This window comes from Alexandromys fortis, unplaced genomic scaffold, assembly GCF_014885135.2.
Source record: "Alexandromys fortis isolate MF-2015 unplaced genomic scaffold, M_Fortis_MF-2015_v1.1 scaffold_43, whole genome shotgun sequence".
Lineage (NCBI taxonomy): Eukaryota > Metazoa > Chordata > Mammalia > Rodentia > Cricetidae > Alexandromys > Alexandromys fortis.
In genome coordinates this window covers 6512755-6584843 of record NW_026067928.1, presented here as the reverse complement: position 1 = coordinate 6584843, position 72089 = coordinate 6512755, and the positions used below count along the sequence as shown (strand labels likewise).

Genomic DNA, 72089 nt, shown 5'->3' with positions numbered 1-72089 from the left:
GTTTCGCACACTTCAGTTCATTGTAGCAAGGGACATGCTGGACAGCAGTGCTGGCCAGTCAACAGAGAAAGATGGCCTATGTGTGTGGGTTTCTTCATATATATCCCATCTAGGGCCCCAGTCTTCAAGACCCTCCTACATTCATGGAGGGTCTCCCCAACCCTAGCTGATCCTCTCTATAAATCCTTTCACAGAAACAACTAGAAGTTGCTTCTACTGATTTCTTATGTGTTTCTCAAGCCAATCAGGTTAATAATCAATATTAATCATCACACATGGTTTCCATTGTCACCACAAAACACTTAAATTTTTAAATTATAATTATTCTGCATTAATAGTTATCTTCAATTTATTTGTAAGTAACACAGCATAAAGCATTTCTGATGATGGTGGCTAAAACAATATATATCTTTAGAAAGAATATCATAATTTTCTTCTTAGCTTAGCTTTACCAATTCACCTCATGACCTAGCTGGTCACTTAGTAGACAGAATTGCTTGTCTTGCCCGTAGTAGCCAAAGAGCCCTGCAGCAATTTACCTTTTCAGCAATTAAGAGAATGTTTGAAGATCTGAACTGTAATTCAACACTAAGATAGAGTTTTAAAACAAGTATCAGGGAGGTAACATCACTTCTTTTACTATACTGAGGAAATGAATTGATGTTCCTCAATGACTGGAGGCAAGAGGCATTAATGGCTCTTCTATTCTCAGAGGGAAGGAAGCAGAGAGTCACATGAATACCACATGTGACCAGAAACTCATTGCCCTAGTCTCTGCTTGAGATTCACAAATAATAAAGTGAGAAACTTCCTGCTTTTAATTTACTAGTTTTGATAAACATTTATATAATATAATAACTTGAATAGTTCTACCATCTACCAACAGGTCACTTCTTGCTGTGAGGTATGAGGTCCTACATCCTACTCAGGGACAAAGTGTTCAACTAGCTATGGAGTTATTCGGTATTTGTTTCTGATCCTGTACGTCCTAAATAAAGTTCTGGGTTTTATTTTAGTTCCTAAAAGCCCATGCTTTTCAGAAGCCATTGTGTATCCATGAATTGCAATATAGTATGCTTACATTCTATTTCTCATATTCTCTTACTTATTCTGTATATTACAATCATGCTATCATTAATAGTTCCCAATTGTTACACCTGTTTTCTGTAGTCTCCTTTTGCCAGTGTGTTATGTAATCATTTTTGGGGAAACTAAATCAAAGTCATTAAGTAATTTGTTCAGAGCCAGCAAATTAGTACTGTTAGGAATGACATTGGGAACCAGTCTGATCTCACAGACTGCGCTTTAAGTCACTAAAACATCCTACTATATATTACATCTATTAAAAGAAATACGAGGCTCTTTGTTGACAAACCGGGTTCTGGTTCCAAACCCGCTTAAAAACCTACCTCTCTTCACCCCTTCTCGAAAACGCCCTGGTTTCACAGCACTTGTGTTCCCTGCACTTGAGTTGATTTTGGTGATTAGAGAGACCTGCACATCTACAACAAAAGCAAACCCTTCCTGCCGAGAGCAAGCAAATGACAGCTGAAACAGCGTTTAAAGTACATCTTGAATAAATGTTCAAAAGCATGGCCCAAGGGCAATTTCCTGTTTTACTGGAAAATCTACTTTGCTAGTGTCTGATAAAATTGTATGAACAGTGGAAACTTAATTCTCCAAGGCATGTTCTATGAAGCATTTGACAGCTTATCTGATGAAACCCACTTCACTACCAGTTCAGAGAGACTGTGTGCCCCTCACAGAGGAGCCTCCACTGAATGGCTCTGGTAGCCTTGGGGCTGATGTTATTAGATCCTAAATGAACTGATTAGTGTTCCGTTGACTTATTTCCTAGGAACTGGGCTCATAGTTGATGCACTAAAGGTTTCCCATCTTGTATAATCAATCTACTGCTGAAAATGGCTTGCTGGTGTAAAACAATATTATTAGAGCTATTTAACATTTGGACCTATCCAGGTGATTCAATAAATTTAGGCAAAATTAAATCATTATTCAAACACTATTGGATGGAGTGCCAGTTTAGGCTCACAATACAATGTTCTACTTTCTGTAAGCTATAGGAGGAATAAGCATCCATCTGTAAGTGGGATGTCAATCCAAGTGCTTGTGCTGTGAGGTGTTAGAAAAGAATATGACTTTAAGTGGCCTATTACAAGCACTACTGAACGGTTCCATAACCATTGAAGATCAGCCCAAACTAGCAGACTTCCTACTCCAGCTCCAACAACCCATGCCAGATTTACCAGCTTGTTTTAAGCTTTGCTGGTTAGCAAGACTCTGGGAACACATCTAGACATTATCACACTCTACATTTCCGGCAGGTGCCAAAGGGTGCAAGTGTGTGCCTGGGGCAGTGGGCAGGAATATGTGTTGTTATGAACTGCTGTATATAAAAACCTTCTAAAATAATTGAAAACATATCCTTTGAGTTAAGAAGCAACAATTAGAAAACCTAACCACATTATATTGGGGTCTCCATACAATTCTTTTGGAGGATTTCCTCAAAGAGTTTTTGGTGTTGCTTTTGCTTTAGGTTCTTGCTCTTTTATGACTTGGCATACTTTCCATATCTTTTGAATACCATTGATGTCAATGTGTTGCACCATTTTGAGCAAAGATTGTAAAATAGAAATTGTTCTGCATGGTATATCACTCTCAGAAGGGAAAACGTTTAGAAACTCCACTTACTTCTGTCACAAGTTAAAACATGCAACAGCTAGGAAGAGAGGGGGCCATTACTTACTGAAGAGGCAGCCAGGCATTGCACTACAAGAATGGAGATTGACACACGTTTCAATGGGGGACATCACTACACGACCTGACTACAAAGTCCCTCTCTCACAAGTTCCTGAGCTGAGGCTTCCTATCCTGTCTCCTGTTCATCCACCTTGCGGAATCACCTAAGAACTGAGTGACACTCCTCCTTCTGGGAGAGATGAGAAGAGGGAACTATTAGGAACTATGATCTCACCTATCCTCTTCTGTTATCTGGCAATTTCCAAGCAGACAAGACATTTGCTCAGAAAAAAAAAAAAAAAAAAAAAAAAAAAAAAACAAATTAATTCCCACAACACAAAGAAAATAATCACCGCCCACCAAAATTCAGCATAGCCATGTGCTGTGCCAGCCATGGTCCATGAAGCCCTATCAGCCTGACCTGGGTGTGTGCAGGAAAATAATCTGGAAATCACTGCATAGAATAGCTGTGTAGACAGATAATGGCTATTTTGTGCTTTTATCAATCAACTGTAAGGAAGTGTTCAAAAGTAGATAGACTTTTAAACATTTTCAATCTGTTAAATAACACTGTCCCAAACAACAGCAAACATTCAAGCAACACTAAGTGAGAAAAGCCGGCTGGTCAACCTCTGTAGCTGACTAACAGAAACACCTGGTAGAGGCAGGTCATCAGCCACAGGGCAGCCTGGCCCCAAATACATAAACTTTGTGTCTAAAGGCTTTGGTATTACTAAAAGAAAAGGTAACAATTCTAATTATTTTGTTTTTAATTGACATATAATCATATCTGTATTATTAGGTACAGGGTCTAGTTATTTGTATATGTTATATAATAATTAAATCAGGGGATTCTATATATTCGTCACTTCATGCATTTATCATTTATTTGTAGTGATAATATTCTAAACCTTCTCTCTGAGGAATACTGGGATTGATTCCTCCCATCTACAGGTTTGTACTTAGTGAGAAATCTCCCTGTACCCAACCTCCCCTTAGCCTCACACATTTCTGATAGCCACTCTGGTACTCTCTACTTTGACAAGACCAACTTCTTTAAATTAGACATGCTGAGTGAGGGCGGCTGCTTCTTGTCTTTCTGTGCTGGGCTTATTTCACTTAATGCAGTATCCCCATGGTCATCCATGTTGGCACACAAGACCTTCTTCCCTGTGGACTGAATAGCACACTGCTGTATGCTTTTCCTTTGTCCGCTCATCCACTGCCTGCTTAGGGTCTGTCTTAGCTGCTTTTCTATTGCTATGACAAAATAAGATGCCCAAGGCAACTTATAAAATAAAGTTTAATTTAGGGCCCATGGCTTCAGGGAGCGTCCATGACAGTCGTGGCAGGGAGCATGGGACTGGATCTGAGAGCTTTCATCTGACCCACAAGCAGAAGCAGAGAGAGCTCACAGGGTATGGTGTGGGCTTTTAAAGCCTCAAATCCTGCCCCCAGTGACACACCTCCTCCAACAAGGCCACACCTCCTAACCCTTTCCAATCGATTCTGCCAACTGGAGACCAAGTGTTCAAATATATCAGATTCATTGTTATTCAGAGCACCACAGGTTGGTTCTATATCTTTGGTATTGTGAGGAGGCAAAGCAACCATTAGCCCGTGACATGTGTGATTAGATGCTGCTAAATTTTGCACATCTCTGAATTTTCCAGGAAGTCAATAGTAGAGTATAGCCTAACAAAGTTCCTTTGGCGGTATTACAGGGACCTGGCAAACATTTGCCAATGATGTTTGGCAGGTAGAAGAGAATGTTCTACAACTAGTTTCTTCTCGGGAGCCACCACCCTCCACCATCTCACTTGGGAAGAGGACAAAATTGTCCACAATTCCTCGAATAGATACAACTGTCACGGGAAGGGGCTTATCTAGTTCCCACTCCAGGGGGAATTTATAGAGCAGATAAGAAGTGGTTGGAGATGGGATGTCCAACAGCACGAGTTTCTGGCGCCTTGATACATGTGTGCGGATCCCGAGAGAACTGTCTGGCAGCTGTTAGCCATTCATTTGAGATTTGGGGCTTGTGTCTCTGTTGTTAATTTGTTCATTTGAGATAGAATAACAGCTGTTCCTTTGATATCTCTCACCTAGCATTCTCGAAAACCTTAAAACTATTATGGAGGATGTAAGACTGATTTATTAAGGATTCAGTAAACAGAACCCTTATTGTCTAGCATTCGGTAGTGAATGAGTTGAACTGAATGAACTTACTTTATTTGCTTTGATTATTTAAAATTATGAATATTACCAAAACAAACCCCCAAACACCCTTCACACAATCTTGACTTAGAACAGGGCATGTATGTGGCTCATATTTGTAAATGGTTGAAACATTTTTAAAATTCAAAATATGTTATTATCTTTAAACTTGTGATTAAGGGTTTCACAAATATCATATGCTTTAAAACCATGAGTCTTTTATATTTGAGACAGGGTCTCACTATTTATCTATCCTTGGCTGCTTTAACTCACAGTGGAGTTCAGACTGGCTTTGAACTCTTGGCCCTCCTACTTCTGCCTGCCCACTGCTTGGATTAGAAGTGAGCGTCACTATGCCTAGGCAGCCGAGTCTTCCCACTAGAACAGCACTGAGATCCTTGCAGCTCAACCAGATGAGTGTCATGACTGAGTGACATCGATGGGCGTCCAAGTCTTTGCCCCAACTCCTTCTCAAAGGACAAATGAAGTCTAAAAGGCGAAACAGATGAGGTTTCTCAGAGTTCTGAATTTCTCCACTCCACTCTGCCCCTCATCCAAGAACGCCAATGCAGACTCTGAGGATGTGGTTTCTCAAGCTTCCTACTTCCCCCACTGAACACAATTCAGAGTTCTCACACCTCAGTTGACGTCAGTTTCCCAGCAGTCTGCAGTGATTAAGTTCACGCTATTCCATTTCAACTAAACCAAAACTGTGCTGCACAAACTTAGGCAACATTCAAAGCATAAACCACAGGCGCTTGACGAGGTCATGTAAGCACTTGAAGACTCCCTGAGAACAGACACACACACAGAAGAACACATACACAGAACACACACGCAGACGAACAAATGCACACAACACATGCACAGAAGAACACAGGCACAGAACACACGCACAGAAGAACAAATACACAGAACACACACGCAGATGAACACATGCACAGAACACACGCACAGAAGAACACACGCACAGAAGAACATGTGAACATAAAAACATAGGCACAGAACATGAGCACAGAAGAACATACATGCAAAAAGAACAAATGCACACAACACATGCACAGAAGAACACAGGCACAGAACATGGACAGAAGAGCACTCGCACAGAAGAACACACAAGCAGAAGAACACATGCAGAGAAAAGCTGTCTGATCCCAGCAATGAAACAGTAAAAAAAAAACTTAGATCTCTGTGTGTCCTGCTTTCTTCTGTGCCACTCAAACCTGCTCCTTCCTTTCTACAGAGCAGAGGCAGAGCAAGACAAATACAACTGAAGCAAAAGTAGGGGTTGTAGCTTTGTTCAAAGGGTGCTAAAAGTGGAGCATGATTGTGCACGCATTTTATCTCAGCTGGACTTGAGTTCAAGGCCAGCCCAGTCTACAGAGAGTGCTCTAAGCCAACCAGGGTTTCACAGTGCAACTGTTTTAAAAGAAAGAAATCCAGTAACAGAGACACACATAGAGAGAAAGACCAAGCAAGCCTTTTGGGTGTGGTAAGTTGCTTGCACTTTTAATCCAGCATTTGGGAGGCAAAGAAAGCAGATATCTATGAGTTCGAGACCAGCCTGGTTCACATAATGAGTTCCAGGCCACCCTGCCAGAACCACAGAGAGATTCTATAGAGGGGTTGGGAGGTAGGGTGGATGCCTTGGAGCACATTTCATCTCTCAAGACTCCTGTACCCCTATGAAACAATAAACAAAAGAGGCAGCCTCACCCACAATGCTTCCTTCTGGGAGGCTGCTTCCTAAAATACCAGCATCTGTCATTGGGCACAGAAGTCCTCAGCAGTGCCATGCACCAGGGCCAACTGCTGGAAAGCATCACAGGGCTGGGATACAGAATTATCAGGGTTCAGTCACACTTGAAAAATGAGGGGGGAAGAAAGATGGCAAAGGGGCAAATGTCCCGAAAGGAAGATGCTAACACAGAAAGAAAGAGCAGCAAAGAAGATGAGGAATTTGAAAGAAACAACAAAGTTAAACTTCATAGTCGTTTCCAAGAGGTTTTTGTTTGTTTGTTGTTTGTTTTGTATTTATTCTTTGCTCAAAGAGAACAGGAAGTTTCTGCCCTCAACCGGAAGGTGAACTACTCAGAGGAGAGTCAGGAAGTTGCCTGGCAGGAAATCCATATCAACAGTCATCTTTGGTGGCTCTACTCAGTTTAAGCAATCTCCTGATTAAAAATGTCTCCTTTCTCCCTCAAATAAGCAAGTATAATTTGTAAATTTAGAGAAGAAAAAAGATAATGGCACTCATAAAGAAGAATTATAAAAGGGATTGGGATGGGGTGAGGGGATAAAAATAAAACATTTGGAGGAAGCAGCAGCTAATGGCTACTGTGTGGCTTGCAGCATCTCCCAGCGGCCAACCTGTAGTTCTATCTCCTATTCCTGGGCTACTTAGAGGGGATCATTAGCTGGAGTCCAGTGGAGGTTTCAGGTGCCCTTTGACTTCAAAGAGGATCATAGGATCCTGCCTGTTCTTCTCTTATCTCCTTTGCCTCAGGCCTTGAGGCGAACAGCTTTCTGTCATAATATGCCTACTTGGCATTAGCTGAAGCCTCCAAAACCATGAGCTGAGATAAAGTTGTGCCTTTTATAATCAGAGTATGCCAGGTTTCCCATAGACAGTGATATTCTGAAACTGAACTACATTCATATATAATACAAAAAAAATCAGAGTATTTGGTGATATAGATGGGACATTCAGTTAACTTGTCTATAACAACTTAGAGAGCCAAGTGGTTTCTTTGGGGCTAAACGACTGCAGGCACCAGACAGGACAAAAACCCCAACAGGAGTTCTTTAAACTTATTCTACCCTATCAGACGGTGCAATGTCCCTCTTCTCGGAGCAAACAGTGAAAACATGTGAACGATTGGTTCATCTAAAACAGACATCAAGGGACACTGGAAAAATATAAAACTTTACAAATCTTCCCTGGGTTGTGCATAACGTGCCGCATTTTTGATATCCCACTACTTTAATGTGTAATTAAAGTCTTTTAAGCAACAATCAAAGAAGTCTGCATCTCTTATGTAATCTCCTTTTCTTATAACATCTATGAAGTAGAGACAGCCACTGGAGGTAATGTCGAGGGAAACCGATGTTTGAATATTGTGGGACATTTTAAAAAATCAATAGAACAGTCCCCAAACTCAAGGCCGTCATCTGTGCTGCTTGGCTGACATTTCCTTTTGAAATGTTTACATGGAGAGGAAGGATTCAATTAAGATAATGGGAGAAACCAACTCCGGCCTCGTGAGTCAGGCCCATGGAAATATGAAACAGATGAGTTCATTTGCTGTCCATCGTATTTCGGGAGAAAGGATGGGTGGGTTTGAGGCAGACTTCCCAATTAAGGCTAATTAACCCACTCCAGAGATGACACAGCCCTGTGTGAGAAAAGACAGAAAAGAAAGCTGAGCAAATGTGGGTGGCATATGATTTGACAAAAAAAAAAAAAAAAAAGAGAGAGGAGAGATGAATTTGATGATGACCATGTTTCTCCTCAGAGACAAATGAGGGCTTGCTAGCAGAACAGAGAAAGGGCAAAACCGTGGTGAGATGGCTCCGCTGGTGAAAGCTTTGGCGCCCAAGCCTGCCCCATCCTGGCACTCACACGGTGGCGTAAGAAGCCACTCTCAAAAGCTTCACAGGCATGTGTGTGTGTGCAAGGGTACATATCATATTGTAAATTTCTTTAATTTACAACTTTCAAGTCTCTATTATCAAGAATCCACTGCAGGATTAGACAAGAGCAGCTTCAGAGAAGCAGCAGAAGAGGCAGGGACAGACGAACGGAAGGCAAACGGGTACAAACAGACTCACAGAAATTTTCTTCTCTTAAGCATTTGGCCTTGATTCCTAAGTCCAGACTACTCTCGTTATTACTAAGATAGCTGCCCAAATCAGAGTGGAGATTGCAAAACACACAATTTTAAATGCAGGTTTGCAAATTGGCACCAGGTCCCAAAGCCTGAGGGAGTAGGACAGTGGGCTGCAGATGTTCTGGGAACTTGTGGGTATAGGTGAAGGCAGGTGGTGGGGCCCTGCAGTTGGCTGGACCTTCCCCAGGCACCTATTGGTGCACCAACTTCTCCTTTCCCTAGTCTTCCCCGGCCACCTTAGGCTGTGTCTGCCAAAACCAGAAGCTTTTCACACCTCCAAGTAAAAGTTGCACAGGACTTGGGAAGAGACCAGAAGGAAACTTTGACCCATGGAGGAAAAAAAAAAAAAAAAAACCTTTTTTTCACTGGACCTGCTAGTGGCCTAACTGAAAGCCAAGGAGCTGCCTGTGTTGTTAAAACAGGGTTGGGCCTGTAACCTTCTGGAAGGCAGGGTGCACTGAAGTGTTTATCAGGAGTCTAATATTGGGATAAAAACCTGAAGGATCAAAGAAGTGGAGGATTAGCAGCCAACTGTCCTTCTCTCTATACTTCCCAGATCAAAGAGAGCACTCCAGTTCCAAGTCCCTCCCTTCTCCTTCCTGTCACTCTTCCCAGTCCTTACTCCCTACTTCTTCTCTACCATTAATTCCAGTCAGCTAGTCACTGACTCAGCCCCCTGATTCAAGGTTAACTTTATTAACAGCATCAGAGTATCAGAGGGTGATCAAATATTCCACAGGAGCCAGCTTTCAAAGACAGGTTAAGTGCACTACTCTACAGCAGGCCTGATACTATTGATGCTAATCACCACCGAGTGATCCATCCAGTTAAGCTAAAACAATAATCCTATCCAAGTCAAGCGAGATCACAAAACTCCAAAAGCATGCATCTGGCTCAGCATTGGGCCTCATGGATACTAAAAGTCCAAGCAGCGAAGGCCAGAGACAAATGACCAGTGAGCATGTGAGAAAGAAGGGATTGAAAGAATTTCAAACCAAATAAAAGCACTTTGTTTACAAGACATTTTATTGGGAAAGTAATATAAAAACTAACTATCAGTCTGGCTAGAAGGCTAAGTAGGAAGCGTAAGACCAGGTAGAAAATCAGCCATTTTCTTGAAGGCATCCACCCAATAAAATGGCTCTTTGCAAGTATGGAACGCCAAGTTCCCAGGAGTTTGAGAATGGTTTGTTTTCACTTGGGATTTTTCCAAGCAGAAATGAAGCAATAATCTGCAAGTCTGTGACTAACCAGGGCTGTGAGCGCAGCCCCAACTTCATGTAACACTGAGCAGAAGGATGTCAGTACTCTTTCAGTAAATTGATTGGACAGTGGACATGTCTTGCTTTCTGGCCAAGAATCATGGTGAGAACAGGTGTGCTCCGAGGGGAATCTGTGAGATCACAGTCTCCAGCAAGACACGAAGTCTCATGGTAGAGAGAGTCACTCAGACTGAAATCTCAAGGTCCAAATCAGAAGCAGAAGGACAGAGAGCACAAGCAAGGAACTTAGGATCGCGAGGGGGGCACCCACACACTGAGACAATGAGGATGTTCTATTGGGAACTCACCAAGGCCAGCTGGCCAGGGTCTGAAAAAGCCCAGGATAAAACCGGTCTCACTGAACATAGCGGACAATGAGGACTACTGAGAACTCAAGAACAATGGCAATGGGTTTTTGATCCTACTGCACCTATTGGTTTTGTGGGAGCCTAGGCAGTTTCGTGGATGCTAATCTTACTACACCTGGATGGAGGTGGGTGGTCCTTGGACTTCCCACAGGGCAGGGAACCCTGATTGCTCTTTGGGCTGATGAGGGAGGGGGACTTGATTGGGGGAGGGGGAAGGAAAGGGGAGGCGGCGGTGGGGAAGAGACAGAAAGCTTTAATAAATAAATAAATAAATAAATAAATAAATAAATAAATAAATAAATAAATAAATAAAACACTCCTCACCAAGAGAACACAAACTTCCTATCAACTTCTCTGTACTGAAAGAGATTGAAACGCTGTCAAGAGTTCTCATGAGGAGTGGGTTAATAGACAAGAAGTTTCCTCATTAGGCAAATATTGTAGTTATAACTGAATTATCTCATAAAGGGCTACTTCTGTTACGGTTGGATCTCCCACAACAGCGAAACAGGGCTGTCAGTCATCCATCCTGACAGTACCAACCATGCACGCTTGTCCTCTTTTCACTCAGGGAAAAGGACAACCTTGACTCCACAACTTCAGCTAGAAAAGAGTGTGAGACCACCTTCCAGCTCCCTAGACCATGCTGACCTAACTCTCCTTACAACTTTTGCTCAGAAAGCAGCAAAACTCTGGTGTATGCACAGAAACTGTGAAAACCTTCAGAATTGTGGCAGGCACCAAGAGAAAACATCCTAAGGCTTCATCACTGAGTATTAATTAAAAAACCCCTCTCCGTAGAAGTCACACTGTTCTCGCTTTCCGTGTTTGCCAAGCCAGTAAGGAACCAGATGCAAGCAGACTGAACGTATCTACTACACAGGATTCCCCAGGTCACATTCCTAGAACAAAGCCCTTCCAGTCCCATAGTGAGAAGGACAAGGCTGTTGAGATCGGCCAACCAGGCTGGTAATGTGACCTGAATGGGAATCTCGGGACCCCGGGGATGCTGCACGCGGGGTCCTGGGAACGCGCTCCGCTGTGAGCGGTTCAGAAGAACAAGAGAGAGTCTTGTTGAGATGTCTCTTATCTCCCTTTTTGTTTGCAGCACTGGGCTCGAGGCACTAGACAGGCACACAAAGATCACAGGCTTTTTATTTTTCGCTTTTACGAGCTTTCAGTGTGTAAGGAAACAGAAACCCCTTGGTACTCGAATGTATGCTTCTTCTAGCAGTCTCTCCCTCTAGTGATGTCACAGAAGGGCTACATTTAAACGGGTTAGCAACCGGGGAGGGAGCCGAGTCTTTGGACAGCCATTCTTTGTGGTGGCTTTGTTGTTTGTTTGTTTTTATTTTTAAAGCAATCTTTTCTCTTTCTAACATACCAATCCCAGTTCCCACTCACTCCCCTCCTGCTGCTCCCGGCACCCAGCATCCATTACTCAGGGAAGGTAAGGCTTCCCATGGGGAGTCAACAAAGTCTGGCAAAGCCCCCAGCACTAGATCTAGCACAACCATTCTTACCTGAGGCATAATTTCATCCTTGTGTTCTGAAAACACCAAAAGAAGACAAATGCATCACCTATGTGTCTACCTAAAAATATAATAAATTTTAGCATCTTACTATATGAGCTTCAGAATTTTATTTTTTTAAAGAATGACATTTTAATTATAACAATGACCCCCCCCCACTTCCTCATGTTTTAACTCCCTCCTTGCTTAGAAGATCATTCTCCTGAATTTGAGCTTTGTAGATATTTGTAAGTTTTATTTCAGTCTCATATGATTGCATGTAATTTATAATTTTGCTTCTATAACAAAATTTACTCAACATCTATCATTTGGGAAATAAACTTTGCCACTGAATTTCCTTATTTTTTTAAAGATTTATTTATTTATTATGTATACAACATTCTGCCTCCATGTATGCCCACACGCCAGAGGAGGGAGCCATATCTCATTACAGATGGTTGTGAGCCACCATGTGGTTGCTGGGAATTGAACTCAGGACCTCTGGAAGAGCAGCTGGTGCTCTAAACCACTGAGCCATCTCTCCAGTCCCTGACTTTCCTTATTTAATATTATGTTTCCAAGATTTTTTTTTCATGTTGTTCTGTGTGCTTTTACTTGCTTGGTGTAACTACCATGTGACTGTTTCTTTATCCATATTTCTATTTGTGGCCCAATCAGATGGCTTCCTATTCTTGAGATAATCGTGTGTGGAGCCTGGAGAGATGACTCGGTTGTTAAGGGCACCTGCTGCTCCTGCAGAGGGCTGGAGCTTGGTTCTCTGCACCTGTGTCCAACCAACCCTCTGCAACTCTAGTTCCAGAGAGTCTGACACCCTCTTCTGGCTTCCGTAGGCACCTGATCTCACTTGAGCATGTACACACACACACAAAGGACTGATATACACACTTGTCTTCTCAGTGTTTGAGAGACTGAGGCAGAAGGATTACAAGTTCAAGGTCATCCTAGACCACTTTACAAGACTCCATCTCAAAAGATTAAAAACAACACAAAAATCCTCTTCTCCTTGAGGAGTCCTGTGCTTCTTTCTCAGTCATCATTTGTTTTCGAGTATTTGTCACTTTTTTCCTTTTAGAGATGCTAATAAAAACAACATTAAAAAGCAGAATCAAGAGGTTAAGTTTACCTCTCTTGGTAATATTCATGTGTTGCCAGCAGCAAACACGTCCTATGCTTTCCTAAGCTGGAGAAACAATAGAGCATTCTCATCTCGGAAGGACCTGCTGTGACAAAGCAGAGAGCCCTGCATTCATGAACTCACTGAGGATTCTGACTTTCCTAGGGGTTCATCATTCCTTGATCCTCAGTGACATATTTGTACACATATCGGGTAAATTCTTCTAGAACATGGCTTGTTCCTGACTTTTAGCAATGCATTTATTCCCCCTGTGTCGTCTTGAAACTGTGTTTCCAACAGTTGCAGCTGCTGAGATACTGAGCCATGTGTTACACTCTCTGTTCCAAGCCTCGGAGGTAATTCCCTCCAAATATACAATGTATTTCCTGTCCAAGCTCTGCAATAACAGTCTGGTCCCTGCAGTTGATCAGACACTGGGCCACAGCGACCGCAATGGCCCTGGTCACTTCTGGGAAAGGTGGTGTGCCAGTGGGTCCCTCTGGGCTGTTGTTGGAAGCCAGTCTCTGAGCAGCTGTGGGAGATCACGGCCTGGGGCGCCTTTAATGAAAGAGGGGAGATCTGGAAGCCTGTGTGTGAGAAGAGGGATAGGATAACGTTTTAGAACAAGATACGGGGTTTTGGTGATTTCTTCTGTTCAGGAGAAAATCGGCCTGTATTTTGAAGTAAAAACAGAAGCAGGACTGTGCCTCTATGATGTTGCTTGGGTTTCCTTACGTGGAGGGCTGCTCTCAGTCCCAGCCCCTCCCATGGGGCGCTGCTTTCAGCCCCCTCACATGGGAGGTTGCTCTCACTCAAGGCTATTTCCTTACACTTACTCCTCAAAGGCCTGGCTCTACCATAACCCACAGCAGCGCTCCCCCCCTCCCCCTTCTTCTACAAAGCAGCCCACAGGCAGTCTGACCTGTCTTCGTGTCCCGGCAACCAGCAAATAAGACGCCATGCTGAAAGTCTGCCGCGAATCCCTCTCCCTCAGGCAAAGGATTCAGCTGTGTCTCTAGACCTCTTCTGACTCTGCAAATGCCCGTCATCACCTGAGAACGCCCTTGCCAAGTTTCATGACCTCGCCTCACGCTGTATTGGACACTTCTATCCAAGCACATCCATCCAACCCCACTACCACGCTGGCGAGTTTGTCCCTAAAGAATTCATCCTCCAAAAGCTTGTTCAGCAAGCAACTTGGCTGGTAGCTCAGGAACATCAGTGGCATCAGCAGCCACCTGTGGTTTGGTTCATACAGAAAGTGCCGCTGTGGGTCTCCTGCAACCAGGAGAACACAGCCCAAGCCTTAGCAGGAGCCTGCAAATGCTGAGGTGACAGACAGCGCTGAATGACAGTGCAGACAGACCAAGCTTCCCCAGCAGGTCTCCATGACTACCAAAGTAGAGAAAGGAGGTTCAGGGAGAGCTGTGGGAACAGCGTTGTAAGCACAGCAAGCAGCTCACACAGAGGCTAGAGAGCAAGGGAAGGCAAGCCAAGCATCAAAGCACTCTGTAGCCTAGTGGTCAAAGGAAATAATATAATATTCTCATAAGTAATAGACCAAGCACATTTTGGGTCTTCAAAACTGTGGAAACGTGATCGTGTTCATTTAGCATCATGCAGAAAAGAATTACTAGAAAAAAAAAAAAAAAAAAAAACACTTAGGGCCGGGGCTACAAGCTGTGGCAATAGATACTCAAATAAAACAAAGGGCAGGAAATTTCTTCCGTGCCTGACAAGACTGAGGGGACCCACTGCCTATTTCCTGCAAACTGGGTGTCAGGGCAGGAATAACTCAGCCAGCCCGTGATTTTTCAGGTGAGATGGTGCTGGGTCTTCAAGAGCCCCAAAGCGGGTAAATCGAAAAAGTTAAGTTTCATTCCTAAAGCCAAGGCAGATGTAAGCGGCCATGGCTGACCAATGTAAGGGCGTCCTACTACTCAGATTGAGTTTGTTTACTTGTGGGTTAGGAAGATTCTCTCCCAAGCACCTCAGAGGCAAAGTGCGCAGAAGGCAGCTCCTCCACAGGGCAGCGCTTGCTCTTGAACACGGGTCAGAAGAGTCATCGTTTCTCACAGAGGTGACACAGCACGCCGGTCAGCACACACAGGAGCGGGCTGGTGGGAGTTACCGTCAGGGCGGAAATGCAGACTGTTGGCGATGACTCCAACAGGGTGTTCCTGACCGCCAGATCATCAGGACCCACCGTTACTTCCTAGCCAAGAACATAGGCCTGAGAGGACCAAAGGAGGAAATGGAAAAGGAAAGAGAGAAGCCAGGGACAAAGTACTTGATCTTTTTGTTTAATCTTGGATTAAACAAGCAATATCGGAGCTCTTTGGTTTTGAAAGACTGACTTAACTGCCAAGCGCAAGCCACTTTTTGCTTCTTCTAGTTCGCTACAGAGTAATTCACTCACGCCTAGGAAAGCAAGCCAGCGGCTTAAGCCTCTCTATACCTTGGGTAGATGCTGCCCTCCTGAGGACTCAACTGGTATTGCTGTTTGTCTCGTGCTTATGATAAAAAAAAAAAAAAAAAAACCTGGAGATTGCACCGCTATTTATCCATTTGTGCCTACAGTCAAGTTCCTACTAATCCATTCCGAAGCTATTATTTCTGGGTAAACATAATTTTATGATTGTCTATGAATAAATTTATCCAGATTACTCATTAAGAAAAAGAAGTATTTCTTAAAACTATATTCCAAATCACGGGTCATGAAATCCTTGTTCAAAGTAGTCGTGACCTGCTTTTAACAGAAATAATACAAAATAGAAAATGTTAGAATTACTCGGGTGTCTTGAAGGCCGAGTGAATAAAAAAAATGATCCTTTTGAGTAAGACTGATAACATGAAACTTTTCATGGGGGGGGGGGTGCGTTGATCCTTTCTGTTTACTTGACCATTAATTAGCACATGAAGCATGGTAGGCGGTGTCCCAGGATTACTGCCCCCTAGTGAACAGTTTGTAGAATTTCTTAAGTACCCGCTAAAATGTGCTTCTGATAGGCTTCTTGACTTCTGGGTTCAGGTTTATCCGATTTGAGTTAGACAAGTTAGGTCTTAAAGGAGCCCGGATCTCTGCAGAAAGTCTCTTTGAAGCCGGAGCAATAGCGGAAGGGCTCCAGAACGATACCGCTGGGCCCTGGGAGAAGCAACCAGCAAACCAAGTTTCGTTCCCACAGCTCCTAGCTTTTTGAAGACCTTGATCACTAAAAAGGAAAGCAGCCACCGTGACATTCCAGGGTCAGCTTTGTAACAGGGCTATTCAGTTCAGCTGGGCTCTGACTTACAGGATGCTGTAAAACGCAGCTCTTCTGCAAAAGCAGTCCTTATTTTTAACTGCTTGTGTATGTTTTCATTAGTCTGGATGTCATTTTAAAACTAAGTTATTGTGACTATTGTTGACCGTTGCACGACTCTATGAAACACTTATAAAATGGGGTCGAGTACTTACTTACCCGATCTTTGAAAGAGGTGTTTTATAGAACCATGTAGAACGTTCAAAAAAAAAAAAAAAACCTTGAAGAAACGTTTAGAATTTGTTTTAATACTTATATATTGCTATATATTTCTAGTATAGGAAAATGCATGAAATCAATGAATGTTTGTCAATTATTCCGGGGAAATGAAGGGAGGATGTGAAACATTACAAAGGAGGTGAATGGCAGGATCCCAGGTCTGTCCCCTTCCTGAACATACAATGCCCTGTCCCCTGCTCGTTTTGCAGTGGAGAGGGGCCAGCAACAGACAGAGGAGGGTAACAGGTCTGTCAGTGAAGTACAGCAAAGCTAGCACGCTAAACCTCATTTTCTCTTCTGGCTTGGACTCTAGCGCCCCCTACTGGCTTTACAAAGTGACACACTTGAACTCGGAGTACAAGTGAGAACGGTTGTTTTGAACCTGAGACGAGGATTATTGTGATAAAAATAATGCCAATCAGAGATCGACCAGTCCTTTCTGTAAAGTCACATTAGTGACTATTTCAGGCTTTGGAAGCCACAGAGTTTTCACGTCTATAAAAATCTAAAAACTCATTCTTCACCTGTAAAGTATAAAAGGCAGCTGGGGGCAGGATTTAATCTATGAGTCATAGCTTGACAGCCCTGACTTAGACCGATGTGGATGGCTCTTTAGTGACTGACAGATTTGCCCTCTAACCCGAGGGCTCTGGAGGAACTCTGACATTCCTAGAGGCACACTTTTGCCGCCCACTGATGGGGTGCTGCCCTAGCTGGTTTTCCAGTGTTGTTGATATAAAACCGTGACCAAAGCAACTTGGGGAGGAAAGGGTGTAATGGCTTATGGGGTCCCGCCCCAGTCCTATCCTGGACCAACACTGAGAGAAGTCAGCGTAAGAACTCAAGGCAGGAACCTGGAGTCAGTCAGCAGAGGCCAGGACAGAATCCATCTGTCAGGTCCTTTTCCTACAGCTCCCAGGATGTTCTGTCTAGGGGTGCTACCACCCCTAGTGGACTAATGTTGGGAGCACAGCATGAAGATCCTGGCATCTCCCAATCTGCAGAAAAGCCAGAAATGGTAAGCACACGGGTTTATCCTCTCAGAGGAGTGGGCATAAAACCCGTTCTTCCACCCCAAAGGCATGGCATGAAAACTTATTAAACAGTCTGGTGATCTGTGCTATCTTTCGGCCAAGGCCATATCAAGCGTCGGTAACCAGGACCAGAGGTGGCTAATAGCCCAAATGACCTCTGTGCTGTCTGTATGACCGAGACCAGGTCAGAACTGTCCCTGGGTCGTTAAGCTAGTAAAGGCAACCTCTCTCCAGAGCCCATCTTCTTGAATGACATGTACCCTGATCGAGTTGTGGTAATTATGTGTAATTACGCTTCCTGATGCACCTGGGACTGTATTATACCAGGAAACTTTCCCCCAAATTATGCTGTGTTTAAGTTTGTTGGGTAAGTAAGCCACCAGGCATCAGACTCCCCAAAGTCACAATTTGCTTCCCTGCCTGCTGTGACCACCTGCAGGGTCCCCCTCTGGCCCTAATTAAACAAGAAACTGCCCCCACAAACTTTCTCCAGGACAATCTGGCAGAGGCATTTCCTCAATTGAGGTTCCATCTTCCCAAGAGACCCGAAATTGTGCCAAGTTGACAAAAAGATCTAGCCAACACAGACACATTATGAAAACAGCTCAGCTCTTGAGTGTATGCGGTGCATGTGTTTAAGCTGTCTTCAGAAGTTCCTTGTGGACCTAAGCTGGTTGCCCACAGCGGCATCTTGCTTAATCGGCTCTTTAATCCTCCCCTTTCTCACTTTCCTGCACTTCTCGCTAAACCACTTAGCCTGGCTCAGGGTCTTCTTTGGATCCGACACTGTATTGGTCTTTAATAAAAGAACTGGCGCAGGAAGTGGGGTGCTTCTCCAGCTTAATGTGACAGGCAGCTTGCCCATTCAGCTGTCAAGCAGTGAGATTAGGAAAATGGCTATCAGAGGTTTGGCTGGCCGCAGTGTGCTGCGATAGGCTTGTGTTAAAGCTGTGATAACATCAGATTGTGGGAGGACAGACCACGGTCCTTTCTCATCTCTTTGGAGCAAAAGCTGTGAAACACAAATCACCCTACTGACTTAGCTCTGTTGAAAGCAAACCTTCCACTAAGCCTTCCACCTTACCATGCTCATGCTTCATCTATATTCCCCTTCCAATTCATCCGGGTCTTCGTGACTACAATCATCCTCTGAACAGGATATTTCTTGGGCGCGTCTCAGATCTGTATCTATCCATCTCTCTTTTAGACTAAATTAATGCTCACCAATGGACATCCCTGCCATGAAATATGACTCTTCAAAAGAACACGATGTTTCTGTTAGCAAGCACAGCTGGGGGGGGGGCAGTCCCTTTACTCTGTGACAGTGATGTTGGAAGTCCTGTTTCTGGTCAGTTTTTTTAAGGTGGTCAACACATGATTTATCCACATTGGGTGGTACAGATCTGGCTGAGACAGATGCAGCCATAATCCCTGGCCCTAGCAAATGCAGAATTTGAATGGAAATTGGTTCCAGTAGCAATTTAAGACTTGTCTTTCCTACCCCATGGCAGATAGATACCCTGGCAGGCTGGGTCTATGATGCTAAGTGGGAAGCCATCCTCAGAGGCACAACTACCCTGGTTTATGGCCTGTCCAATGATCTGGAGGCACTAAATACCTCTTATCAAATCCTGCCTTATTTCACTTAATATAATTTCCTGCAAGTTCAACCAGATTTCACAATTTTTTTCCCTAAAGCCGAATAGGATTCCAGTGTGTGTGTGTGTGTGTGTGTGTGTGTGTGTGTGTGTGTGATATTTCTATATTGTGGCCACTGCAAGTAATCCTGCAATGAACAAGAGCAGGGGGCAGCTGGTATCTTGGGGTGTATTTATTTCAGTTCCTTAGGGATATATTGGCATTTAAATTGCTAGTGCAAAGAGACAAATGCCACATGATCTCACTTACACATGGAATGAAAACAATGAGCTCATAGAAGTAGACAGCAGAATGGTTGCTATGGCGGTGGGACATGGAAGATAAGGGAGATGCTGGCACACATGCTCAGAGACAGTTAGCGGGGAGGGGAATCTCTGGTGTTACATTGTATGATACATACTAACAAGGCACGGTTATGAGTACTGAAAAAAAATTGTCTTAATGTTTAACCGGAATAATAAATAGTTGACATGATGGGGAAGATGGCTTTAAAATTCAGTGAGTACTCACCCCTTCCCTCGGGGATGCAGCTCACCATTCTTACCTTGCATGGGCACCGTTCTTCCAAATTCTCCTCCTGCCCATCTCTCCAGCTGAACTTTATGGTCCCGCCCCCACCCAACAACGCAGAGAATTCCGTCCATCCAGAGTTGAATTCTATTCTTTGCACACACTGTTATTTTCTACACGCTATCCCCTCAAGACCGAATGCCCATGAATATTTTGCCCCTGCTTCCACCCTGAGCTCTCTGCAACCCATTCTTATAGAAAGGTGAAGTGGGTTACTGAATTCATATTTGCTCAAGTCAGTTCTTTTATGTTAAAAAAAAAATTTAAAGCCTGGCTTTGAATGCAGGCTCTGTCTCTAAACAACTCCGTGACCCAGACAAACTATTTGACCTTTCTTTCCCCAACTGCCTCATTGCACAAGCAGGACACCACCACTTCACTCTCTGAGGCTGGCAGTGGATGTCATGAGTGGCGTTTCTAGAGAACTAAGGAGCACCCTGCCCGTGGGCTTGCACAGTGCGAGCTTCCCATCTTGTTGCGGAATGTTTACCTCTGCAAAGGCGTGCTGCATTTGTTGAATTACGTAAAGATGTGTTGTTGTCTTACCTTATCTGGAAGAGGAGGGATTTAGGCTCAGGGAGAAGAAAGCAAAAGAGACACCAGGGAGATACCAGGAACCAGACAGCCAGACACGGAGGAGCAGGAAAGCAGGATATACAGAATGAAAGAAAAGTAAAAAGGCCCAAGGCGAAAGGTGGATGAATAGAAACAGGTTAAATTAAGTTAAAAGAGCTGGTAGGACAAGCCTAAGCTAAGGCTGAGCTTCATAATAATAAAAAAAAATCCAACTACGCCATCTGACTTATAATAAAACAGAAAACCATGAACACAGACCTGAGGTTTAAAGGGATCTTGCCCAGCATCTTCTTCAAACTCATTTCTTACACACACACACAGGAGAACAGGAGCTCACTCCATGGACACACAGGATGCACACACAAGAGAACAGGAGCTCACTCCATGGATGCACACAGAGGAACAGGAGCCCACTCCACGGACACACACACAGGAGAACAGGAGCTCAGAGAACAGGAGCTCACTCCATGGACACACAGAACTTTTCTATCTCCACTTTTGGGTTCTGAATGTTTCCACTGACGGGCACCTCATCCCATCTTGCACTAGCCCGATCAATTGTGCAGCCCGTCTTCCGCAACTACTCAGGTCTAGACATATCACCTGCCTTCTGGCCTTTCCAGCACCTCAGATTCTCCTCCATCTCTCCTAGATGATCACTCCCCTCCTGGAATCCCCACACTTTAGAAATGCCACTGATGAGAAACACTTGTGTGCTCAGCTTTCTCTTCTGAACCACATCTGTTACCTCCACAGCATCTAGCACAAAACCAGGCTCTGAATAAACATTTGTTCAGAGAAAGGACTCAGAGCCTCATTTAATATTACATGTGAAAGTGCATGTTTGTGTTCCGAGCACTGGGGCGGCTCGGGCACGACAATGACCACTTCACCGTAGACTTCATATGGAAATAACAGAAATTAGGCAATTACACCAAAGCAGCCAGAGAAACCGCTGAGCCCACAGAAGCTGTCTGTCCTCTCAGCCCCATCACAACACTGTGGACCTTTCTCTAAATCTCTTATCCTAAATGCTGAATCACTGCAATGGTGTTCTCTGAGCTCCCAAGATGCCCACCGTTTACAATGAACCCTTTCCCCAGTTTCTACCAGGAACTTGAACTGCATATACTAAAGACGAGATGGAAGAAACTAGGGAATCTCATGGTGTCTAAAAGGATGACGAAGTTGAGTAAAGATTAATGGTGTGTGTGTGTGTGTGTGTGTGTGTGGAGAAACTTTTAAGATATCAATTATAAAAAGCATAAAGGTTAAATTCCTATAAATTCATCTGATAAATCATGAAGAAGTCCTCCATGAGGATTTTGTACATTTAATAAGAGATTAAGGAACCCTTGAATAAAAGTTAGCCCATGCTCATGGAGTTTAAGATTTAAAATCATAAAGATTAAGTTTATCCCAAATTAAAGGCACTCCCAGTAAAACCCTAGGAAGATGCCAAGAAGAACTTGACAAATTTGAGTAAACGTGAGTGAGTGTGTGTGTGTGTGTGTATGTTTATAAAAATGCATTAGCCATGACACCAGAAACAAAACAAGGTAGCAGACTGTCCTGCTATTTAAAAGCACATAAAGGTACAGTGATTACAACTATATGGTTCTAATGAGAGCACAAATGGACAGACACATAATGACAACCGATGTGTAGCAAAGAGAAGAATGGAATAAGACTAGATATTCACATGGAAGATATAAAATATGATTGTTCCTCTACTTCACATAGCACATACAAACCAAGGCTGACTATAAACCTGTGTACGAAAGCAATAATAAAACTTCTAAAATATAGAATACATATTTTTTAATTGACCACAGGATGAGGGCCTATTCTTTTGAAAGACACAAGGATTAACCTTTAAGAACAGCATGGCGGGGCTGCAGTGACAGGTCAATGTTTAAAGCATTGCTGCTCTTGCAGAGGACACAGCTTGGGTTCCCAACACCCACAGTAGGCTGCGCACTGCTTACAACTGCTCATAAAGGGGTTCTGATGTCTCCATGTTCCTCAGGAACCTGTTTGAGCATTTTTTTTCTCTCTCTCTCTCCCCTACCCTCATTCCCCCAGCCAAAAGCACACTTAAATTAAAAAAATTAAATAGCAAAACAAGCAAAAAAACCAACAGCACGACAAACTGTATAAAATTAAAATGAGTATTTCTACTCAACAAAACACCCTATTAAGAAAATTAAACACAGCATACGTAAATGAAGACTTAGAAAAATATATAAATGGCATTACAAACCACTAAAAAAAAACTCTCATGAAAAACTGGGTCTGAAAAGGAATCTATAAGTGATTCTATATAAGTGTCCAATGAATGAGTGAAAACGAAAGGATTATTTAATCTCACTCGCAACCCAGCAACCCACAGGCACTAACACACCTGCAATTAAAACACTGAAAGGCTAGCAAACAATGCCGACCCCTCGGAACAACTGGAATTCTTGTAAACTACCAGAAAACACACAGGATTGTACCACTTTCACAGATCAGATGGGCACACACCTGGTAAAGAAAAGTTTCTATGTTTTTACGGGACCCTCACCGTTTTTATTTCCTTATACTTACATTCTTGTATAGCATCACTGGACCTAGTGACAAGTTCTTCGTGAACTGACCGCCAAAGTGACAGTACATCCCTCTGAAGACCTTGCTGGTGTCCACAGCTAGGCTCCCACTGTCGCCCATCCTCCACAAATACCAGTCGTGGTCACACCAAAGCCTCTGCTTCTCAAGATCAGGAACAGGCTTTCTTCTTCTGAGAAACATCAAAGTCCTCATCGTAGCCTGCTGTGCCCAACCTGCCTGTCTTCATCCCCATGACTGTCATCCCTGTTTCCAAATCCTCCAAAGACCCTTCACCTGGTGTGGGGACCACAGTCTGATGACCGCCACCCGCTTATCCACCGTGAACTAGGTTTTAAGTTGTCTCCTGTGATTCTACAGTGAACTACAAAGACATCCATGCTTTTGTGTTATGCAGAATTTCCAGGTTAAAAAGGTCACGAGGTCTCTTTAGGGCTGAGTCTCCCTCAGTTCCTGCCCAGTGCAGGTCAGTAATGTCACCTGCCCAGCTGCCCTCTGAGCGTGAGTTATAAGGGTACCTGTGTACTCTCAAATTCCCTTACCGCGGCTCCCTTTCCCCCCATGACTCTCCAGATGGAGCATGCTATGGTTTACTAACTGGTTGAAGGTTTTACACTCTCTCTCTAGAACAGGAATATAAAATCCGAGAACAAGAGTCCTTCTCTTTTATTCCCTCAAGGGAACTAGAACTTAAAAAAAAAATAGAAATTAAACAACCAAACTGAAACTTAACTAAATCCTTTAACTTCTTCAGAATAAAATATATTAGCTGATTCATGTCTTGTATATGATATATGCATATACGGACTGACTTAACTACACAAGTTCACGGGAAAGAACATAGGAGTGAGGCAAAGCCTTCTGAGTCAGAAGGACCAGAACAAAAGGTAGCCTCACTGCCAGACAAATGCTCGCCCAAGGCTAACCTTTTTCTGACCTTTTTTCCCCTCTCTGGGACTCAGGGTCTTCGTCTTTAAAGGTGGAACAACAGTGGGTGACTAGATATGAAATTCAATGTATGTAGACAAAACGCTTCACATGGCTGCTGCCACTGGAGACGTGCTTGCTAATCATCATTTCCTCTTTTATGTATCCATCTCCACACGCCTACCCTTCATTTTTAGTGACCGCCATCTTTAAAAGTCCTTTAAACTCTATAGGAACTGCACAGATGAACATTAAAAGTTATTAACCATAGAAATCCTTTAAACCCTTGTTGAAACTTTTCATGACCTCTTCGGATGACATTATCCAGAACAGCAACAGCAATTTGCCATTTCCCTGATACTGAGAAAGCCTGCAAATCCAACACCCCATGGCTATTCCAATCCCCACGGACACTGTTCATTTGTAGGTACGTCCTACCAGCAAGCTACTTCAGCTCTAGTGGCCTTTCTGAGACCAAGTCTAGTCACAAAACTAAAAGCCTTAGCCGGGAGATGGTGGCGCACGCCTTTAATCCCAGCACTCAGGAGGCAGAGGCAGGCGGATCTCTGTGAGTTCGAGACCAGCCTGGTCTACAGAGCTAGTTCCAGGACAGGCTCCAAAGCCANAAAAAAAAAAAAAAAAAAAAAAAAAAAAAAAAAAAAAAAAAAAAAAAAAAAAAAAAACACCTAAAAGCCTTGTACTTCCTATCAAACGCAGTATTCATGACGTGGGTTTTCTAAGTGTCTCCGCAATGCCCTTATCCAGGAGCATGCCCACGGCGCCTGCTTTTATAGCTGCAACGAAACGAGCAGGGAGGTCTCCCTTTTGAGGCTGCACACTCATGCGTGACCTGATATTGCTGAAATAGAGTCTTTATTTCCGAACATTCCAAAACAGCAGTGTACACAGTAACAAATAGTAAGTCACAGACATAAGAAAGCATTCATTAGTGCAAATGGGTTTTGTAAAAGGTCTATCAAAAAGATTTATTTGCTTTAAAATGCATTCATTTCCAGAAGCATTGTTAATAAAACATTACAGTTTCATCCTTTGTAATAAAGTATTGAAAATCAATTGTGGTTGAGTAGCAAACATTGCAGGTCTTAAGTGCAATGTGCTTGTGATATCGTCATAAATATGAAACTCATGTAAGACAATAAATTAACAATGAAAAAGACAAGACCATTTAACTCTGCCGTCTGGCTGTCTCCTTGCAATGCTTTAAATTGTGCTCATTCAACGTAAAATTATGTCTCAAATTGTATGGTGTATTTTTGCTGATATATCCCGAGAGCTAAAAAAATAGTACCTTACCACAAAAATATTTTTATGGCACAAATTTTAAGTTGTTCCATAGTGGTTTACATAGGCATAAAAAGAAATAGGCACAAAAAATAAAATTCCTGTAAACTATAAAAAAATTAAAATTCAAACCATGTTATAGAACCTAGTTGTAAATATGCAATGTATTAAAATGCGGAACGTGTAATGGAAAGATGTTCAGAACATATAAGTAAAACGAACAAGGTACTTTAAAAACCTCATATGGCAAAGCATTATTGATACGTCTCAAGTCTCTCAAAAAGTATTCAGGTACAGAGCAGTTCTACAAAAACTTCCTAGATCTAAGTGTCACGATACCGCAGCCGTGGGTTTGAGAATGCGGCGGTATCTCGGGCAGAGAGTAAGTGCAATCATTAGTCTCTGTGATTGGTCCATGGAAAAACAACGCAGTACGTATGTTAACGTGTGAAAGGGGAAGAATATCCCAGCATCCACTGTTACCCAGCCAGCTAGGTAACACAACCCTCATTTTCACTTCTGTCTCATTCTTCAAGGGTCCATAAGACGGCATCAGTAGCAGCCGTCTCTCCAGTTCCCATCCCTCAGTGTGCTGAGCGAAGACAGGGGCTTCGGGGGCTGCAGGAAACTAGGAGGAGAGGAAGAAAGCAAAGGGGCCGTTAATAACCCCCAGGGTCCCATCACTCTGCTCCCCTCTCCCATCAGCTCCTCCATCCAGTCACGACAAGCTGTTGGCCCTGTCCCAAATGTGTGTCAAGTTACATCCTTCTGGGTTCTCAGAGTGCGTGCCCATCTGCTGGAGCCCGAGGCCAGAACACAGGGCCACATGTGTCCCATGCACGCAAGTGAGCTTTCAATACATGGAAAGGTTTATGACAGAGAAGGAAAAGGTGAAGTCCTTAATGGAAAGGCAGTTTAAAACACAGAGCAACTTCATTAGATATATAAGCTCAGGCACAAACTGTTACCATTTGAAATAAAGATTCTTTCATAGTAGCAAAGAGCTTGAAAAATATTGAAAAGATAAATTTGAAAAACCCAATGTTTTCTCAAGTTTGAAGGAAACAGACTCTCTCATACTCTCTGATAGTACTGAGAGTAGAGATCTTCCTCCACACACAGGTGTGTGTGTGTGTGTGTGTGTGTGTGTGTGTGTGTGTATTTTTCTTCAGGAAAAAAAAAATGGAGGTCCCCAACAATGACTATACAAGTCACATAATTCTGTCCAGTCATAAACATGGTACATTTCTGCATCTACGAAGGAAAATGAGCCATGATTTACTATCACCACCCTTGTCTAAAATGTACCCTTAAAAGGAATTTGATATTTTTAAGCTGAGAAAAAAAAAAAACTTGCCAGAGTCATCTGGAATTTACCAATACAAACTTCCCAAGTTCCTGATGAATGAAATTAAGATGCTTCAAACCTTGGACAGAGGCATCGCCGTGAGCACAGACCTGAGGAGGGAGGATTCGAACCACAAGGAACTTGGGGCAGCGGGACGAAAGCTCTATGGATGGGTCGAGGGACACGGATGAGGCGGGAGAAAGGGGAATCTGACTACACAGAGACCTAACTGAGAGAGAGACCCGGGGTGAGCCATTAGGGAGAGTGACTGATGGTTAAACTTAGCCAGAGAAAAGTGAGGCTGACCTGCATACATTCTGAATGTCCAAGTATAGAAAGTTATCTGAACTAAATAAACTACAACTGAAGTCATTCTTACCTTCTGACAGGTTGTGCAATTTTGCTCCGAGGCAGGTTGCTCCCATTTATTGCCAGTGAAGGTCTTGGAAGGGCACTGCGGCCCAGGATCCCAGACGCTGCAGCTTTGTTGGGAGTAGGGATTCCCGTGCTGCCGTACAGCTGCATGCTGTTGGACGAAGGCACGCTGCTGCTGCCTTGAACGGTTGGACTCACGTAGGCTGTGGCTTTCAGGGGCTGCCGGACAGGCACCGGGAAATGCCCCACGCTGTGGACTCTGTGCTGAATCTGCCCTGGTGATGGGACTGCAGGAGAAAAGGAAAGCAGTGTCAAGGACTCTCAACTGCCTCCCAGTTAGATGTGTTTTATTCACATCCAGAGGAGCCTGCACTGTCTGAAGGTAAGTGATGGACAGGTTTTAAACAAGCATGTGCACGCACACACAAACACACACACACACACACACGTATTAGGGAAACTCCCCCGATGAAGGTCTCCCATTCTGTCTGTCAGCAACGCTATGCCTAAATACATCTGACCCATGAATAACATGAAGGGCAAAAACCAGGTCATAACTTGTGATTTCCCCAAATTTACATCAGTATCCCTCCTTAACACAAAGCCTTATCAATTAACATTGTCAGATTATACGTAAAATAATTAGGATTTACATGGAACTTTATATTTGTTTGAGTTTCCCTGGCATATGGGGTTGTGTACGGTCTATAAGTGTGTACGTAAATTATAACTTCAACTGTTTATAACAGATTTGAAAATATTTATGGTATTAAATACTAAAAATAGAATAGCATCTATCTTTACTTTATGCATTAATTACATATTCTTTTCAACTTTCTCAATTTTTCTAAATTGCAATTATTTACCTGCAAGCTTATTCAAAATTTTTTTCAAATCTCATGAAAAAAAAAAAGAGGTATAAAAGGACCTGCTCAGATCAAATCTGTGCTGCTCAAAGGTCAGCTGAATTTAGAAGGCAATTCTACACACAATGTTTTTTTTTTTTAGAAAATTTAGGAAACTCTGAATTATTTCAAGACAAATTTGTGTTTGCTTAGAAATGATTAGGACTCATTTTAAGAGCTGCTATTTATTGTATTTATTTATTTATTTATTTATGTGTGTGTGTGTGTGTGTGTGTGCACGCCAGTGTGTGTGCACCAGATGGCTATAAGCCACCTGATGTGGACGCAGGGGACTGTGTCTACTAGACAAACAGGAAGTGCTCTCAACAGTTGAGCCATCTCTCCAGACCCCATTAGCATTTCTTGATAGTTGCTCTGAGGATAGCCTCGTGAAAACAAAACATGGGGACAATTTAATAGCTTTAATTATTGAGGAAGTCGGGGGTGCTGTTTGTAAGCACATTCCTTAAGTAGCATTCATTATGACACTATCTCAGGGTTTATCTGAAAACTCAATTCATTAAAGCTGCTTAAAGTCTTCATACCTAAAGCCCTTAGTAACCACTTAATAAAAAAAGCACGATTTTGACCTTTGTAGCAGTGGCAAAAATCTGTAAAACAAAGCAAGCGATTTGAGTAACAAGCCTTAAGTTTTTCTCAACATTGGGCATCATTTTACAGTCAAGAGCAATAAGCAGGCAGAAATATTTAAGTTTGTGCTCCTTTTCTCTAAGGATGAAGAGGCACAGTTTAGCCTTCATGCAAAAATTTTTTTGTTAATAGATTTTAAATGGAAAAAGTTCTGTTAATTAAAACACAGTTTATTATGTGAAACTGGCTCAACTTCCTTTAAAGCACTATGTATAATAAACCTTAAGCACATATGTTGGTGACTTTCTACAGGGAACACATTAGTGTGCCCATCTCAAGACACACAGCTTCACTTAAGTCCTCACAGATGGCCACACGCTGCCTCCCAGGGAAACACCTCCAAAGATAACACATCCCCTTCCCTCATCACACTCTGGCCAGTTCGACATCGGAATCACATCCTACGTTTCTTTCTGTGTCTGGATTCCTTTATCCCATATGATGCTGATATGAATACCACATGCTAGGATATATAATGTCATAATTATCTGTTTTCCTGATGATGGAAGACCGAACATTCTCCATTATGCTTTGTTGATAATATGAACGACTAGGTTGGGTATATATAGAGTACTTCAACTGTTAGGGTAAGTGAATTCAGCCGGGTCCCTAGATCTTATACCAAAATACAATGATCAACTATATTCTAAATGTCATCTGTAACAGTTGCTCTTCCCTGTCAACTTAAGCAGACTAGAATCACCATGGACACACATGTCTGGTGTATTAATGAGCATTTTTCTAGAAAGGTTTAATTGGGGAGGAAAGACCTATCCTAAACGTGGACAGTGCCATCCTATTGGGTGGGTCCTAGGCAGCAGACAAAGAGGGCGGCTGGCTGAGTACCAGCAACTCACCCCCCTGTGCAGATGTCATGTGACCGGCCACCTGCTCCACGCCTTCCTCCCATGATGGGCTGCACTCGCAATTTGTGAGCCAAGATAACGCTCCCATCCTTAACTGTGTTCTCTTATAGAAACAAGGAAATTAATACACTGAGAAACTAGAGGAAGCTAAATTTGAAGTAAAATACTATTTGCAAAAAATAAATAATTAAATACTTGGAAGAAAGGTTAATTTGAGAGATGTGAAGTCTCTCAAATTAGCAAAGATAGAAATCAATGAGAGACTACTCTGTATTACGCAGAACACTAAACATGCACCAACACACCCAAAAGTGACCCACAGATTCAATGACATGGCCTAGGTCGTGGGGGGGGACTTTGGACTTGGAGCTCTGAGCACTTTAAGAACTGTGAAGACCTTGGGAATTCATGGAGATAGGTTAAAAATCTTTTGTATTACCAAATGAACAAGAGCTGGCCAGGGGCAAAATATTATCGTTCAAATACAAAAGGGTACCCACAGGCATAGGTGTCAAAGGCTTGGTCGCTATTTTGAAGGCGACAGAAATTTTAGGACTTGTGAGTGGAAGAGGCAGGTCTCGGGGTAGGTCGCTGAAGGAATGTAGCCGCTCCCTGTTCATCTTCTGTGTCCTTGATAGTGTGAACTGGGCAGCCTCCTTCTCCACAAGTTCATTAATATCTCCCTTGTCTCGGGCACAAAAACAATAGAGCCACCAGCCACGGACCAAAAAATTCCTCTGAAAATGTGAACTAAACACATCTTTCTTCCTGAAAAGCACACACTAGGGTTAACACTACATCGCTCACTGACGGGGAAGACAGACAGTAAGTGAGCAACGACCCTGTGGTACACTGGAATGGAGGAGATACAAAGTACCTTAGACACACTAAAACAGATCTTCTTTGGAGGGAAATGCTCGGAATGGGGAAAAAAAAATGTGACCGAAGTAACGGCTGGACCAAACTAGAGTGCTTCTCTCTAATAAAATTGACAGACTGACTGACCGAAAGAAGGGAGTCTGCATGGGTAAGAGGTTTGTATATTGATCAAACTCGTGATTACTTTGTAGGTCTGCTATCCTGGGGTGTGAAGGTGCCCTATAATTTATTAGTAGTAGCAACTGGCAACATGAACCCTAGAGGAAATACTGCTTGATTATAGTGAAAACTAAGTTACAAGACTGAGAAAAGCCTCTCTCATGTGCCTAAGTGAAAGAAAAAAGAAGCGGAAAACTAAGTTTTTCCTACTGGTGTTTTGACTAATTAGAATGATCAGCGCCATCACTGGCTGGCACTTACTGCAGGATGGTACCCTTGAGATCCCACTTCCGGCTCCGTGCAGGCTGGAGTCAAAACTCTGACTGCTCCTCACGGTCACGGGAGAGCTAAGGTTGCTGCTGACTGCGGCGGTACTTGGTGTCCGGGCCAGGTTAGGCATACTTCTTCGTAGCTTATCTAAAAGAAGAACGGGTTTTTCTTAAGTTAAAAACACACACATGAATGCCCCTCCAATCAGAACACGTGCTTTCAAAAGTAAATAAATAAAACTGTCATTTTGATCAGTGGCACACAGAAAATAGCAAACAGGCTAAGAACTGACCTCTTGTAAGGGCAATATACGCCCTAGAAAACGCTAACCGATACGTTGTTGACAAGAGAAAACACGCCGTCCCTAATCAACTTGCTGCTTGTTATACTCAGTAAGTGCACAACATTACATCAGATAAGGTTAGAAAATAACCTTGGAGTCATTTAGAAATGAAAACACTAAAAATAAAGGCACATGCCAATTTAAAAAATAATATGAGATTCAAAACACTTACTAAATCTTTTGCTAACACGTCAAAATGGAATAAATTAATAAAATTCCCCTCCTCCTTTAAATTTCAATCTAAACTGTCTTATGATGGCCACAAGTTGCATTAACTTCTTCAAAGTGTTAACCCTCCCAGTATGCAAGCAGTTTGCATACTCCACAGAAAGACCAAAAGACTGAATGGCCTGATTTTGTTCCTTTCCTGCTAGGTGAGTTTTCTGCCACCAGGAGGTGACAGAGAGTTACACATAAACAGCCTGGCTCAGATTTGAAAAGTGCCAAACATCTGTTGAAGGGAATTGGTTCTTTACTGAACCTCCGCCTGCCCCATTACCACCCATGTGGTACATCCGGCCACTGAGGCCAACCAGGACCAAGCACTAAACTGAACTTCATCCCTTTCCATTTCAGCTTGGCCCACTCCCCTCCTTCTGGACTCCAGACCCCAGGTCCTGTCAGTTCTAATATTCACCAGGCCCATCACCACCACACAGGTCACGGCCCCTTTCTGTCACCATTTCCACACAATCCACTTCATTGGTTTCCAGGGACGCTGCCGCACTTTTCTCAAACACGGGGACACACCGAGCTCAGCTCCACTTCCAATCCATTTTATCGCAGTCCCAAAGCCTAACATTCTGAACAAGGGCCAGATGAGGCCTCCAGATTATAGGCTCAACTGACACAAGACTTATCTCCCAATGCCCCAATCCTGCCATTCAGGCCATCCCAATGGACGGAAGGAATGAACCGAAGAAATACTTATGGTGCAGAGACTAAATGCCAAGTAGTCTATATACACTAGGGAAACCAAATGAATGAGCCCACCAGTTTCTAAATCTCACTGAACTTAGGGTTTAAACCAACACTTCTTATCTTTTGTTCCATTATCAATCCTAGAGAGAAAAATTAACATGAACTTTAATTCAGTTTCTCCAAAGTGAAGGAAATTAAATATTAACGAATAATATTTTGAAAAATAGAGTAGAGCTGAAATTTTGGAAGATCACAAAAATGGTAATGCCTAAATTTGCTGTAATTCTTTTCTTCACTAAAATCTGTTAAGAATTATCTCCACAAAATATACTCTAATATACACTGGAGTATGCATAACAGGACAGTCTCGTGGTCAGTTTTATTTCCAAGCTAAATCAGGAACCAGTGACGTACTTGACTCCTCATGATGCACTGAAAATCAAACCAGAGCACTTCACATTTCTCCCCTGATACACCACACCATCTTCACTGCTTATATTCCCCAACTCTACCTCTGTCTAGCAACGGTTTGCTCTTTGGTGTAGTCTAGGGACCGACAGATACTCAAGCAAGTGTAAAAAGCACATTGCATAATACATCTGTACAACAAGGGATTTTGGAAAGTAGTTAAGTCAACCTGCAAACCCGCATTAATACATTAAGAATATATTCTACTCCTGCTTCACAGAGGGGCTCTTCTCCACACCTGCTGGCTGGGGAATCTGCCGCTCCCACCTCCCCGCCTCCTGCCATAGACTCTCCTGTCTCCTGGTTGCTTTTTCCATTACAGTCATTCCCTACTGCTCTCAGAGGATTCCTTCCAATATCCCAGCTATCTAAAACCATAGCTAGTTATAGTTCCAAAGGACGCATACTGTTTTTCTCGCACTTTCATACCTATAATAAAGGATCGATAGAGTTTTAGAACAAGTCGATAGTAAAAGTTATTTAAAACCTACTGTTTATGTCTTAGTTAGGGTTGCTATTGCCGTGATGAAACACCATGACTAAAAGCAAGTTGGGGAGGAAGGGGTTTATTCAGCTTACAACTTCCACATCACTGTTCATCATAAAAGGAAGTCAGAACAGGAACTCAAAGAGGGTAGGAACCTGGAGGCAGGAGACCATGCTGATGCAGAGATCATGGAGAGGCACCATATACAGAATCCAGGACTCAGGGGTGGCCCCGCCCACAATGGGGTGGACCTTCCCCCATCAATCACTAAGAAAACACTCTGTAGTCTTGCCCACAGTCCGATTCTCCCTCTTTGTTTTTTCAAAATAGGGTTTCTCTGTAGTAGCTGTCCTGGAACTAGCTCTGCAAACCAGGCTGGCCTCAAACTCAGTGATGCACCTGCCTCTGCCTCCCAGTGCAGGAATTAAAGGAATATGTCACCATCTGGCCCTATAGCCCAAATTTATGGAGGCATTTTTCTCAATCTAGGCTCCTTCCTCTCCAGTTACTAAAACTAGCCAGCACAATCCACTTCTGATGCTTTCTACTTACTATCTTCTGAACTCACTAAACAGGGTAATAATGCACAGAAAACAAACCTCAGATTCAGGGAAGACCACCTTGAGGCTTCCCTGACCCCCAGAGTTGAGAATAAGCCCAAGGCTTCTCAAGTGCAGCACATAATCTATCAATGACCTTCACACCCAACCCTATGAGAGGTCTATTTTTAATAGTATGTCTTAAATCTTCCCATTCCTATTAAAGGCCCCAGCCCCATACAACAGGCACTTAAAATAGTCAACAAAAGGGTGTGTGTGTGTGTGTGTGTGTGTGTGTGTGTGTGCAGAGTATGTGATAAAAGCAAGACATTTAAAAAAAAACCCACAGCTAGGTCTCTTGAACATCACCAAACTGGTGAGAAGAAGAACCTACATCAGTATGAGACTATTTTCACTATATATTATTTTAGATAGCATAGAAGCAGAGGGAAACAATCATATACTATTTATTAGAAAACAGAGCTTCTACTTTTTGAAATTTTAGTTCTAGGAGCCAATACTGTGGCTCAATGGTAGAACGGTTTGCCTAGCACAGGTCGGTCCAGGAGCCGATACTGTGGCTCAATGGTAGAACGGTTTGCCTAGCACAGGTCGGTCCAGGAGCCGATACTGTGGCTCAATGGTAGAACGGTTTGTCTAGCACAGGTCGGGCCCTAGGTTGCATTCCCAGTAGTATGAATTAATTAATTGCTAATTAACTAAAACAAACTTAAATGCATTTATTTGCAAAAATCTCCCATAAAAGTTTTAAACACAGCAATGAAAGACTATACCATGAGCACACGCATGTTTTCTTCCCGGAGCTATCAGCTCTTTCTATTCTGCCATAGTTAGTTCATCGTAACGTGTACATCTGTTTACTTCCAACTGTATAAAAGCTTCACACACTCTTGATACTTTAACCCTAAATGCATCTGGATCTCCTAAGAGGAAGAAATGTCTATAAAATCACAATACTTGTTATCACATTTAAGCACAGGAGCATCATAACTCATAAGCAAAAATCTTCCAAATATCTCAAGAATGCCATTTATTACATTCCCTCCCCAACCCATGATCCAGATAAGGTACATACATCATGTGGGGCTAATCTCCATTAATCCAGACACACGGATCTTTAAAAGCAGTCTTTACTCACATTTGGGTACCAAGCCAATTTCCTAACTCCGTAATCCTGAAATATGCCCTTACTAATAAGCTGTCTGAATACAAATCCTTAGGACACTGTGGGCTGAGCTGTGGCCTGTGGTTGAATCAGACCATCAGGAAATATGGTTCACTTCACTGGCAAACAATCTGGAATGTACTCACACACTTTAAAGTCCATGGACTAAAAAGCAATGTCCTAATTCCATCTTCCTAAGAAATCAGAGATTTTATCTTCAAGGGCCAATAAACAGCAGAAGAAAGAGACTGAGAATAGAATTCAGATGCTCAGGGTCAGGGGGCAGCAAAACTCAGCCTATTGTGGAGCACAGATAGCCCAGGAATCAAGGAGAATAGTTTCACCTGCCAACACAGGCCTCATCCTTCCCCACGGAAGGTCACTGTGCTACCAATGACTGCATCCCATCCCCCAAACCCTGAAAGAGTACAGGAGGGTGGGAAAGAATCTACTAAGGTTAGTTACTTCTGTTATTTGATGAAGCATTTACTGTCTGACAAACAAGTCCCACTTCAATGATGACCAAAAATATGCATGAAGAACCTTTATGAGCTTTCACTTTTGAAACTAGATAGTGTATGAGCCACAAAAACAATGTTTTAAAAATTTATTTCTATATGGTGTTTTCTAGCTCCATCCATTTGCCTGCAAATTTCAAGACGTCATTATTTTTTTCTGCTGTGTAGTACTCCATTGTGTAAATGTACCACATTTTCCTTACCCATTCTTCAGTCAAGGGCATTTAGGTTGTTTCTAGGTTCTGGCTATGACAAACAATGCTGCTATCAACAGTGAGTGAGGTGACCCAGACCCAGAAAGACAAATACCATATCACTACGTAGGAGTGGCTGGCCTAGAAGTCATCATAGACCAAGCTGGTCTTGAACTTATTGATCCACCTGCCTCTGCCTCCCCAATGCTAGAATTAAAGGTGTGTGCTACCATGCCAATTGGGTTTAGTTTGAGTGAGGTATATTTCATCACAATAATTATACAAAATTCAGTACATTTTAAAAATAACATCTTACTGTTTAAAAACTTTATACATGTATATAATGTTTCTTTATCATATCTACTCCTCCCTTCCCTGCTCCAGCTTACTCCAGGATCCCAACTTCATGTCCTCTTTTAAACTTTTTATTATTTTTAAAAATAGAACCAATAGCTAGTAATTATTCCTTCCCACTTATATTGTTTTAGGGGTCAAGAAGAATACTGGATATTCTCAAAGTTACCATTTTTCTTTCATAAGTTGGTTCAAATGACATTCTATGGTAACAAACGGAGGCTCAGATATCTGAGCCATATGTTTTAAAAATGTTCAAAAAAGTGTAGGTGGAGTGGGAGAGAAATTTTATTCAGCACATCTACTCCAGGCAATGTAGTATTTATTATTTAATTTATTCCTCATAACATTAAAGTTAGGAGAGACACCAGATGGCTTGATGGGGAATTACAGAGATGTTTTCTGAAAGTCACATGTTATCTCTGCTTTGCTTTGCAGCTTAAAAAACCAAAGCTCAGTGACCTGAGAAACTTCAGCATGGACGGACGGGCTGTGTGGGAAGGCAGGACTGAACTCAGGCCCCGCTGACTTCAGAGCCCGCACTCTCAGCCATGAAGCGGATTCATCAGAAGCACACCTGGAAAATTACCTTTGCATGTTTTGCGTTTCATGCCCCTCGCATGCAGAACCTGAAAACTCACAACCAGACCCTGGATGGAGTGCGTGCCTGTTTGCCTTTGAGCAGCATCGTAGCGTGGGCTTCAGGGAAACCTAATCCTTTTCGAATGGTGTTTGACCAAAGGGTTATCCCTTTTCTAAGGTAGGACAGGCAGCGGCATGGAAGGGAACAATCCCACTGACGATACCAGTTGTACCATCTGGGTTTGGGTGTCAACTTGATTCAAGTAGAGTCATAAGAGAGGAAGGAGCCTCAATAGAGGAGATGCCTTGATGAGATCCAGCTATAAGGCATTTTCTCAATTGGTGATCATCACTGGGAAGGGGGCAGGCCATGGTGGGTGGTGCCATCGCTGGGCTGGTGTCCTAGGTTTTATAAGCAAACTGGGCAAGTCCTGTGAAGCAAGCCAGTAAGCAGCTCCCCTCCGCAGCCTCTGCATCAGCTTCTGCCTCCAGATTCCAAAACTGCTTGAGTTCCTGTCCTGACTTCCTTCAGTGATGGGACTATAGTGTGGAAGCGTAAGCCAAATAAACCCTTTCCTCCCCAAGTTGGTCAGGGTATTCATCACAGCAATAGAAACCCTAACCAAGAATAACTGGTACCAGGAATGGGGTATTGCTGTGACAGACCTGACTATGTTTCAGAGAGGACTGTGGAAGGACTTTGGGACTTTGGGTTAGAAGAGCTATTGAGTGTTAAGAGTTCTTTGTGTTCTGTGGGAACTTGGGAGAAAAATGTTGAGAGCGGTGCAGAGGATGGAGCTCTGGCTTGTGAAGTTTCAGAGGGAAGCTTGAAGACTCTTTCGGTGCCATTTGTTATTTTGAATTAACATTTTTTAGTTCTGGTTGGCTGGGGCTTAAGAGTCAGCTGTGATTAACAAGATATCAGGACTACCAAAGTGAAGCTGTGCTTTGCTGGGGTACTTGATGCTGGTCAGCTGGCGCTAAGAAATTAACAATGATCAAGAAGAAACCAATAACTCTGAAGTGAAAGCTGGGAAGCGTTTCCTGAGACCACAGGCAAACTCAACTGCGGTGCTGGAAAACACCTTTAAACTGTGACATGGTGTCCAGTAAGCACAGAGAATGTAGCACCATCTATCTGGCTGCCATTCAGAGCTTTACGGTATTAGCCATTATGACTTTCTTTAGCCAGATCTTACACTTAAAATCTGAGACTCTCAAGAGAGAAACTCAGAATATAATGCTTTAAATACTTTCAGACGAACTTCCGGTTTGCGGAATAACACAAGTATGGCAGAAGAAACAATGAAACTAAAATGTGCAGCATCTGATCAGTAATCCAATTTGTAGTCACCTTGGTGACATTTAAAAATATTATTTGTTTACTTCTAGACTTTGAGAAATAGTAGTTTTTGATAATTAAAGTCTCTAACTATATAGGTTCAAAGTAAGTTAAGTAGTTTCTTCCAGTTTCCTAGGCTCTGCATGGACCTTCTACATACACATACACACATGCATGCATGCACGCATACATACATGTGCATGTATACATGTGCACACACACACTCACACACCAGCCTTAGGACACTACATGGATGTTCTCTCTGTGGTTCTCAGTAGTCATAGAGTCTAATTCCTTGGAATATGAGAAAGAAAATGGAGAAAAAAAAAGAATATGAAAGAGAATTATACCCCATCACACTAACACTACAGATGAACTTTGCATTGACATGCCACATAGCCCCATCTCTCCAATCCTACTGCTTCACAGATATTAACTTAAAGTTAGGCATCTGAAGCCTGCTTTAATAGACTCCCCTAGTCCAAGTGTGCAAGAGCAGCATCCTCCCAAAGCTCCATTGTCAACACTTCCTATCAATCTGCGCTAAAGCCCCCAGTAAGAGGCTATTGATGTTACCAATGCAACACGGAGCCTTCAACTACATGGAGCTCAGCCATGAAGTCCTCAGGCTGCACAGTACTGGCTCCCTGCAAACAGTAGGACAAACAGCAACATAAAGATTTCCACACCCCGAGGCTGGAGAGATGGCTCAGTCAGTAAAAGGCAGGCATCACAAAGCATGAGAACCTGAGTTCAGATCCGCCAGCACCCAAATAAGAAGAATTCCTATAATCTCAGCTCTAGGAAAACAGACACACCAGGGCCTGTCAGGCAGCCAGTATAGCCACAGCAGCAAGTTCCAGATTCAGTGGGATACCTGGTCTCAAAATATAAGGGGAGAATCATTAATGAAGCCAACAGCCATTGACCTCTAACCTCAGCGAATACATGTGCATGCATGTGTGTGTGCGCGCTGTGCACATACAAATACACAAAAAGATCTCCACACCTCAGTGTGATTCTGAGGTGGGATCATCATGGTAGTCTTCCTGAAGTCGGAAATCTACGAAGCTGAGACATAACTAGAAGATGGTCAATTTTAGACCAAACTGATAAGGATGAAGTTAGATCCGAGAAACACCTGCCAACGATGTGTTGACGGTATGACACAACCTACCTCCGTTGGTTTTATTTGGTTGCTGATCTGGAGTTTGGGCTTGAGGTGAATAATACTGTGGCTGCTGGAAATTATTTGAAGGAAAATACTGGGAACTGGGGCTCCTCCTACAATCACGGATGCTGGAAAAAGTCTGTGAGTGGGGAATTCCTCTTTGGAAAGGCGAACACCTCGGAAGGCGAGGCTGAGGTGGTGGCAAATGATCAAATTCTTCCTCGTCCTCCAAGCTGTACCGGTCGTATTCTTGATCGCTACATGTCCCTTTTTTTCCTGAACTCAGTGACACACTGGAGCTGTGTCTGGACACAGACGCTGACGTGGAAGCATAGTCCTGCCTGAGACCTGGTTGAAACAAACAATTCATGTTTTTATTTTAAAAATGACAATAAATTGCTCAAACAAGTGTTCACCATAATTTGTTTCAGGTTATTAAATCTCCCCCTTCAACACAAACAAAAACATACATTTATCTACTAAACACATGTCTAATGTTAGGTCAGTCAACACTGGAAAAAGACATATCCCCCCTCCAGTGAAGGGCAGACCTACCTGCCATGACTGCAGACATCACTACCTCTAGTAGGAGAGGGCCACTTGTTGGTCCCCAGCTGCTCAGCCCCCATCACACAGAAACTGTATTAATTAAATCACTGTTTGACCCATTAGCTCTAGCTTCTTATTGGCTAAATCTTACATATTAATTTAAACCATATCCATTAATCTGTGTATCGGCACGTGCCTGTGGCTTATCCTGTAATGTTTCGGCATCTGTCTCTGGTGGGAGCTACATGGCTTCTCCCTGACTCCACCCTTCTTTCTCCCAGCATTCAACCTAGCTTTCCCTGCCTACCTAAGTTCTGCCTTGTTATAGGTCCAAAGCAGTTTCTTTATTAATCAATGGTACAGAGGGAAATCCCACATCAGCTACCTACACAATTCTCCAAATTACCCCCTTTCAAGTTTGGAAATAGTTAGAAAAACAGAGTTAGGAAGAAATCTTCACTATGATTATAGTCCCCTGTGATTAGAACAATTAGAAAAAAAAAACTCATCCCTGACATAGTAAGGAACCTGTGCCCTCTAGAACCTGGGGTGCAAACATTGTCTGGCAAGGTCACCACTCCTGTATTCTTTAGTTACTAGCTAGTTTTTCCTTCATAGTCTGGTCATGTTTTAATGCTTCAGTGGTCTTAGGTCATCTTCAAAATGACTTTAAAAAAAAAGAAAATCTGCAACTTTTTCAGTATTTAACATTGTCTATCTCTTTGGGATTACTTAATATCTGACTGAAACTGACATCCAATCATTTTCCACGCTTAGACTGAGCACTTAAATTTACTATTAATGATACAAAATAATCACCTTCATCTTCAACATATATCTTGCTAAAGCCTCCGTAAGTATCACCTAGTTTTTCATAGTACTCTTGACTAATTGTAAAAGTAAGAAATTTGTATGTTTAACTATTTCCACTATACTGGCCTGAAAAGACAACCTGAAAACAAGCTTTGCCCGGTTGTGGGATGTACATCTTGTTATGCCCTTGACATAGAGTACCAATGCCTCTGAAGTACTTCACACTGACACTTAATAAAGTGCTCTATTTCTAGAAGCCCCTCAGTTATTTACCCGGGAGCATATTAAGGCATTTTAATTGAACTTTTATAAAGATCACTATAGAGCCCCACAAAGTTCCAGGAAACAATGCTAGTACTTCACCAAGATCCCAATAGTTTTACAAATTTATGGATTAGCCTAACAGCGTATTAACAGTGACATAATCTACTCATTTTATTCAGTTTTTCATTTCCTTATGTATGTACAGGTTTATATTAAGTACTTATAAATTTACCAGCTCCACGCTTTTATGCCATTCAAAATGTATATAGAAGAGAACAGTTCCATACCATGGAAATCCTTTGTGTTACCCTTTATAAGCACATCTGCCACCCTCTCCTTTCCAAGACCCCAGCCCCACCCCCATCCACCAATGTCCTGCGTTTCTAAAGTTCTATCATCTCAAAACAGTACACAAACGGCATCACACTGCATATCATCTCTTGTGTATCTTGCCTTCACTTTTACGATGCCCTGGAGCCCACCCGAGATGTCCTCTCTACAGCTTGCTCCTGGGTGTGGATGAGTACTATTCCATGGTATGAACAGACCACCCTTATTTAACCACTCAATACTGAAGGGCATCTAAACACGGTCCGGTTAGAGACTGGTGGAATGAATTAGTGTCTTCCCTAGGCTCAGGCATTGGGATAGTTGGTCCCCATTGGAGGCTCTGTCTGGGGACATTTAGGAGCTTGAGCTCTGCTGGAGAGGAAGCACTTCACTAGAGGCAAGCCTTGAGAGTTCATAACCATGTCCCAATCCAATTCACTCTCTGCTTCCAGTTTGTTGCTGAAGATGTGATCTCCCAGCTTCTTTCTCCTGCCACCATGCCTGCTGCTTGCTGCCATGCCTCCATCAAGCCACGATGGGCTCTCAACCCTCTGGAACTATCGGCAAAGTAAATTCTCTTTCCCTTAAGTTGCCTGTGGTTATGTTATTTGACCACAACAAAAGAAAAGTAACTGACAGAGACTATTGCAAACACTGATGCTGAGAATGTGTGTGTGTACATATTTTTATGTGAACACATACTTCTACCGCTCTGAGAGAAATGTTCAAGAATGCCTACGGTCTCCACAGATTAGTGCGACCCCGAGAGTATGCCTAGCGCCTACAATATTCTTCAGCCCTTGGGCATGGAACTCTTCCAGCCACAGAGGAAGGTGACACAGAACACAGAATCCAGTTGAGTGCCTGACTCCACCCATCACTGGTAGTCTAAGTGGAAACCTCATGCCCCTTGATTAGAAAGAACGTACTCTCTTCCTGCAGGCGAGCCATGATCTGAACATCAGTGAGGTCCTGTAACTTATATCCCATGGATATGGAATCATCTTCCAGCTCTGAAGTACTCAGCTCACTGTCAATGGACGACTGGGGGCTGAGAGGGGAGCCCCTGCAGGGGTAACCTGAAACGCAGAGGACAATGTTATTTAGGAAAATGGTAAGGATGCATTGCTATAATTCATACACAAGTGGCACTTTTGTTTACATGATGTCACAAAAAGACTGACATGTTGCCATTTGGCAAACAATAAATACACGTTGCATGTTCATAATTCCTAAGTATGAAGTAATTTACTGCTTTCTCTTTTAAAATACAACTTGTAGAAAGAAAACATATTGATCCTGTACTGTCTACTAAAAAAAAAATTAATGCCCAAATCTAAGGGTGTGGTGTTTGAGTATACATACATGCACACATATGCATATACATATATACACACAATGCACACTTCTAACTGATAATCAAATGAATATGTCTCTGGCAACAACTGATTATATATTTCACGATTAAATTTAACACTAGTCCATTTTTGGTGGGCAGACACAGTAGTGTCATTCGTGGAAAAGGTCCCGCATAAAAGACACATTTATGTAAAAACATACACACGTCATAATTTAGAGCAGTAAGTAATCGCGGGCACCTTGCTGAAACCCAGTGAAAAGTAATCCATAGGTTAAGATAAATGAAGCAAGCAAGAGCGAGCCAGAGGAAAGAGCGTTGTGGGTCAGATTCGCGCCAGCGCTGAGACAAGAAAGGCAACCGTGAGACCAATCTTGTGACAATCCAATACAACCATTCCTTCTCCTGAAGCCAGGATTTAAAATGCTAACAGAAAACACAGACTGTTTAGAGAATGACATAAAATCACGTGACTTTAAAATCAGTACAAAACTACCTAAACTGTGTGCACAACCCATCCACACTGGGCATTTGCTAAAAGAGGGCAGATGGTCTACCAAGCATGGCTGAGACCAAGCAGTAGGCGAGCACATGGATGCACGTGCTCTCTTCCCAGAGTAAGCGTGTGGCACCGCCTCCGTGACACTAGGTCATTCTCGGGATCCCCAAGGCAGATGCTGTGAGTTGCGTTTCGTGACGTAAGTAGCAAAGCAAGCGGCAGGTCAGGAAGCTGAAATATTACCTGTTCTTTCGGGTGTTAGTATTGCTTTGCTGGAGGTTTTAGAGGAGCTGGGAGTGCTAATGCCATTGCTATAAGGGCTGAGTCTCGCAACCGGACTATAGGGGAAAGCCAGGGAGGCAGGTGAGGAGAAGAGGCTCCGCCATCGGCTCGCTGTCACAGAAGCAAACACACAGAGGTTAGTTCCACACGGGCAGGTGCTGGTCCATCAGAGGGACAAAAGGGCATTGCTTTAAGGAAGGAAAACAAAGCAACTTTTAATATTTTAACCAACTTCCATTTATCCAAGGGAAAATGTGGAAAACCGGGCCATTTCTGAGTGAGGCTCCATTCACACAACCACTGAGAAACAGCAAATCTGTCTCAGTCCGATGAAAGTCAATATGAGTGTATAAAAGGGAAAATTCAAATTTATACATCAGAAAAATTTCCATTTCCAAATAAAAATTAAGTGTTTACAATACCAAAAGGTCAAAGCAAGAATAAAAAACTTGAAGTTTCTGGAAGTTTGGGGACTGTTTTTTTTTTTTTTTTTTTTTTTTTTTTTTTTTTTTTTTTGCCTGAAAATACATTTGTTTTCATTTGTAATTTGATTGTAGACACATTGCTCTGAAAACCCATCCCTGTTCTCTGTCTTTGTAGAAAGGAATATGTTTTGGGGACTTGTTCTTAATACTGACCATTTAGAGCCCTAAACAATTGCTTTGTTCACTTCAATGCAGTTAATTTAAGAACATACTGATCAAAGAATTTTATATAAATGTGTCTGGAGCAATGGCTCAGCAATTAAGAACATTTATTGCTCTTGCAGAGACCCTGTGTTTCCAGTGCCCCCACAGTGGCTCACGGTCTTTCTTAACAGCAGGTCTGGAGAGTTTCTGACCTCTGTAAGCGCCAGGCATGCTCGCGACACACACAGACACATGCAGAAAAACACTCATACAAATTCGATAAATCTATTTTTTTAATCTTATATAGAAAATTGTATTTGGATTGCAAAACAAACTCATAAGGCCTGCTGTGTTCCAATGCCCTTAGGTTTCAGATGAGCTTTGGTAAAGGGGTACACACGCCATATCAATCTGTCCCCACCAACACATCATGACAGCAAACTTAGATGGCAGTGGCCGAGACGACCCGTGATGGCCTTTCTTTTATAAGACTCTACAGACTTTCTGCAGAGAATGGTGTGCGTGCAGTTTTTTAAAGGAAGACTATCAAATTGCTATTTTGATGTGAAATTGAAAAACTGTAAAGGAATTGTGCCAATAATCAACACACCATTGAATTCTTCGGTTATCACACACAGCATCCTAACTATTTTCTTTCCCTCAAAATTACCTCCTCCTTGTTAATTTTAAGCTCATGGAAAAGACCCCACATGACAAAACCCTGGTTGAGCCACAAACATTTCCAGAGCCATCGCCATGGCAGGCAAGCCACTACGATGGTCAGAGTTTACTTTCCCAAAGGTGATTATTCAGACCCAGAAAGAAGGGAGAAACAGAGTCAGTCTAAACATTTGACAACTTTGAAGGGCATTCCCAGGGTCTTCCTAAGGTAGGCACTAATGAGTACCCACCCACTGCTGAAAATTGCTCGATGTGGCCAGTGGGATGGGGAGAAATGGTGGATGTGGGGAGCCAAGCAAATGTTTAGCTGTAACACCGGGATCCTGCAGGGCCTTAAATCCCACCAAAGTCATTTTAAAAAGTACACTTCTTCCCTTTATTCAGTCCAGAGTCTTTGGATGTGACTTCAATTATATAAATGTGGTTTTATTTTCTATATAGGTTAAAAAAAAGGCAACAAAGCAACTATATTTACAATAACATTCAGAATCCCCAGGTTGCCTGGGAGACAGTGCCATGAGATCTGGTTCTAACTGACATGGGTCCATCATGCCCCTAGTCAACCTGTGTGTCTGTGCTTCAGCAATTCTCGCTCTGCGTCAGAGTGGACAGGGAACCTTGGCTCTGACTTGACCCCAGATATATTGCAGAACTGCAGAGAACACGCAACACACACACACACACACACACACACACACACGGGTAGCTGGCCTTACAATCTCCAGTCTCTATTACTGGGTGTCTGCCATTACAAATTCTATACCGAAAAGGCAAAGTCAATAGCTCTTTGTGACTGCTAACTTGCTTAATAGACAATGGTATTTTATAGGAGTTTGATCCCTCGCCAGGCAAACTACAATGACTTCGTGTTCTCGCCCACAGATGCAGGGGACAACAGATCACAAGTAAACAGCGTTCGTAATTCTGCACAATAACTACAGTGACCCAGCCTCCCCGCACAATGGCACAGTTATTGTGGCTATGACAGCAAGACCCCAGCTAAGAACACAAATAGCATCTATTGCAAGAAAGAGCATTCTAGATTGTTCTTCAGCAAGCAATTGGCATTTAGGGAGAGGGAGTAGAATTATTGTAGACAGAATCTCTCCAAACAATGTTGCTCTATTAGTGCCCAAGGCTGTGATGGGGAGGGGAGGGAAAGGGAGCAAGGGGCAGGCGGAAGAGAGGCTTCCTCCTTGCTCCTCTCTGTGAAGCTGAAGAGCTGCAACAGAGACTTTTATACGGAACTAACAAGACAGGGCATTTTAAAGGGGCAGTGTATGTCTTCATTCAATTAATTTTTCTTATTTTTTTAACTTTGGGATTTCTTTTGTCTCTTCTTTCTCATACAGCACACACTGGCCTCAAACTTACTACGTAGCTGAGGCTGGCATTTACTCCCGAGATCCTGCTTCTATGGCTAACGTGCTGGGATTACAGACGGGTGCCATCACAGGCAGCTAGCAGAGCTGACTGTCTTAGTATGAAGATGTTAACTTGTCGGATACTCGAAGATGGCCAAAATGACCCTAAGAGGAGGAAAACAATCTTACCGGGGCAGAGAAAGGGTGACAAACTCCACTACAATTTTCCTTTACCACTACTGTGAGGAAAGGTTTATCTGTGAGAAAAAAATGGAGATGCTATGGGCTGTGCTTTTCATTCAGTTTAAACTCTTTGGAGAAAGAAACTCAGGTGTACTTAGTCATCTGCTCATTTATTTTCTGTGCATCTCCAGAGTTATCAAATTTAAAAAATGGATATTTAAAAAATTATCTTTCTACCTTATTGTACATAACTACAAGGAAAAAATCCTAGGTGAGTCCTCCAGAGATGACAGTAGACAATCACAGGAGGATGGTGGACAATGGTCACTTTCAGAAAGAACTTAAAGGTTTTGCCTCCCACCCCCAAAGAATTATTGTGTAGATGAGAGAGAAGTTTCCGGAAACATAGATAGTCCTACCTTCCTTCAATCAGCTTTGCCTAAACATACAAAAATACAGGGACGATTCAGATTTTGCATACAATGTGCACATTGTCAAAATCAAACTGAAGAATCAATGTAACCCAATTCACACGAAAGAAAAACATGATCTAATTAAAGTCTCTGTGATGATCCTCCAGAGGTCGGCTCTACACAAAGCTAGGACTTCAAAAACCAAGACATACATGGCTAGAGAGACAGTGTGGGGGGACAGTGTGGGGGGACAGTGCGGGGGGACAGTGCGGGGGCTCCTCTTCCTGAGGACCTCAGCCTGAGGGACAGCGCCCATTCCCAGGGGCTCACACCACTCTTAACTCCAGCACCAGCAGATCAGGTATCCTCTTCTGGCCCCCACGGTTTTACAAATGCATACATGGCATATAATCACAGAGCCACCCCACCTGTACACATAAAAAACAAGGGAAGCAACTAATGCCGTCAAAGGCCCCCTAGACAGCTGTTTTCACACTTTCTCTCACGTGGAGAAAAGCGTCGCTAGAGGCTCCTAAGCCATTAGGGAATGGAGCAGCAGACGGCACACACTAATAATGTTAAAAATGGGAAACGGACTCACATCTCTTGACTTTAAACTTATCTTACCACTCCTGGGTTAACAGCTACAGTATTTTATGCAGTTCCTTAACGTCTCTGACGACAGAGGTAAGTATAACAAGACATTTCAAGCCCGCAATAGATTCAGTGAGGGGAAGCCTGTAGAACACAACAACTCTGTCGCTGAACTTAGCCGGGAGTAATCTTGTGACTCGCTGTTAACAGTTTTTATCTTGTTAATGGTGAGGATCTGTGACTGCGGAAACAAACCTGCAAAAATTAGCAGGGAGTCACTGTCTGGGGTAACTGAAAAATTCTGGGCTGCCCAGTTAAAACGAAAGCACAAACCAGTTGGCAGCATATCACACCAAAGGCCAAGAGGGTTTCCTCAATCTTGAAAAGTCCACATCTTCCAAAATCTCTCAAAAGTTCAGAACTTCAGTCCTGTTCAAAGGATTCACACACACACACACACACACACACACACACACACACACACTGCTGTCCATTACAAACCATCTGTGTTGTTTAATCAGGTGAAGAAGCCCTGGAGGACAGACCTTTGATCTCTCCCAGGGTGTCTCTCAGTGCTTCACGTTTATTCTGAGCATAGCCCTGATCTCTATCCCTGCCCCCCCCCTCACTGCAGTAACACGCAGGCAAAGCTGCAGCATGCAGACACTGCGACAACTCTTACCACAGCAGTCTCCTGGGGACCCCTTAAAGAAAGCAGGTGACCTAGCGTCAGTGTGGCTCCAGGTGGGTAGGATTTGTGGTGCAAATACAGGCATTTTAGTAAAAACTCTATCAGCAAATTTTGCTAAACTTTACACAGACTTGTTTTCTAAGTAAGGAATGACCTTCTATCTTTTAGCTCATGGCCTCTCTTCTCAAATGGCTATACGTATAATCTCTGTCATTTCCTATGGTTTTTGCCTTGTGGTGCTGGCCAACTGTTATGTCAATCTTTGTAGGCAAAGTCCTGTGTGACTCTGAGAGGAAGGGAGGGAAGGAAGGAGGGAGGGAGGGAGGGAGGGAGGGAGGGAGGGAGGGAAGGAAGCCTACAAAATGATACAGACCGTCAATATTTACAAACACATTCAGAGCCATTCAGTATGTGCCAAGAGATACAGAAACCAACACAGGTCAGCTCCTAGCCTGCTGGATCTCTCACAGACACACGCTGCAGACTCTCCTGCTCCCCACTCACACTGGGAAGTATGCCCAGCCCTATGCTCCCACCTGCTTTGTAAAATTCATCTCTCCCTCACTTGTGTAGGCACCCACTATCACACTAGAAAGGACCAGATGCTACAGACACTGAGAGGAAGAAAATACGGGAGATGTTCGCCCCTCCCTCCCACTCTAATTTCTAAATAGCAGCTTTGACAGAAGAGAAGCAGACAGGCAGCAAGGCAGTGAAGCAAACTGGATAGTGCAGTCGGGAACAAAGCTCAGGCAGGGAGCAGAGGTTCCAACAGAAGACATAGCATAAAGGGGCCACGGCAGGGGCGGGGCCATGGCAGGGGCGGAGCCGTGGCAGGGGTGGAGCCATGGAAGGGGTGGGACCATGGTGGGGGCGGAGCCTTTGTGTGCCAAAATGCCATTCTAGAAAGAGAAAACACCGGTGAAAGTGCAGCAGCAGGAAAGCCAAGTCTCCAGCCTAGGGAGGCAAATGTTCAGGCAAGGGCGAGGGCACAAATGAGAAGGGCCGCACCTAAAGACACCGCTAGAGTTGAAGATACTGTCTCACGCGCGCTATGTACCTCACAGAGAGAATCGGACTTTGACAAGGAGACCACTACAATTAGGTATTATTTTGCGATGACAGCCACACAGATGGACGAAATGACATACAGACTGATGGCTGGAACAATAACTAAGGAGGCTTCCCCAGCAGATAGAGAGAGATGTGGTCCTCACTAAAGCGTGCTCAGAACACTTGGTCAGAATGGGTACAATGAGGTGTCTCTGTGCTGAAGTGGAGACATATACTAATTGGGGAATACGGGAGTGGAGAAAGGAAGCGAACAATCACACCAGCCACTGAGACAAAGAACATGAGAGACACTCCCTGAATTCAAAGACAAAGCTGAGCTGAGCTGAGGTGGTCACTGAACAGGTCCACATGATGGCACCCAGTACAGTTAGACAGATGCAGGGAAGGGCAGCAAGACCACTGAGGCAGGAAAGTCCGACAAGCAGGTGTGTGGTAAAGGGGAAACCATAGGCAAAAATGGGATCACCACCGAAGAGTAAGAGTATCTCACGGAACTTTCGCCAAAATTGACAGAACACTCAGACACAAAGCAAGTCTCAACAGATACAAGAAAACTGAATAACATCTGCATTCCGTCAGACCATTATGGGTTAAAACTGGGTATCGACAACAGAAATAATAAAAAGTTTACAAACTCATGTAAATTGAATAGCTCTCCACTGAATGGAAAATGAGTCAAGACAGAAATTAAGGAAGAAATTAAAGACTTTCTAGAATTCAATGGCAATAAAGACACAGCAGTCTCAAAATTATGGGACACAATGAAAGTAGTTTTAAGATGCAACTTCATGGCACCAAAGGCTACGGCCCATGTGAAAAACTGGAGAGATCGCATGCCAGCAACTTGACAGTACACATAAAAGCTCTAGAACAAAAAGAAGAAATCACATCCAAAAGGGGTAGATGGCAAGAAATAATCAACTCAGGGCTAAAAACAATAAAATAGAAGCAAAGGGCTGGTTCTTTGAAAAAAATCAACAAGACAAACAAATCCTTATCCAAATTAACTAAAAGGCAGAGAAAGAATACCCAAATTAAGAAAATCAGAAGTGAAAAGGGGGCATAACAACATGTACCAAGGAAATTCACAGAATCATGTGGACATACTTGTACTCCACCAAACTAAAATCTACAAGAAATGGATAATTTTCTTAATATATTAAAACTTAGCAAACTTAAATCAAGATCAATTTAAACAGATCTCTAACCGCAAGTGAAATAGATGCATTCATTAAAAGTCTCCCAAGCAAAAGTAAATAAATAATAAATAAATAACCAGAATACTGCCAGACTTTCAAAGAAGAGTCAGTTTTAATATTCCTCAAATAATTTCACAAAATTGAAACAGAAGGAACACTGCCCAATTCATTATGAGGCTACAGTTACCCTGATACCCAAACCACACAAACACCAAACAAAGAAAGAAAATTACAGACCAGTTTCCCTTGTAAACATAGAAGAAAACCTGCAAAGCAAACCTAAGAATACATCAAAAAGATCATCATCGCTGACCATGATCAAGCAGGTTTTATTCTGCTTGAATGCAAGGATGGTTCAATATATGTGAATCAGTTAATGTAATCCACCATACAAACAAATTGAAGGACAAAATAAAAACCAAAACCAAAACAAAACAAAAAAACCATGATCATCTCATTAGACATAAAAAAAGGCCTCTGGCAAAATTCAACACCCTTTCATGATAAAAGTCCTAGAGAGATTAGGTATACAGGGACATACCTCAATATAATAAAGGTATTTTACAGCAAGCCCATAGCCAATATCAACTGAAGTGGAAAGAAACTCAAAGCAATCCCACTAAAATCAGGAACAAGACAAGGATGACCACTGTTTCCATACCTATTCAATATAGTACTTGAAGTCTTAGCTAGAGCAGTAAGAGACTGAAGGAGATCACAGGGATACACATTGGAAAGGAAGATGTCAAAGTATCTTTATTTGCAGATGATATGATAGTATACATAAGTGACCTTAACAATTCCACCAGAAAACCCTTACAGCTGATAAACACTTACAGCAAAGTAGCTGGGTATTAAGTCACAAAAACCAGTAGGTTTCCTATAAACTAAGGAAAAATGGACTAAGAAAGAAATCAGGACAACACTTTCCACAATAGCTTCAAATGATATAAAATATGTTCGGGTCTTCTCCTAGCCTCATTGTGCTGGCTTTGTAAAAATAAAGTTTAATTCCATTCACTTTATTGACCGGCATTTGGGAAGAGGTCACAGGTCACAGTGCACATGTGAAGATCAGGAAAAAAAAAACACACAGGAACTGGCTCTTTCTACCCACCACTTGAATCCAGGGACTGAACTCAAGTCTTCAGGCACCTTTGCCACCTGAGCCATCTCAGTGGCCCTATTTGCTTTGAGGAAGTGCTTTGAGGAAGAAGAGATAGAACAAGAGCGGTCACCTGCAGCATCCGTCCCTTGAATAAGTTTGGCAAGTTCAAAGGCCAGGCACTGAGCTTCTCTGGCAGTCAGCCCACAGCACCATGCCTGCAGCTAGTAGCGCCAATCAAGCTCTAGCATTTCCAAAAGGAAGAACCTAGAAACTCTTAAGAATAACTGCACATTTCAGAAGCCCCAGGAATAGGGCAAGACTATCTACCACAGCCAACTTCATCCATATGGAATCAAATTTAACCATCAGAGTAGCATTAAAGTAGGGAAAAATATGTGGGGGACTTGGACACAGAAACCCATGCAGCACAAGCTTAGTACACATCAGGTATAGATTCAACCCCTAATAAACATACACACACATACACATGCATGCATGCACACACATGCACACACATGCACACATATACACACATGCACATACACATGTTCATGCACCCACTGTTTTGGTGAAACTATTGATTTTATTTTTCTTTATAAGTAATAAAATAGAAGCTCAATAATAATTTCATTGCAATAACTACTTTGCACTGAGTTTCTTGTTAATAAATATCTCTCTAACTTTGGTGGAAATGCAAGACAAAATTAATACCACATACACACACATATAATTGGTTTTAAAAAAAAAAGAAAATAGGGTAGGGTTGTCTAAGGATATTTGGCAAGTGTATCCAGGTTGCTGGCTAGAATGGGTTGAAATGGCAGATTGACGAGAGGCCCAGTTCTAGGTAACGTGTAACTTACTGTACTAAATCATGGCCCCAGCTGACATGCAAGCATGGAGGCTATTTTGAACATAGCAGCAGAGCAAGCACACGATGGAACCCCACAGCTGGGCCAATGTGTCTTCAATTATCAGCACACGGAAATACGCAAATGCCGGGAGACCCTGCTCTGTACAAAATGCTTCGCGTGATTCCAAATTATTTTTTTTTCCTACAAGAAAGAATCTTTTTGGGAAGCTTACCTAAAATGAACTCTACTTGCTAAGTTTTAATTTGGTGCTCCCAATGTGACAGAGCACCTCAAGAGTTGAAACACGAGCTGGCAAGGATAACATCAAGGAGCCATGCAAGGAGACGCTGGACAGGTTCCAGGAGACAGATACTTGATAAGCTCGTAATGGCTCGGTTCAATCTGTGTGGCTTCTACAAATGAAAAGGCCACCTTCAGATCACTGGGTCACATCAGAGGCTCTGCTTGTCTGAGTAAACTCAGGAATTAACACAGCATTGGAACAACTGAGGAAAGAAGGGAGGCAGGCCTCACACAAAGATGTAAGGAAAAGCCAGTGTCTCTCCACATTCCTCAGCCTATGACCCTAAGGGAAATGAGATGTGGTCGCAGCAAAACACGACCAAGGACGGTAACTGTGCGTGCAGACTGCACTGTCTGTAAAAACGACACTCACACGCCTCAGATGTGACCTGTCCTGATTCAGGGGGACATCCGAGCACCTTGAGTCAGATAAGCTTTTATTAACTGGACCCAAATTAAGTGAGCCACATATTGGGTGCTTCAAATTACTTAGATAAGCTTTTTGATCATTATTTGGTTAGCATCCCAGCCTCGCGACACGGATTTCTCAAAACCTCTACATTATCATTATTCCAATTCGGGCTATCAAGTGAGTGGACCCTGACTATCAGAGCTCCTTGTGGTTTTTCAATTTGCATTTAAAAGGGTGGGAGACAGAAAAGCCTTTCCAAAATGGCTTGAGGAGTTGTCCTTATCTGAAATGCATGGGACCTAAATGATGGAGGAAGGTCATTGGTTAATTATAATAAACCAACTGCTTGGCCTCATAGCTTAGAACATAGATGGGAGGAGGAAACAGAATAGAATTCTGGGCGGAAGAGGAAGTGAGGTCAGACTCTGCTCTGCTCCTGGAGAGACCCGACAGCTCTGCTGCTCTCTGGAGCAGAGACACCAGGATGGACGTAGGCTAGAATCTTCCCGGTAAGCGCACCTTGGGGTGCTTACACACATCATTAGAAATGGGTGCGAGAATTGGCCTGTAAGGGCTAGAGTTCATGGGCCAAGCAGTTCTTTAAATGAATACAGTTTGTGTGTTGTTATTTCGGGCATGAGCTAGCCAAGTGGCCAGGGTGTTGGGGACGCAGCCCCACCGCTCCATATTTCAACACCTAAATATTTTTTTTAATTCATGGAAGACCTTAGTGATAGGAAGGCCCCAAGTGTAAATACAACATTCATTTGTTTCATACACACTTTGTACACAGCAGACTAAAGGTAGTCATACACAGCACTGTGAAGACTAAAGGTAGTCATACACAGCACTGTGAAGACTAAAGGTGGTCATACACAGCACTGTGAAGACTAAAGGTGGTCATACACAGCACTGTGAAGACTAAAGGTGGTCATATACAGTACTGTGAAGACTAAAGGTGGTCATATACAGTACTGTGAAGAATTTCACCCCTGAAATAAAATGCATAGCGTGAAAATTTCTGCTTGCAACATTTTGTTGGCTTTCAAAAATCTTCCCCCAATTTTAGAGTACTTCATAACCATTTTCAGGTTAGGGATGCCCAGCTTGTGCCTATAGTCCTAAGAGGAATCAGAAGAGAAGGGGGAGACTAAGAAGGGCTTTGAATTTTTCACTATGTTTAAACAAACTATCTCTCTAAAACCCTTCAGATTAAAAACCCTTACTCAAATAATGTTGCTTGTGTGTGAAATACACAGATCCCACCCCTCGGAAGGGAATGACATTTCCTCTATGAAGCACAGGCAACCACACAGAGAGGAATCCTGTGCGCTAGCTTCAAGTCCTGACAAATGAAGACCCGCACAGCAGAAACGTCTGTGTGTGCACATCACTTCACAGTTTACAGAGTTAATTCACATCCAGCGCCCCTGAGCTCGTTCTACTAGCCCCGTGATGTCTTTCGGTGTTCCTTCCTAGCACGTGAGACGTTGGAAACTCACTAGGAGCCGAATAAGGCTGAGGCACGGAGGACACTGAGCCTAGTCACTCGGTAAAAACTCCCCGCACAGTACTCACCCATTCAGTAATTAGCGCTCAACACCCACCACGCAATAGCAGCTACTCTAGTGAGTGAGGAGGCTACAGCAGTGAACGAGACAGATTTAAACCCCGTCCAGCCACACAGCTACCATTTAATGAGCACAGCCATATGACTTGTGGGCTTTTGTCTTGATTAGCAGGATGTCATTGACAACACCAAATGTTCAATGAAAATGTTTCTTTTGTGTGTCTAAGAAAATTAAATGCATCAAATCAGACAATTAGAAAACCAAGGAACCAACACTTGAACATGCTAAACGCTGTATTAAGCATTGGTAATCCAAGAGAAAGTTGAGGCACAGATCCTCGATCTACTCAGAAAAGACATGGATGTAAGAATGAACAAAACGGAGTTGCTGTGAATGGAGAACAAATGTTTCTCGGCCCATCTTCATCCAGAGAAACAAGCACCAGATTTCTCTGAGACCACAGTGAGCTCAGAAACAAACAAAAACCACTCCAGGCTTCATCAACTAGCCTTATACTACCAGACTAGAGATTTGAGATACTGGGAAAGGAGAGTAATTATTTTACCTTCAACATTATTCCAACAAAATATTTAAGGCAGCGATGATGTCATCATTGTCTTCCTAAAACACCTCACAGCATACCCTTCCTCTCTCTCATTTTCTTCAAAAGTCCTAGACTTTTAGTTTATTCTCATAGCTTCAAACCAGAGCCTAGAAACTTTCCATAAACACTCACGCAGTTTTCCATGCTTTGTGATCTCCAGCTGTAAAGTCAAGGGTGTGCTGTAGGAAGATGCTTAGCGGCCCTTTAATAAGTTAGAATCTGAAGGAGCCCAGAGGCAGTAAACCTGAAGAGAATCCTGGAAGAAAGGCAGCCAAATGTGCCTACTGAAACCACACAGGAGGCAGGTGTGCAGCTCAGGCCTGCAGGCTCAGCATGGATGGACAGCTGAAGCAGGAGGCCAAGTCAAGGACAGCTTGGTTAGAGTGAATTTCAGGTCAACCCAGGCCACACAGAAAGAACATGTCTCGAGAAGGAAAAATATCAAGTGAGTGGCGACAGACCATGATAAAGCCTCTGGAGACACATCCCTGGGGTGGTTTCCCTCTTACCAAAAGAGCTGCCTGTCACCACAGTTAAGTATAGGGCCGAGAAGCCTAGGGCAAAAAAGATCAAACCGGGGGAAGCAGAAAGGGAGAAAGGCCTGTCGACCAGATATCCTCAGTCACCTCCTGGCCAGGCCCTCTCCACATTTTCTCATGAATTAAGTCTGTAAGTTTTAAGTACCTTTCTCTCCAAAAGCAGCAAGGTCAAGAACGAGAAGCCAACTGTCTGAACTGTTTGCTCTCTAAGCAGCAGCCCTTTGTTGGAAGTGCGGATAACAGGAAGAAGAAAGTAAGTACAAGCTTCTGACTGTCTGTTTTGTGATGGACATGACACAACTGACTTTGCAAACCACACAAGTCTCAGATAAAGTGCACAATGACACCTGTCATTTGAAATGAAACCCACACAAAAAGAAAATGGCTGATTTAGAGCTAATGGAACTTTAAAATATGGAGAGTGCACATGACTCCAGTGTTTGCACTGTGAGGAACATAGAGCCATAATGCTAATTTTTCATCTCTACTATCACTGACAAAAAAAAAAATAATAATGTCCTTTACTTAGAGGCCAGTAATTTTTCAAAAGGAAAAATTAAGTAGAAAGCCCTAATTTTCTTACAGAACCATGTCCGGGCAGCAGGGGAAGCTTTAGACCCCAGGCAAGACTGAGAGTGAGGACGCCTGACTAGAGGGTCACAGCACCGCAAAGACAGATCAAGACGAGGTGACAAATGGGACTCCAGCACTCTGTATTATGAGCCCACAGTGAGGGAAGTCATGAGGAAGCTGGAAGGGTCTGGAATAGTCGGTGCAAGGGACACAGTGGCTTGTAAGTTCTGAACACGCAGGAAAACATTCAACCCCCCAGCTTCCCCTCAGCACAGCCAACTCCTGCTCCCTTTATTTTAACAAACACAGATTTACTATCTGAAAAAAAAAAAAAAACCACTACAACAGAAACTCAATAGGTACCAAACAAATGAGGACACCTTACACAAGCGAAAGGAAGAGGCCACGACAGGGCCAGACATGTGGGAGGTACTTAAACACAAGGCAACAACTTGCAAGATGAGTCATTAAAATGTATGAGAAAAAATATAAAGAAAATCCAGGATGTTATAAAGCATAAAGAAAACACAGAAATTTTCGACATCCATCTAGGGATTGCATACCCAGTCATCAGGAATACCAAGAAAAAAACAGAGAAAATGGGAGGGCAGAGAGCTTATAAAGAACTAAGGCAAGAAGTGTTTGTGCAGCTAACGTTTCCAGGCTCAACGCGACACTGGACGAGCAAAACCGCGACATTAATAGTCATTAGTAGTTCAAAATGCCCCAAATACAGGACCGCATTCTAAAACACCTATGATCTTTTAAGGGAAACCCCTAACTCAGGACTCCATACGCAGCCCAGCAGCTGGGTAGGTGAGCAATGCCATCTACAGTTGCACGAGTTCTCAAACTTCCCTTCTGCCTACTCTTTTGTCCTTTCTCCTTCCAGGGGCAATCCAACAAAAGCGGGGATCTGGAAGAGGGACCTGACATCTGAGGCCTCTGAGGAGAGGCCGGGAGAACATTGGGACTAAGACAGAGGAATAGTACACCATGACAACTGTCAAGGCAACAGAGGCCTGGTGCTAAACAGGACAGAAGGAGCAGCCAGGAACAAGAAATCAAACCCCTTGGGCTCAGGGTCTACCCTTAGGGTCTGGAAAAAAACTAATTTCAAAGACTAAGGAAACTAGCGCAGCAACTTTAGCAGCTGACTAAAAGACAAGGTGGGACACAAAGGATGATGAAATACATCAACGTCTAGATAGAAGCATTCCTACCTTATGGTCATGCATCCTGTAATTGACAAAAAGCCAAACTGGAAAGCTATCCCAAGAAAACATAAAGAGGGGGATTGAAAAATTAAATCTCACAACCCAAAATCAAAAGCCCATGTAAGACATAGAGAGAGGATGTGTGTGTAAAAATAGTTAAGAAGAAAAGGTCATAAATTTGAGAAGCAGTAGGGGAACACAAGAGCTGAGCAGAAAGAGGAAGCCATGGAAATGATGTAACTATAGTATTCACGTATGAAATTCTAAAAAAAAAACTTAAAATGATAATGTAACTCCACAGTCATCTAACATATGAATTTTAAATAGCATAAACAGAAAAGCAAACAGCTCCTGTTAAATAATGCATCTGGGAAATAAACTGAACAGGAAAAGTATGAGGCAATTTTTGAAGCTATTTTTTCTGAAACTACTCATATGATTAATATTTTTCAAGATGAAGAGATTATTTTATAAAGCATATGCTCATTTTAAAATGACCATCCAATAAACATTTGCATTATTTTTTTGTTGTTTTGTTTTGTTTGCATTATTTGTTTTGTTGTTTTGTTTTTCAAGACAGGGCTTCTTTATAGCTTTGGAGCCTGTTCTGGAACTAGCTCTTGTAGACCAGGCTGGCCTTGAACTCACAGAGTTCTGCCTCCCAAGTGCTGGGATTAAAGCCACAACACCCAGCTTCATTTGTACTTTAATAAATAAAGCTTGCCTGAAGATCAGAGAGTGAAATAGCCCCACCGATCAGTCTTATAAACCAGGCACACCTTTAATCCCAGTAGCCACACTAGTTTGCCATAGAAACCAGGAGGTGCCTGTCTTTAATCCCAGTGGTACACACCTTTAAACTCAGCTCTAGAGAGCAATATAAGACAGGAGGGGACAGCTCACAGACACAGTCTCATTCTGAAATTCTTAGAGGCAGGGTCTCTACTTCGGACAAAGATTATAGATCTTTGAAACAAAAGCATTTAACTTCACAGCAAAAGTTTACAGATTGATATACAATTTAGTCAGGTACTGATTTTGGTTTTGAAAACTTAGTTCTCTACCTAAAATGTTTGCTATAAAATTCAAATAAACTCAAGCATAAATAAAAATATATCATTTCACTGCATGTCCTCATGACTTCACATCTGCCAATAAAGACAAAATTAGATTATCAGACACCTGGTCAAAAATATTAATGAGATTTGTATTACGTTTACTAAAAGTTTCTTCCCTTTCTCAAAACTCATCCCATCAGCCTAACTTGTGTGGTGGTCAGCTGAAGCAGGAACTGTGGTGGGCCACATCCAGATGCCTTCTATTTCTATGATATCAGCTATGAACTGTTTTTACATTTAAGAGGAGGGGGATATCTCATGACAGAAAAAAAAATCTCTTAAAATTCTGATCTGTGTCCATAAATGAAGTGTCATTGGGACAGGGCTCTGGTCACTTAAATCTGCTGCCGCTTTCAGGCAATGAAGGATAAGGCTGCAGTCACCACAGAGTGTGGAGGCTGAAAACTTAAGACAGCTCCTTCATGAGCCTCTGCAGAAAAACACTGATTGATCTCCGAGTTAAAATATTATAATTCCTGAATCTCATTTGACTTTGCTTCAATTTATTAAGCCTCATTCATACCTCAACATATCCACGCAGTAAGATCACAGGTCATGGACCACTTGAATAAGAAGGTGAGACTCATTCATACCTCAACATATCCACACAGTAAGATCACAGGTCATGGACCACTTGAGTAAGAAGGTGAGACTCATTCATACCTCATACCTCAACATATCCACACAGTAAGACCATAGTTCATGGACCACTTGAGTAAGACAGTGAGACTCAGCGGGACTGGGTGGTTTGTTGAGAGTCAGTGTTGAGCAGAAGCAGAACTGATAAACGATTCTTTGGACATCAGGGTACCACACCACTAATGCCCAGTGTTTACTCCAGTACATCCTTGTTCCTATGACCCTCTTCAGCATGCTACCCATAAATCAATAGCTGAAAAATGTTCGTGAAGCATGTGCCTAATTCCATCTTCCCCAAATATTTAAGCTAGATTTCTGCTGACAGTAACTTATACCCAGTCAATACAGCAAGCAGTACAGAATCTATGTGCTGTTAAGGATTGGATCTCTGATGTCAGAAAGACCCCAACTCTGACCCTGATGTGGGAGTGTCATATATCAATCTGTTGATTTCATTGGTTAAGTAATAAACACACTGCTTGGCCTCATAGGTTAAAGCATTGGTGGGAGGAATAAACAGAATAGGATGCTGGGCGGAAGAGGAAGTGAGGTCAGACTCTGCTCTGCTTCAGGAGAGACTCGACAGCTCTGCCCTCTGGAACAGAGACACCAGAATGGACGGAGGCTAGACTCTTCCCGGTAAGAGCACCTTGGGGTGCTTACACACATCATTAGAAATGGGCTAGTCCAGGTGCGAGAATTAGCCTGTAAGGGCTAGAGTTCATGGGCCAAGCAGTTCTTTAAATGAATACAGTTTGTGTGTTGTTATTTTGGGCATGAGCTAGCCAAGCGGCCGGGGTGTTGGGGACGCAGCCCCGCCGCTCCTATTTCAACATGACCCTGTCCCCCAATACCCTTCTGGCTTAGCAATCCTCTTAAATCATTCAACTTCACCCTTTTCACCTCTACAGAAGAGTAAAATACAAGTGACTGACTCACATGAGGTCAACATGAATGAGTTTTGTGGAGCTAAGAGGTGAAGACTCTATCTACACTGGTCTTCCACTCAGGTATCTCATACCCATCCTTTATCCTTGAGGAGCTTGAGAGCAGCGTCTACACCTCAGGGTGCCTAAGCCCTGGTCCTGATCCCATCCTGCAGATCCCCATCTGCCCATCCCTCACAGGCACCCATTCTTTTCCCTGGAGAGAGGCAAGGCCTGTGATGTCAAGTTCAGATAGGATGTGAGGGTGCATGGGCAGAAAGAGTTCCTAGATAATGAACAAACACTGGGAGGTTAAAGAACAGGGCAAAAGTCCAACCGATCACAGCCCTGAGATAGTGAACACGCAGGAAAGGTAAGGAACTACAAACTACTCCTTTCCTTACTGGTTCTACGGCTCTCCATCCATCTCTCTGCTCTCCATCCATCTCTCTCTGCTGTCTCTGTCTCCACCATCTGTCTCTGTCAGTGTGTCTGTCTCTCTCTGCTGTGTGTGTGTGTGTGTGTGTGTGTGCTAATACTTCCACATCTGCTGGTGTCTATCAGTTAACTAATGTTACATACATTACTAGGACTAGTTCCTAATTCATGGAGCTTAGCGCTTCCAATTATGCATCCAGCTAAGCAGGGAGGCAGCACACGAAGCGGCCCTCAGTGAGGTCAGTCCTGTGGTCTCAAAAGACTCCCAGTTTCGACGTAGAATTGAGCCACAGACCCTAAATCCCAATGTAGGAAAGTGACGACAGATCCATTTCCTTTACTGACATGTTTTTGAAACACGCACACAAACACAAATGTGCTCCATATGATAAGCCAAAAATCTGGCTACAAGTAGTCCCGAAAGTCAATAGAGTGTACACTGAGGAATTCTTGTGTGTAGTACAGGATAGGGAGGTTGCATGTTACAACAGCCTGCACTTCAGGGTAAGGGTTCTTCACCTGAAGTCTACTCCCAAACTAGAAACAAAACCTAGACAGAGGAGGAGAACCAGAGAAAGAAAGCACACACATTCACAGTACCTTGCTCCAGTCTGAAGCGGAGGGAGCGTCTGGCTGCTTCCATCTCAGGAGTTGGGTTATCTAGGATATGTCTACACCACTGCAAAGGACTCAGGGATTTCTCTGGCAAAGGGAATACCTTTGAAGAGCCAATATATAACCTTAAAAAAAAGAGAGAAAATCTACATTATAGGTACGCCATAGGTTAGAGAGAAACCTCTATTCTGGTGGAAACGGCATGTATTGAACAGTAGTTCCCATGGAGACGGAACCGCGTTTGAGGGCTTCAAAGTCCCGAGAGCCATTTTTAACAGGCAAATGTCCCCAAATAGAATAGGTCACTTTCCAATGCCTGCTGAGATCTGCTTAACAACAAAATGAAAAATCTCCCCTTTAGTAGCAGAAGCTTCTCTTAAACGGAGCTAAACTGGCATCTTATGCTAGCATTTGACATGTCTAGAAATTAAGGCCATCTCTCTCGTCTCTAACAGAATCCTTCCAAGTTGCTCTGATTCTAATGAACATATATATTCCTGAGATACCAGACGACAGGACGGCCACCTGTTAGAGTGGTGTCAGTGGCCCACAAAGGTGGAAGATGTCATCTCCTTTGGCAACTCACTCTAATAGCTCAGGAACTATGGGGGACGAGCTGGCAATGATCCTGGGCTTTGATGTTCAACCTCTGCTGTGGCAGCCCAGAAGCACTGCAGGTAGAATTCACTCAAGAAGCATGACGTCATCCCTGTACACTTTAATCCCAGCATCGGGGAAGCAGAGGCAGGCAGATCTGGGCCTTCAGGCTGACATGATCTTTAGAGTGAGTTCCAGAATGCTACAAGTGAGACCTTGTCTCAGAACAAACAAAAGCTTACACGCAGTGATTCTCACATTCTTTTGAATATTCCATGACTTAAAAATGTAAAAAGCTCTCTTTCCAGCCATACGAAGCAGGCAGTGAGGCCAATTTTCTCTTTTGCTGACTCCTGTTACAGATGAAAATATCTAGTTAATTTCACAGTAACTGCAATACATCATACTTTTCTTGGAGTGCAGCACACAGTCCTGTATCCACTAAGCATCCACTGGTCCACTACTTCATACTCCCTGCGCCTCCTCTGTACTCCATTAACACAGGTAGGTAATATCCCCCACTCCCATTCCTTGCCGCTGTGTCTAGTACCAGGTACTGCTCTCTGGTCCAAGTAAAGTTCAGGCTGGTCACTTGTTCTTACTCTTTGGTGCTTCAAACACGATTGCTTGAGCATACAGCAGCTCCTGTTTTCAGATTCAGTAGGCTCAGGGTAAGTTCAAGGAATCTAAATGTCTAACAAGTTCCCATGCAATGGTGACCTCTCTGGTATCAAGAACACACTTAAGATCCTCTGGGTTAAATCAGGTAATTCCACTGCCCCGCCTTGCCCAGAGCCTTGTTCATAGCCAAGGCCCAGATACAATCCACACCATTCTAAGCCAATCCAGGAATAGAAAATTAACCTAAATGGATATGGAGAGAAAAGCTAAAGAGTAAAAATTATAATTTAAAATTAAAAAGAAAACCCACGTTAAGAAAGTTGATTGTTGAATTCTACCAAATAGCTGAACACGATACCAATCCTTCATAACTCTTCCATATAGGATGGGCAACATCCTGATGTATTTCATGTGGACAGTGTTTTTATGGACTCTATAGCCAGACAACGGCATTACAAGGAGGGGGAAAATCTCTAATGACCACGATCACTCACGAGCTGATGCAGTCTAAATATTTTAGCAAACCGAGTCTCACACAGAGACATTTCATCTTTACCACATGGAGTTTATTCCAGAAATGAAAGCTTAGTTTAACATTAAGACATCAGTGTAACTTCCTATTTTAACTAAAATGGAAAAAAGCATGTGATGATCTCAATAGACAAAGGAAAAAAGCATTTGACAGCCATAAAAAAAAAAAAAAACTTCAGTAAAACTGGAAGCTGAGGAAACACCCTCAACCCAACTGAAGAGCTATTTAAAGATGAACACTCTGGGAGAGCAAGGTCAGGACACCGGCTCATTGCTAGTCAACGTTCTACAGAGGTCCTACCACTTCAACTAGGGAATGGACTAGGGGTATTTGGACTGAACAGAAGTAAGCCTGTCTTTCTTCACAGATAACACCATCTACTTAAAACTAGTGGGTCTAGTAGCATTGTCTGTAGGATGCTGGGTCAATGAACTTTGTTGTGCGCATCTATATGCATCAGCAACAAAATACTGATACCTTCACATTCGCCCCTTTCCGTCTCCAGAAGCATTTTGAAAACTGTCAAGCACATGTACAAACCTAACAAAAACGTGCACAAGATTAACGACATAAGTTAATAGAGAGATATATACCAGGTTTGTGGTTCAAAGGCTGAATACTATTAAGGTGTAGGTTGTCCTTAATGTTATCTTTATAATTAACAAAATTCCAATAGAAACCCTAGCTCTGTGTGTGTGTGTGTGTGTGTGTTTCTAAAATCCACACGGAAATGGGAAGACCCTTCAATAGCCAAACAACTATTAAAGGCAGCGAAGCTGGAGTGTTCTCACAACCAGATGAATCAGGACAGAGCAACAGTAATGAAGACAGATCACTGTGGCACACAGGTATATACAGCAATGAGAAAAACACAGTCCCCAAATGAAATCAACCATAGAACATGAAATTTCACAGTGCAAAGAAGTCAACGAAGGATGGTCTTCTGAACAAATGATGCAGGGATGAGGATGGTCATTCACAAAACTGTGAGCCCCAGACACCATACAACACCCACAGTTAACGAAGAAAGATAAACCGAAAAGGAAAAAACCTTTGTTAGAAGCCCTAGGTAAAAAAGCCTGTGTCCCAAGGTTGGCAAACATCCCTTCGCTGTAGTTCCTAAGACTGACATCATGATTGATCCAGAAGAATGAGCACTACCAACTACTGGGCCTGACCCTTGGAAAACTCTGCCAGAAGATTATGAAGCGAACCACGTGTTTGGAGAAGAGACTTGCAAATGAAGTGCCTGACAGAGAACTTCAATGTAAACTATATATACCCCTCCAGCTGTTCCTTAGTGTACCTAAGAAATAAAAATGAGGCATGCCACAAACCTAATGGAATCCAAGAAAGGCAAGCTACTGTGGCCCTGGGGGTGGGCATGAAGGGATCACAGGGATGCAGGAACTGGGAGTGCTCTCAGAACATTAGCAGGTGGTTTAAATTCTTTAAAGGAAGTCTTGGTGGCTACTTTTCCATAAAAAGAAATGTTTAAAATGTTTCAACACAAAAGTAATATTAAAATGTTTTTAAAAATCTGTGAATCAGGTCACCTGAAACTCTTTAAAGGCATCCAGCTAAGAGTAATGATGCCTCCGTTCCTCTGCCTGGGGTCTCCTCCTGTTGAAGGAAGGGACTCCATGAAGAGTACATCATATGTCCCCAGAAGCACTATGAAGGGCTAATTCTTATCATTTACCAACATATTTGATGACTACAGTTAAATTTCCTTTAATTTAGATTTTTTTCAAGTCACAATGAGGACTAGACTAATATGCTGGTTCCACTAAATAGCTCTTTTTAAAACTTATTTCAATGCTCTTTGGATTTTTTTAAGAGACAAAACAGAGTAAAAAAGCTAGCCAACCATATCCTAATAGTTAGATAACTGTGGTAAAAGCCCATTCAAATGAAGCAAATATAAATATAAAACAATATTTGGCATATGTACTATATGTAGCCAGGTAAACACCAATACTATAATAAACTCGAGAGCCCGTTATGGAGTCGCATGCCTGTCATCCCGGCACTCAAAAGCTGAAGCAGTAAGGCATGAACTCCAGAGCCAGCCTGGGCTACAACGTGAGGCCTTATCTCAAGAAAGGCAAAATAATATTAATAGTATTAATAGTATATTTTTCATTATGCCATTTTTTAAAGGATTGCTCCTTTGCATTTCTATCAAAACTGTAAAATTTCTTCCCACTGTATGTACATCATCATTAAGAAAAAGCAAAATCTCAAATGATTTGAAATTGGCACGAGAGTTTACGGGCATCAGTGCAACAAAAGCCACTACAAGAGCATTTGTCAATACTATACTCAGGCTGGAAGACATTTAGGCTTTACAAAAACAATGTAGTTTGGGAAGAATGGCTTAGCGTTCCGGGGAACGCCGAGCTGTCGGCGCAGAGCAGCACAGGCTGCTCACACCGTTCCCAAAAGCAGAGTCTGAGGCAGACGATAGATGTGCCCACGAAAGGCTTATTACAAATTTTTTTTAAATTCTCAAATCAAAGTAATTAACGATTACAGTTTATGTGTTTAAAACCTAAAAAGTTTTATTGTCATGTCAAGTGTTAAAAAAAAAAAAAGGAATATTGTGGTTCCTAACACCAAACCAGTAAGATTCTCCAGCTCCCATGTCCTTTCCATGCAATCGTGTTAACAAGAGCACAGGATGACAAAACCTGATTTTCTTAAATAAAAGCACCCAAGACACAAGAAAGGTGCAATTCCTCATCCTGCCTGCTATTCGGAAGTGAACGCTGCACAGCTGCCCTGCAGAACTCGAGTTCCACTCCTCCAACCACTCCTAGAGTGCACCCAGCAAGCAAGCAAACTCGCAGAAGTCCTCCACAAAGGACAAGTGTTCCCGGGCCAAGCAGCAGGAAAACGCACAACATGAGGTCTGGATACTGGTCCCTCCAAAAAGTCCTCATTCGTGGAACACGGACACCCAGCCAACCAAATTCCCATTGCATAACCATCCTTACCATCAACCTTAAAAGTTCCTAAAATTCGATAATAAGGCCTCACTAACAGCACTTAGTTAGGGTTCCTGTTGCTATGACGAAACACCATGACCAACAGCAGCTCCGGGAGGAAAACCTGTACTTAGCTTACACTTCCACAGCCCAGTTCATCATCAAAGTAAGTCGGGACAGGAACTCAAGCAGGGCAGGAACCTGGAGGCAGGAGCTGATGCAGAGGCCATGGAGGGGGTGCTGCTTACTGGCTTGTTCCTCATGGCTTGCTCAGCCTGCTTTCTTATAGACCCGAGGACCACTAGACCAGGGATGGTACCACCCACAATGGGCAGCTCCCTTCCCCCAATCATTAAAGAGGAACTTACAGAGGCGTGTTATCGATTGAGGCTCCCGCCTCTCTAATAACTCTAGTCTGTGTCAAGTTAACATAAAAGTAGCCAGCACAAGCACTTTTTTTTCAATCTGGTTTCATTTTTAAGATTAATGAAAATCCCTTAGTTCAATTTTTTTTTGAATAAGTAGTGCCTCCATCTGCTCCCTCCATTTCCTAACAAGTCTCCGCTTTCCACACCGTTCCTGACACAGGAGGATAGCACATTTTTAATAACCAAATCAGTATCTGAGAGGTTATCAGTGAAACCACAGACAACGGCAACTCAACTGCAAGAGCTGATGTCTGAAAAGACACCCATCACTAGGTGGCTTCGGATGCTACCAAGGAGGGCTGCACACCAACCCTGTCCAACATTTGTTTGAATGGAAAGAACCATAAGCAGTGGAAGGCAGATGCCAAACCTCCCCATCACTCACTCACACTCTCTCTCTCTCTCTCTCTCTCTCTCTCTCTCTCTCTCTCACACACACACACACACACACACACACACACACGGGGATAAAGGAGCAGGGCTGAATGACAAGATGACATGAGTTGTGCAGTTAAGGCTAACGAGGCGCTTGGGACCCGGTAATCAGCAAAGATCAGAACACAAGGCAGATGGCTGGGATCAGTTCCTCCCCAGTCCCCAGTGGGACCAATAGGCGCTATCAGAAAACAGGTTTCTGTCTTCCTGCAAAGCTGCTCAGGGCTTAGCACCTGCTAGGCCGCTGGGTCCCCCTTTCTCCCACGCCCCGCCCCGCGTCCTGGGCCTCAGAACTCTGGGTCTGGGGGACCGCGGCGCAGCAGTCAATACCAGGTGTAGTCGTCCTCCTCGCTCCAGGCGGCCAAGCTGTCCAGGTCCAGCGGCTCCACCTCGTCCAAAAGCGTTGGGGGCGGCAAGGGCGGCGCGGGGGCTTCCCCTGGCGGGGTCCCCGCGGTCCCCGGTTCCGGACTGCCACCCCCGCCGAAGAAGCCCGCCGCGGGCTTGGAGTAGACGAAGGGCGCGTCTGCGGACGGCAGGCTGCAGAGCAGGGAGGGCGCGGGGCTGGGCAAGCAGTAGGTGCCCGGGAACGCGGGGCCCAGCACCCCAGGGCCCGAGGAGGTCGTGCCAGTTGGGGCCCTGTGCGGGGTGAGCGGGCTGCAGGCCCCGGCTGGCGGCGGCGCGGAGGGCGGCGGCGGCGGCAGCAGCAGCAGGTGCGGGGCGGCTGCCGCACTGGCCGCCCGGCTGCGCAGCTGCTCGTTCTGCTTCTCCAGCTTGCGCACCAGCTCCTGCAGCTTCTTCACCTCCAGCTCGGCGTTCACCACCGGCCCGGAGCCCGCGCCGGAGCCCGTCCCCGGCGAGGCGCATTTCACCTGCTCCGCCATCATCGCGGGAGCCCCGAGCGCCGCGGCGAGGAGGCTTCGCGGGCCCAGCTCGCGCCGCCTACCAGCATCAGCACCAGGGCCCAGCCTCGGGCCGAGGCAACGGCAGCCGAGCAGCTCTGCACCGGGCTCTGCTCTAGCGGCTCCGGGTTTTAGCCGCGGCCCCCGGGGCGGGGCGGGGCGCGAGGGGCGGAGCCTGCGGTGATGGCTGTGTCGAGGGGGCGGGACCTACGGTAAGGACCCGCCCTGGGCATCCGCATGCACCCACGCCACCTAACCTCAGGTGCCTGATTGGACCTGACCTGAACTTCCCGCCGCTCGCACTTCCTCCATCTTCAGGCGAGAGAGCCCCCACTTCGGGTCAGAGCTGAGGGCGGGATCTAAAGAAGTCGCAGCAGGTGCCTGTAGCAAAGAGAAATGTGCCCTGGACCAATGGCTTACCCTCTCACAAGAGCACTGTTAGACTTCACCGCACTTCCACAAGCTACAGAAAACAAGCCTAAGGAGCATGATGCTGAGACTCCCAAAACAGATTTGGAGAAGAAAGGTTTAGAAAAGATGCAGCTAAGGCCATAAAAACAAAATGGTGGGGTAGGGAAGGTTGAGGAGGGGAAGAAAGAAATTCCTGTCACTAAGAGGGCCAGGTGCTTACTTCAGCCTATCTAAAATCATCATATTTGAACTATCTCCACCAGTCCTTCCCTTTTAAACAAGAGTTGTGTTTTCATACTCCTTCATATTAGACAAAAGATCTTGGAGCATCCCCTGTGTACTCCACTCTGTTCTAAGAGCTTTTCGACCAAGTCATTGCGGGGAGAAGTATAGCAAAATTGTGGAGTGCTCCATCCGTTAAATAATTTACACTATTAAAACAAGACATGTCTGGGCAGAAAGGAGAAGGCTCTGATATCACCTGCTTTTTTTTTTAACTTCTTGGAAACCAGGCTTTTTATTTATTTTCACCAACAAAAAAAAAATGCTTTTAAGCAGACAAGTTGAACTGTTTTGTTCAGTTAATGCTGACTTAACATTTTGTGTGTTTAAAACAAAGGGAAGCCTGACATTCTGTTTCGAGAAAAATCCATCCACGCCGCTGGTTCTCATCCTCAGACAGTATCCTGTCTGGTGAGGGGCCTGGCTCAGGCTCTGTACACACAGACACTGAAAAGGTATCACGCGTCTCTGTGGCATGGCTAGAATGCTGCATCTGTGGTTTTTAGTTTGACCCTGTGCCTAACTGCTCTGAAATACTCCTGTGTAACTTCTCACTTGCCAAGCCACATCTCTCAACTTGTGCGTATGTGTTCTGGATTTAAGTTGGCTGGCAGGAGCTGCGTAAGTTAGACGTAGGGTAAGTGCCCTGAAGTTTCCTGCCCAGGAATCCCAGCTGGCCTTCACACCCCCGAACCACCTGTACCTCCCATCACCTTTCCAAGTTTCATTCTATCTTTTTTAGTGTGTTGGTTATTACTAAAACCTGGAGAAGTGGAGTAATACTATCGAAACTCCTAAGTGAAGACTCTATTGAAGGCTTTTTCTCCGCATGCTCAGTGGCAGATGCGGGCAGCAGTATCCCTGAAACACAAAGAAAGGGAGAGGACAGACACAATGAGAACAAAGAGCCGCTGGGCTCCACATCAGTGAAAGAAATTGGGAGCCAGCCCACAACAGTGAAGACAGCAAGAACAACAAGTGAAGAAAAGCAGTCATTTTTTTACTGCAAAATTCATATACTCCATAGAAGCAGGGAAATAACCAGTTCCCCTCCCGCATGTGCCCTTTATGGTCTACAGAACACATCCCAGAAGCCAGAAGTCGGGCTGTAGGACTGTTTTTCAAGTAACAATTATTGTAAAAATTTCTCGTTGTTCACAGGAAAGCCTACTGGAAAATTTAAGCACAGAATAGAGGGGGAGGATTGTACTGTGGGTTCTGCAGCCTTGGTTCCCCCTTGCTTTTCAAAGGTGAACTAATTCATGCTCAGGAGAAAGGATAGGTTTATTTTTTTTTCCTACTAAAGCTCTTTTCTTCCCTTCAGAAAACTATGCATGTATACATGCTAATGGCGCTCAAAATGCACACTGATTTTTCAGTCGCTGTCCCCAGGGTGCCTACCTCCTTAACACGTAATTGAAGAGGTTGGTGGTGTCAAGGTTTTAATTAAGCAGTCATGATTTTTTTTTATTTTGGTGCAAATTTCAAGCTGTGTGCTTTGAAAGGCATTGCATCCATAGCTGCACAACTTATTTTTAGTATTCGAAATGAAATGAAAAGGTGGTTTCAGAGTCGACAGAGAAGATATCGACATGAAAATGCACGCCTCGTTAAAAACTTTCTGGGAAACGTCCATAGACCACAAACTCAAAAGCGGATGCAGAGACGCCTGTTGTCCGGTAGTCCTTACTCATCACACTTTAAAACCACACAAGGTCACTGAAATGACTCTTAAAAAACTACAATTAATTCAGTCACCTGTAACTCTACTGGTACCTACAGCTGTCAACCATCGGTTCAATCACTTATCCAGTGAGGAAATTGCACAGAGCATGTGTTGCCAAGTTTATATCAATTTGATACAAGCTAGGGCCATTGGAGAAGAGGGAGGGTCAACTGAGAAAATACCTCTGTAAGATTGGGCATTGGCAGGCCCTGCAGAGCGTTTTCTTGACCAGTGTGGGAGGGCCCAGCTCACGGTGGGTGGTGCCACCCCAGGGCTGGTTGTCCTGGTTTCTATAAGAAAGCAGGCTGAGCAAGTCAGGAAGTGATGTGGAAGTGTAAGCCAAATGAACCCTTTCCTCCCACAGTTGCTGGTGGTCCTGGTATTCCATCACAGCAATAACAATCCTGAATAAGACACAGCAAAATATCTTCTTGAGCATATGAGTAGAATTAAACATCTAGAGGCACCCTGCCTGTGGCATCCTAGTTCTACAAGCGACCCAGGTTCAGTTACCGACCCAAGCTTAGTCATGAAGACAACGGCGCTTCTCAACAGTTTCTTCTGGCCCAGCGACTCTCCTCTTTACAGGGCATCAATTCACCACCATGGACCCAATTCCCTCAAGAAAGGAAAATTCACCTAAAATGTAAAACCAAGTCTGAGGATCTTCACCTGTGTTTTCAAGCTGATCAGAGGTCAAGGGTTTGGTGAGCCCGCCTCTCACAGGAAATGCCTGCTGCCCACAAAGGAAAGGGCAGAAAGCTGTCCGCCCCACTGCCCATGGGACCCACAGTGCCTATGGGGTGGCCAGCACATGCCAGAGAAACACTGAATTACTTCTTTAAAAAAGATGAATAAATAAATTCCCGAGTTGCATCTGGAATTGAGATCAGAACCTAATTAGTTATTTGCATATGCCTCGTTTATCATGTAGTAGCAAGATGGGAAGATAAGAAGGCTTCTTGCAGACCCATGATAATCAATTATGTCACATATGACCCAAATAGAACTAGAAAAACACTTGCTACATTGAATGTGCTGTATTTTAAAGCCAGGGGTCATACAGGGAGAAATACTTTAATAATACTCTGTGTTTTGGGTTGCATGTCTAAGCCTCACTCAACACTCCTACTTAGAATAATGTCAAACAACCATGTAATTATACCCTATAAAGTCATACAGTAGTGCTTATAGTAAGAGTAATAGTGATAATAATTGTCTGTTTGTTTGGCAAGCTATACTTCTAAAAGCCCCTTTCAATAAATACTTATTACATGTCTATTATGTTTAAGTCATAGTACTATATAATTTTTAAAATATGAGTAAGACAGTGTCTCCATGGAGACCTTATCTACTGAGGAAAACAAGGACACCAGACAACTAACTATAGACTCAGTGTGACCAGTATAAAGATGAAAATAAAAGTCAGCAGTGTAGGAGGTGCCCAGATACAGAGTGGTTTTAGCTATAAGTTCAGGTAAGGCGACAAGTAGCGAGAGACATGGCTTCATATGGTTCCTTTGATCCAACTGAAAGCGTTAAGGGAAATATGAGATATGGATATGGATGCATCCATTCAATCAAAAAAAAATGAGGATGCAGCTCCCAGATCCCAGTACTAAATTCTTAGCATTTTGCTTTCCTCTTAAAACTCAACCATTGTCATGAGAGAGAAATTATATATAGTTTTTCTTAAGAGTAGGTATTGGTGCTTACTAATTACACAAATATGAACTCACCTGATTATCAAACAACCCTTAGAGTGGTTCTTATTCTATTCGTAAGTGAGGAAACAGGCACAGAGAGTTGAATCGGCCCAATGCTTACTTTAACAATAGGTGAGAGTCATAGCGAGGCATTCTAACCCAGCTTATTCCTGAGATTCCAAGTTCCCAGGCAATGCTATCTCTCCTAAGGACTTAGGAATCCCTTGCAGAATTTCCTGATTTGGTCTCCCTGTCTTACTTTGGGTTACTATTGTTATGATGAAACACCATGACAAAAAGCAAGTTGGGTGTGTTGTGGGAAGGGAGGTTACTTGGTTTATGCTTCTGCATCCGTAGTCTATCACTGAAGGAAGTCAGGACAGTCACTCAGAATGGAAACCTAAAAGAAGTGGATGCAGAGGCTGCAGAGAGGTGCTGCTTACTGACTTGCACTTTCTGACTTGCATAGTCTGCTTTCTTATGGACCCCAGGACCACCAGCCCAGGGATAGCCCCACCCACAATAGGCTGGGCCCTTCCCCATCAAACACTAATTAAGAAAAATGCCCTACAGGTTTGTCTACAGCCCAGTCTTATGGGGGCATTTTCTTAATCGAGGTTCCCTCCCCTCAGAAGACGCTAGCTTGTATCAAGTTGACATAAAATTAGCCAGCACAATCTACATTATCTGTAAAGAAAAACTATCAACCAATGCAAAGCTCAGTTG

The 72089-nt window shown here is 43.3% G+C and overlaps 1 protein-coding gene across 2 annotated transcripts; it reads right to left on the bottom strand.

Annotated features, from left to right (window-relative positions):
• Positions 1-24891: 24891 nt before the first annotated feature.
• Positions 24892-67344, bottom strand: Slain1 (SLAIN motif family member 1). Of its 2 annotated transcripts, XM_050144577.1 has the most exons (8): positions 66670-67344; positions 60722-60861; positions 42953-43102; positions 41783-41932; positions 38904-39245; positions 30784-30939; positions 27067-27349; positions 24892-25967 (listed from the first exon to the last, which is right to left on the bottom strand). In XM_050144577.1, the coding sequence occupies exons 1-8, from the start codon at positions 67221-67223 to the stop codon at positions 25892-25894; spliced, it is 1851 nt and encodes a 616-aa protein (XP_050000534.1). In that variant the 5' UTR covers positions 67224-67344; the 3' UTR covers positions 24892-25891. The 2 variants fall into 2 exon arrangements, with proteins under 2 accessions (XP_050000534.1, XP_050000535.1); XM_050144578.1 differs by lacking the exon at positions 42953-43102.
• Between the last annotated feature and the right edge of the window lie 4745 nt (positions 67345-72089).

Excerpts from the sequence above, each read along its gene's own strand:
- Slain1 (XM_050144577.1), bottom strand. The coding sequence starts at position 67,223 with ATGATGGCGGAGCAGGTGAAATGCGCCTCGCCGGGGACGGGCTCCGGC. Across the intron at positions 30,940-38,903 it reads ACCAAATAAAACCAACGGAG|ATAAGCTACGAAGAAGTATG; the intron begins GTAGGTTGTGTC and ends TTCTTCTTTTAG. Across the intron at positions 25,968-27,066 it reads ATTGCACAACCTGTCAGAAG|TTTCCTGCAGCCCCCGAAGC; the intron begins GTAAGAATGACT and ends CTCTCCTCCTAG.